This window comes from Muscardinus avellanarius (genome assembly GCF_963383645.1).
Source record: "Muscardinus avellanarius genome assembly, chromosome: 6".
In the NCBI taxonomy this organism is placed as follows: domain Eukaryota; kingdom Metazoa; phylum Chordata; class Mammalia; order Rodentia; family Gliridae; genus Muscardinus; species Muscardinus avellanarius.
In genome coordinates this window covers 43717914-43790002 of record NC_137791.1, presented here as the reverse complement: position 1 = coordinate 43790002, position 72089 = coordinate 43717914, and positions in this window count along the sequence as shown.

The window sequence follows — 72089 nt, the reverse complement described above, 5'->3', positions numbered from 1 at the left end:
TTCCATTCACAGTACTTTTGTTAAAAATTTTTAAAAAGAAAGAAAAAAAGAAAGATACCCCTTGTGATAGTCTAATACAACCTCTATGTTTTCCCTTAAAAGTACTGCATCTCCTGATTCTGAAACACTTTCCCCACACACACACTTTAGCATTGCTAAAATTGACTCTCAGAATCCACTGTGTGTCGTACTTTAACTGGCCAAAGTCGTTCCAAGTGATTAAAAATAATGTTGCATCTTGTAACTAGTGCCATTTTTGGTAGGTTTTGTTGTTGTTTCTTTGGTATTGGGGATTGAACCCAAGTCCTTGTGTATATAGAGCAAGCGCTCTACCACTGAGCTACATCCTCAGCCTACCAGTGCCATTTCTATTCCGTAAAATACTCATCTCTGGGAGTGTCATTTGGTGTTTACCCTATAAAGATATGCACTTCTTTAGAGCAGGGAACACATCCAACTCGCATTCCCAGCTTGGAGCACAATTCCCGGTGCATCATACAAGCTCAGTAATGACTCACTGAATGAATTCACAAGCTTTAGGACAGGGTTGTCTGGGTCTCAACCAAAAGGCCCTGGACACAGAATTATGCATAATAAGGCGACTTAAGCATTTTGGACAAAATTAAATATATTCTCACCATCAGACTTACATGTAGCCATATCTTATCCCAAAGTACTGGGTTTATTTTATTATTTTTTTTGGGGGGTGGTACTGGGGGTGAAAGCCAGGGGCTTTTTCTGCCTCTGGGTAATACTCCCAGACCTATTTTACACTTTATTTGGATACAGAGTCTCACTAAGTAGCTGAGAGCCTCACTAAGTAGAGGAGGCTGGCTTCAAACCTGTATGATCCTCAGCCTCCCAAGAGCTGGGATTACAAGCATGCGCCACCACGCCCAGCAAAGTACAGGTTTTAACCAGAAACTTTCACACAAGTGGATAAATGAAAACAAACGACACTAGTATCTGCCCAGGCAGATCTAACTTAATTTTTTGTATCTTGCATTCCTTAGAAAAATCACATTTAAAGGGGAGATATTAATAGAAAGTATTTATAAAGCACCTCTCAGTGCAATGCCTGGGTGCCCTGACAAATGTGCTATTTTTGTACATTAAAAAATACTCATTGTTACACATTAGGACCAATTTCTCCTGCTTAATACTATAGTTAACTCTAATCCTGTGTTTATGACCTTTTAATCTATATTCGTGGAGAAATAGATTTGGCCTTATTTGATCATTTGATCCTGACTCAAATAAGTAGAAAGGACAGGGATTCAGTCTAGGCTAAAATAATTTAGTAATTAGCAAATATTTCAGGAAACGCCAGTTAGAAGCAAAAGAAGCATAAATGGATTTCAATGCATGGTTGATCTTTTTGAAAAATTTCCTCTGAATGAAGGTCCATCTTTAAAACTGATGCAAGGCTCTGAGTAAATCTCATTATTTTAAAAGTCCCCAATAGTGAGAATTCAAATACAAAATTATGCAAAATGAGAAAAAATGGGTCATTTCTGCCACTGCCTCCTTCCTGAGGTTTTTTTTTTTTTTAACACAATAGAGCTGAGAAGAAAAGCATCTCAAGTTCCCGACCCACCGTATCTATCTCCCTGGTAACAGTCAGATGACAGTTCTGAGGGTGTGGGTATGATGGACACAAGAGGTGAGTTCTGCTCTTGGGTGAGTCACATCATGGTGCTCAGACCTTAGCTTCTGCTTCTGCAAGCCTGGCTTGCCAAGGTCGCCCCTCAGTGGTTATCTCCTGGAAGAAACCTCCCCCACTTCCCTGGTCAGAATCAATGTCTCTTCCATCTAGCACTTTGTCCCTACATTTATTAGGGCAATTACACAGTCTGCCTTACAGTGCAGATGAGTGTGTATCTATGTCTGCCCCTGAAGAGTCAGGGAAGTTTTAATCCATCTTTGGGTCAAACCCAGAGCCTCTACCACTGACCTGCGTCCCCAGCCTCCCTAAGGTTTTGTTTTTCTGTACTAATACCGCAGACTAGAAAAAAAAAAAAAATAGAGCTCATTTTTAAAGCCGCCTGGGTCTTCTGGGTCTTTGAGTGTGACCTAGAACAAAGGGCTGGGTTGAGCCCAACCTCAGCTGAGAGAGCGCCTCTCCCAAGTTCATCCCAAGTTCATGTCCTGAGGTGAGGTTGGCTGGGGCTTCTCTAGGCCATGGAGGAGAGGGGTTCCCCAGTGTCCTAGAGAGGAAAATTGGCTGTCCTCGGTTCTACAAGCAGAGGCCAGTCCTCTCTGAGGACTACATAATCATCAAAGTTTCAGGTGTATTAACACTGTCAAATCCTGGGTCAAACGCTCGTCATCTGGGTGATGATGGGCCTGTCTCTTAAGCCTTTTTGGTCATTACCCTGCTGATCTCTAAAATGGGAAATCTAATATTAAAGCTGCCCTATGCCTGGACTGGTGTGGAAACCAATAGACAGAGCCTTTCTCAAGCACTCTGAAGTGCCCAGTGCAAAGTCCCGCAAAGCAATGTGGCCAGAGGCCTTGAGCTTACACCCAGTGGAGCCCACACTGGCCACTCTTTCCATACTGCTTCCAGCTGATGGGAATGGGCTCAAGATTCTGCCAGGTCCAAAGCATTGGAGTTCCCAGAGAAAGCTGCAGGGCCCAGCCTGGAGTGTAGTCAGAAAGGCCCCGAGGAAAACTGGACCTGCACAACGCATTGCTTAATATTGCCTAAAGCCATCCCAGAAAACAGGCCCATGAATCCTCCCAGCTCTAAGCATTACCTTATCTTTATCAGTGCCTCTAGCCAGCAGCTATTCATTTGTGATAAAAACTCTGAAAATAAAATCTTCTTATTCAAGCAAATTTTCCTTTGCAGCCGGGTGTGGTAGTTCATGCCTGTGATCCCAGTACTTAGGAGGCTGAGGACTACAGGTTTGAGACCAGCCTCAATAATTTAGCAAGACCCTCAGCAACTTAGCAGGACCCTATTTCAAAATAAAAAGTTAAAAGGGGCTGGGTGTGTAGCTCAGACATGGAATGCCCCTGCATTCAATCCCTAGTACCAAAAACTAAGTAGTAGTAGTAATAATAATAATAATAATATAATAATAATTTTTTCCTCTGTAAAGGAACCTACCTAAAAGCAGAATTGCAGTCTTATATATATGTAATCCTGCCTAAACAGCCAGCCATTTGAGGCATTTCCTTGGAAAATCAATCCAACGGAATCATTTGCAGTTGCTTGGCCACACCAGTTGATTGGCGTTTTTCACTTCCCAGCCAGTTGCTTTGGTGTTGCTCAGATGAAGCCCCAATTAATTTTTTTTTCTTGGTCACTTTTCATAAAATCTAAAATCTGAAAGTTCAGCTCTAACCACCTCACAAAATAGGCAGCCTTGTTCTTGACCTCATTAACAAAGAACTTTCCTTCCAACTCTCACCAACCTGGGGGAGGAAATCATCCAGACAGCCCGAGTGACGACAGAGAGGACTGAAACGACCCCTCCTTGGGACAATGTCCTTTCCTGTTTCGGGGGCTCCTCCTATTCCCACACTGGCTTCTGCATCCGTTACTCGACCAGGATCCTCTTTCACATCAAAGTGTCGTTCCTTGGGCTGCACAAGGAGGGGCATAACCTTCGTTTCTACAGGAAGGCATTTCATCCCAAAGGAAAAGGGAAAAACCATGTGTTTGGTTGCTATAAAATTACAAGCCACTTTCCTTGTTTTTCATTTTATATTCATCACATAAAAAGAATAGGCAGACTTCTAGCTACTGAGGGTCAAACGTTTGGCTCCTAGACTCCACTAGCTGAAGCCGAACATGTTCAACAAAAGAAAGAAAGAAAGAATGAAAGAAAGAAAGAAAGAAAGAAAGAAAGAAAGAAAGAAAGAAAGAAAGAAAGGAAGGAAGGAAGAAAGAAAGAAAGAAACTCCAGCCATTCAGTCTTCATTAACAAATTAAATGCCTGAGTCAGGAAAAGTTTTAGGAGAGGGTACAATTCTATCTTTTATTTCAAAAATACATGAAAGAGTATATGCTAGACAGATATTTCAGGACTGATATTTCAAAGAATACTATGCATTCCAGCTCAGAGTAGGCAACTGGGACCCTTCTTGGGAGGTCTGTCAAAATCCAGTTTTGAACATTTAAATGTAACTGAGGATGGTAGAGCACTAAAGCTTTTCCAATGCTGCCCTTTGTGTTGTTATCAAAAGCACTTATTCAGTACCCAACACGTCTTATGTGTGGCAGATGTTTCAGTAGGCATGCCCCTGCCTTTGGGGAGGAGGGGAGGGCTCTGATCTGAATGGTACAGATGCCCTGGGGAACAGAGGATAAATATCAAAACACTGGGCGGGAAAAGAGCGTGTCTGACAGTATTTTTTTAAGTGTATAATGGAAAGGGGTGACTAAAAAAAGGGACTTCAGCAAAGTCTTAATGGAGGAGATATGCAGAAAAGCCAGTTCATCACCTGCAAAATCAGACCCTTTAGGAGAATATTACATTTCAGGGTGGGAGGTTGCTAAAAGAAGAGTGTGGGTTTTAAGAAGTAAAAACAAACAACTGTAAAGGTATTCATTTATTAATTCATCCCTTGTTCATTCAGAATTTTTCAGCTGCTTTCTGGATGCCCAGATGTGTGGCCAGCATAATAAAAAGTATGAAACAAGTAATATTGTCCAGCCCTCAAGAGACCCTGCTCCCGAGAGGAGCCCACCGTGGCTCAAGGTCAAAGCAATATGGAAGGAACCCGGTTGTCCCACTCCAGACAAACACAATTGATCACTTAGAGGCAGAGTTAGGATGCTTCTGATTTTCAGTCCCTTTGTTTGGGACAGACCAGGAGACAGCCATATGGACAGACAAGCATAATTCTTTTTAGTTTTTTAACTGGGGATGGAACACAAGGGCACTCTACCTCTGAGCTGCACCCCCCAGTCCTGTGTTTTATTCTTTATTTTGAAACAGGGTCTCACTGAGTTGCAAAGGGCCTCACTAAGTAGTAGCTGAGGCTGTTTGTGAACTGTGATCCTCCTGTCTCAGCCTCCCAAATGCTGGGATTATAAGCGTACGCCACCACACCTGGCTTTTATTTTTTTATCTTGAAAAGAGTCTTGCTATGTTGCTGATGGTCTTGAGAAGTTGCCGAGGCTGGCCTAGAACCTGTGAGCCTTCTGCCTCAGCCTCCTAAGTACTAGGGACACAGGTGTGCACCACCACACCTGGCTGCATAATTCTTATTTACCCTGAATAACCTCAAAACAAGTTTCTTTAATGCTCTTTTTTCTTCAGATGCTGATGAAAGTGGAGAAATCAACCCCTAAGGAGTCAATTTATGAGTTTCTTCTAATAATTAGGAAAACATTCTTTACCAAGGGTGAATATTTTAGGATTTTTTTGGGGGGATAGGTTAAAGGAATTTTAAAAGTGAATCAAAGGGAGGAGTGTGTAGCTCAGTGGTATTGTACTTTGCTAGCATGAGCAAGGTCCTGTGTTCAATCCCCAGCAACACACACACACACACACGTGAATCAAGCAGCATACAATGGCACACACCTATAATCCCAGTACATGGTAGGCTGAGACAGGAGGATCGGAGGCCAAGGTCTGCCTTAGCAATTTAGAAAGACCCTTTTTAGCACAAAAATTAAAAAGGGTTAGGGATACAGCTTGAAGGTAGAACATCCCTAGATTCGATCCCCAGTCCCCTCCCTCAAACAAAATGAGCCAAATTGTCCATGAAGGCTAAATAATAACACTTTTATTAGGAATTAGAAAAGGAAAGCTAAGCGTGGTGGTGCACACTTGTGATTCTCGTACTTGGGAGGCTGAGATAGGAGGATTGTAGGTTTGCAGGCAGCCTCAGCTACTTAGTGATTTCCTCCGCAATTTAGTGAGACCGTTTCAAAATAAAGAATAAAAAAAAAAGTAGGGCTGGAGTGTTGCTCAGAGATAGAATGCCCTTGGGTTCAATCTCCACTACAGAGAAAAAAAAAAAAAAAAGAGAAAGAAAGAAAAGGAGGAGGAGGAGGAGGAGGTCGTGGTGGTGGTAGTAGTAGAGGAAGAGGAGGCAGAGAAAGGAGCTAAAGGTAAAAGAGACAGATTCCACTCAGCTAAAGCCACCAGCTTCGCTGAGGATATCACCTGGCAACATGGGTGAGTCTGTCCACTATGCGCACAGAGAAGAGAGAGGAAATTAACAACGTAGGGACACACTGGATCTCAGGTGTGCATTGACACCGTTAGCTTACGTGATCCTCACCATGGCTTGCCAGGAAGGTGTTATGAACTCTCGTTTTGTGGCAGAGGAAAGTTCAGTGAGTTTAAGAAACGGGTCCATAGTTCTATAGCTAATAAGTAGCAGAACCCTAGTTAAACCCAGAGCTGCCCAATGCCAGAGCTCAGGCATTTTCCTCCTCCACTCTATCCTCAAAGCTCCAGATAAAAATGTTACTAGCGAGGCCCCTGGCTGACTGCAGGCCAAATACTCCCTGCACAGTCTGCCTGCGCAGCCGCTTCAGGAATACAGCAGGATATTTTCCAAGCGCAGTCACCCCATTTCTCTTGCTCGTCTAAATTCTCCACCATTGTCACAATGTTATTGTAATATCAGCCATGGTTTACATTTGCAACTGAGTATTTCTAATCTGGAGTGCTTCTGTGGGACAATGCTATATAAATCCTAACACGGTGATGAACAAAACTAGATACTTAAATGCATATAAAATATGTGCTTGTGTATAAAATAGTTACAGGTTTGTAAAATATGTAGTATAATAATTTTATATATTATTCAACGTTGTGAAATGAAATCCAGAGCTATGCGTCTACTTTTTATCATTCTGATGCAGAACTATACTGTATCTATTTTTAAAGTGACTTCTTCCTGTGCTTCCTATTTTCCCCCCATCCTGACGTTCTTATTCCCCCCAGTAATCTCTATGTATCTAAGGAAGAGGAAGCAAGGAGCTGTCCCACCTGTGTTTACTAATTATAGTGTTCGCCTGTGGTATTTTGTTAGAATGCCGATTATCTCCCAAGAAGCTAACTTTACCTTTTCCTTAGAACTGGCAACAATTTAAATTCAACCATTCTCATGACAAGCAGTTTTATTTCTTGTGGCCTGCCAGACAAGCCAGTTGGTTTGGGTGTGTTTGGTTTGGGGCTTTTTTTCTTCTTTCCATTTTTGGAGAAGGTTATGCTTCAGAAAAAAGCCTGTTTGGTTGGCCTATACCACTGGAAATTTTCTTGAGTTTTGCTGTTTGTCTGCCACAAGCCTGGACCCAAGAGACACCAGCACCAAGAAGTAGGGATTCGCTCTCTCAGACTGGCTTCGTCCCTGGATGTGCTTTTGAGTTGGCCAATAAGCTCCAGATGTGGTGCATTTTTTGTTTGTTTTGTGTTTTCGGGTGCGAGTCACCTGTTCACTGGGAGCAGAAGGAGGCCGCTAGCATGAGCCACCCACAACAGACAGATGGGGTGACTCTGGTCACCCACAGTGTTGGCTGAATTCAACTCAGCTTAGAGGAGAAAGAAACCATAATACCCCTAACAATTTCCTTTACTCCACCCAGCTATTCTATTAAAGAAAAGAAGATTTGAAGAGTCAAGACTCCAAGGCCACATGTGCCACATTAACATCTGGACAAGGGCTTGAGGGATTTTCCCTGGAAACAAAAAAGAAAAAGCCGTGTAGATAATTGTTGCTCTGGAACTCCGCTGGCAAGCAGCCCCCTCCTCCAGGAGACCACAGTGGAGTGGGAGTGGGTGGAGCTGTTGTTCCTGGAATAGCCAGCAGCAATTTGGCTGGTTGTTTATGCAAATTAAACTAATTTGCATTCATCTAAAGATTGGTAAATACAAGGTGCTTATTATAAACAAAAAGTATTACTGAAAGGGCATAACTATATAATACATTTTTTCAGCTAGGAATTAAACACAGACATTCTACCTCCAAGCTACATCCCTAGCCTTTATATATTTTTATTTTTAAGTGATGTCTTGCTAAATTGCTGAGGAACTCGCTAAATTGCTGATTCTGGCCTCCTATCGTGCAATCCTCCTATCTCAGCCTCCTAAATACTGAGATTACAGATGTGCTCCACCATGCCTGGGCCCCAGCCCTTTTTATTTTTTTACTTTGAAATAGGGTCTTTCTAAATCGCTGAGACTCTCACTAAGAAGCTGAGGCTGGCTCTGAACCTACAATTCCTCTGTCTCAGCCTCCCAAGTACTAGGATTACTGGTGTACGCCAATAATATATTTTTAATATATGTAACTTTTTCCATGACCAAAAATTTTGAAAATGGTTTCTGTATTATGGATTTAAATTTGTTGGAGGAAAACAATTGAAGAATCCTAAAGCATGGTGTCCTTCCAGCACCACAGCCTGCATGACAGCCCACTCAGCCAGCCAGGGGCAATCAAATACTTAAAACTTGGTTCTTTGAAGAAGAAAAATGAGCATAAGACTACCTTTATATCCTCTAGTGCTATTTTCCCAGAATTCTTTGTCTTCTATTTGGGAAGTAACTTTTGTTAGTTAATTCCCCGGGCTCAAATACAATATTGACCTTTGGCAAATGACATAGCATCTCTAAGCCTCAGTCTCCTCACACGTGAAACAGAGTGCTCATTTCCCAGAGCTGCGAGATTAGGTGAGATTATGCGGCAACTGCGCTCTTTCCTTGGCGAGTGGCTTAGGGGGCAGCTGTGCTCACTCACAGCCAGGGCCTCCACGCAGCCCAGCTCACGCTGCTGCTCCAGCTGTGGTGAGGGGCAAGTGGGCAGCGGAGCAGGAAGGTCAGGGCCATGGACTTGGAGGCCCCACTTGCCTACAGCGGTGTCCTGCAGCAAAGGCTCTCAGCGGCTGCCGCCCATGGCTGATGTTATTTTACCTCTCAGCGACAGCATCAGTCTCGTGGACTAAGATGCTGAGCTGTCATGTTCATGAGGTCTGCTTTCAAGTCACTGTATCCACACTCTATAGCACAGAGAGAGGCCTCAGTACACACTGAGCTTAACCGTCTCTCCTGCAGACTCTGTAACAGCCCTGGGGGCCTGGCATTTCCCCTCCCTTCCTTCCATCCTACCCAGCAACCAGGGGTGTCCCCATGCCGTCCTACCTGCCTCTTCCCTCTGATCTCTCAGGAGTGTCTTGCACATGTTCCATCTGCAGTGAACACTGCTGAACTTCTCCAAGCAGCCATGCACTTTAGGGCAATCATGAGCTGTTTAGATCAGCCGGGGGTTCTTATCCTCCTGCCAATGGCTAATCAAGGTTTGGGCGGGCACTCAATAGAATTCTAACCAATTCGATGTGAGAGCAGGCCTTTGGAAGATGAGGGATGTATCTGAGAAAGTTTTTCCTCCAGTACTTGATGGACAGGAAGAAACAGCCTTGGTCTCCCACTGCATACTGTGGCTTTTGCACAAGGGGCCTGGAATCGCTGCTAGAATCTTGCCGCCATGAGGGGGGCTGCTGAAGAGCTCTACAGCCCTCAGTGCTGGACTGCAGGGTTAACCAGCCTGCACTGCCCTGCTTAAGGCATCTGTGGGATTTTTCTGTTATTCAGAGCTCTAGATAGCCTAAGAAGAAATTTCCTTCCAAGATCAATATATACTACTTAGTGCACATATACAGCTTACTTAACTTCCACAAACTAGGATACTCATGTAATCTGCAAGGAAATAAAAATTAAATGTCATTTATGTTTAAATAAAGAAATGGAAAACTAAAAACTATTTAACCTAACTAATTGGTAAAGATGAAAGATTAATATTCTTTCTCTTGGCTTGGATGTAGAACAGTATTCTTGCATATACTTTTGATGAGAGTATGATTTGTCAAACTGTATCAAAATTTTAAACATGCTTACCTTTTGATCTAAAAATTTAACCTCTAGAGATTTACCCTAAGGAACTAATCAAGCATATGCATAAAAAAAAGGAATGTAAATCTTTGTTGCTGATGTTTCACATGAAATATTTGAAAGTAATCTAAGTAGCCATCAATATAGGATTAGTTAAATTCTTGTATAGCTTTAAAAAGATGAGATATGCATCAATTGACATGCAAAGTGGATCATGACACACTGTTCAATAAAGTCAACATGTTGCAAAATAATAAATACAGAATGAGCTGGGCAGGGTGGCATGCACCAGAAAGCACAGCATGTGGAAGGCTAAGACAGGAGAATGGCAGGTTCAAGGCCAGGCACAGAAACATAGCAAGACCCTCAGCAACTTAGTGAGATCCTCTTTCCAAAATAAAAAATAAAATAAGAGCTGGGGATGCAGCTCAGAGGTAGAGTGCTCCTGGGTTCAATCACCAGTACCACGAGAAAGAAAGAAAGAAAGAAAGGAAGAAAGAAAGAAAGAAAGAAAGAAAGAAAGAAAGAAAGAAAGAAAGAAAGAAAGAGAAATGAAGAAAGAAAGAGAAAGAAAGAAAGAAAGAAAGAAAGAAAGAAAGGAAGGAAGAAAGAGAAAGAAAGAAAGAGAGAGAGAAAGAAAGAAAGGAAGAAAGAGAAAGAAAGAAAGAAAGAAAGGAAGGAAGAAAGAGAAAGAAAGAAAGAAAGAAAGAAAGAGAGAGAAAGAAAGAAAGAAAGAAAGAGAAAGAAAGAAAGAAAGAAAGAAAGAAAGAAAGAAAGAAAGAAAGAAAGAAAATTTCCTACAAGCATAAAAATCTTCTTAGGAAGTGGAGTCTTTTATTTCCCTCACGGTGAGAAAGAATGACGTGTGAGCTAAATTGAACAAGTTAAAATTGCTAGCTTATCATAACCCGTTTCTGAGTGTCCACTGACCAGAGCAGCAACACCACTGTACTTACCTCATACCTAGGACGTTTATCTTCCCAAAGATGTTTCCTAATTAGAGGTAAATTTTTCTCCAATGCATCACAGACATGGGCAAAATCAAATAGAAACGGTTTCAATCATTTGCAGTGCTTAAAATATTTATAATCCTTTCTCTAGCCGAAGGCAGCAGGCTAATTATTTACCAAGCGCGAGTGGAAATGATGCCCCAGGGGATATGGCAGAAGGGACACATCAATTGGGAGAGGCTGGTACTTAGCTGGAGTTCAAGGAGTCTCAAAAGCTCTCAGAGTGGCTCTATTTTAGCCTCACTGGACCTTTGTGCTACAAATGACACATTTGCTACTGGGAAGATCAAAGGGTTTCTGTAGCCAGTTGCAAGTTGATTTCCTGAGCATCTCTAATGAGCCACAGTGAGAGAAATCACGGCTCTGGGGGACCAGAAGGCCCCTCATGGAAAGGCTCCCCTAAATTCCAGTGCAGAGACTTAATGGAGGTGAGAGATTATTAGGGGTCCACAAAGGGCTCAGTTTCCCAGCTGAAAAGCCTTTTTGTTGAAAATGGCAGTGATTTTATGAATTTTACTAATTAGAAAACCAATTAAAGCTTACTTTAAAAATTTTTCAAACAATACATGTGAAATTCAAATTGGGGCTTCTCCTCTCACTCCTTAAATATGATGGTGCCAGTGTGACTGCTCATTCCTGTCATTCCAGTATTTGGGAGGCTGAGACAGGAGGATCACAGGTTTGACACCAGCCTCAGCAAATTAGAAAGATCATCATCAACCTAGACAAAAGAAAATATATGCCGGTGCACACTTGTAATCCTAATTCTTGGGTGGCTGAGACAGGAGGGTCATAAGTTTGTGGCCAGCCTTAGTAACTTAGTGAGGTCCCCACAACTGAGTGAGACTTTGTTTTAAAATAAAAAATAAAATAGGGCTGTAGCGTCACTCAAAGTTTGAAAGTTCCTGGGTTCCAGTACCACAAATTTTTTTTATTTAAAAAATAAAATATAATATTAAAAAGGCTGGGGGTGTAGCTCAGAGGTAGAATGGATCCCCATTCTAATCCCCAAGACTATACACACACACACACACACACACACACACACACTCACTCACTCACTCACTCACACAACATGATGGTTAGTGGCTTAATCTTAAGATTCTCCAGAATCTTTCTACGTCTACACAAATGTGTAGGTTGGTATTGGCTGTCTACTTACAGATCACATTACAATGTGGTTGCTCATTTCCAGTGCTTCTTCAAAAGTTCACTTAATGACCAAGAAATTTTGAGATTTGATGTAAAGACTAGCAGCAGCCAGGATTCAGGCTGCCCAGCAAGTTCCTGTCTAATGTTTAAATTCCTGACTTCCGTATCACACAGGAGTGATAACACATCCTCAGCTGTGTTCGCTAAGTGTGAAATCCTGGACCTAAGCCCCATGCAAGCCACAAATCCAGAAGCCGTCCTGCACAAGACTCTCCCTCTCCACCAAGTCGGAGCCACAACAGAGCCGGTAACATTGTGTAGCCTTCCCTGCCCATGTCTCTCCATTTCCATCACGACTACTCCAATCCAAATCACCACAGTCTCCATCGGACCTGCCGCAGGAGCCTCCTCTGACCTCTTCTAATCCACTGTCCACAAAATAGCTAGAGAAATCTTTCTTAAGACACACGCGCAATCCTGTCACCCACTACTGCCTTTGAGCTGCACATATGAGCAAATGCAAACCCTGTGCCCACGGCTTTAAGTTCCTGCACCATGGTGCACACCTCAGTGCTGGCCCCAGCTCCTCTCTCTCTCTCTCTCTCTCTCTCTCTCTCTCTCTCTCTCTCTCTCTCTCTCTCTCTCTTAGCCCAGGCTCCAGCCATTCCTGCTTTCCTGTATCTGGAATCTTCTTCCCTGACCTTTTTACTTCTCTACTTATCTCCTATTTGCACTTCAGATCTCACCTCAGACACTTCTTGGTCAAGATAATTTTTACCATATGTCTGTGTGACATGGGGTTAATGTCTCTGTTGGCCACTGGACTGGAGGCTGCACACAGACAGGTCTGTTTTAATGTCTAGTTCCCCTAGAAACAAACACTGCTCATGTCTCAGGACATGAACTTGAATATTTGCTGGATCAATTCATATCCAAAGGAAGAAAAATTAGCTAGCAAGTAAAAGACCAGCGCAAGTGAAACTGGAGCCCCATGTGTAACTAGAGAAAGAAACATGGACCTTTCCCCTGGAAAATAAAGAGAAAAAATAAAATAGAACAAAACAAATAAAATAAAATCAGGTATAGGAGTGTTTTCTAGACTTCAGAGACCACCCAAATACCAAATTCTGGCTTCAATCTGTGTTCTGTTCAGCTTGGCCATGCCTGGATGGGCAGAAATGATATAACACACATGTGCAGAAGTACAGATTCCTCTCTTTTCAAGATGAAAAGATGACTTTTCAAAGGTTAAAAAAAAGACACAGTAAATTGAGCTAAGGAAATAAACCAAATCCATCAATACTTACTTTTCCATCCTTTGGCGCCCTCTATTGACAGCTAATTCTATTGCAGGCTTTTATGAGATGAATTAGTCTTTGGAAACACTACTCTTTCATCAAAAGCAGTGGTTTCATGAATCTGAACTTTTTTTTTTCATACCTATAGGCATCTACACCTGGCCCATGTAAGAACTCAGAGCAAAGAGAAAAATTGCGATAGGATTTCAAAGTCTCAAATAGCACTAAGAAAGGATCATCTTGAGGCTGGCTGTATGGGAAATACACTTGCACAGAGCCGCAAATCTTTGTTTTCCTTGCATAGTCAATAAAGAAAATCTACACTAAAACAATGACAAAGGAAATATTAAGATATAATATTTTTGTAATGGAGATTGAACCCAAGGACATTCTATCACTGAGCTACACCTCCATCCCTTTATATTATTTTATTTTATTTTATTTTATTTTATTTTAAAATGGTCTCACTAAACTTCCAGGAAGATGGCGACCGAGAAAAGCAGCATTTATGAGTCCTGCTAACACTCGATCTCTATTGCCACAAAATCAGGGCTTTGCATAGCCAGTAAACACTATCAGCAGAGATGTAAACACAAGGGACAGAGAAAAAGGAGACTAGAAGAACAACTAGAGACCAGAAAAGAAACCAGCCCACATTCCGGCAGCGAAGCCACATTGGCGCCATCTTGCCTCACAGCACCAGGCTCCAGAGAGGAAAGGTAAACAAGGAGCTGAAGCGAGCAGCTGCGGATCACTTGGGTGTAATTCAGCAGTTCTTTCAGTGCAAAGAATGTCTAAAACTTCCAGTGGCCAAGCTCATCATGCCTTCCAGGGACTCAGAACGGAGCTCAAAACCAGAAAAGAAATACGCCAGCCTCATGGCCGAGGGTGTGGCAGCGGTGCCATATTGACAGCAGCCGTGACAAGTTCAACACGCCAACAACAGCTTCAGATCAGCACGCAAAATAACCGTAAGTGAAACTGTGGCCCCTAAAAGAGAAATGCCAGCAATGCACCCCCAGAGACTTGTGCAGCTTTATTAATCTCCCTGGGCCTGAGATTTTGCAGTCCAACCTAGTGAAGAAGTAGTGGTGGCAAAGATACCACACCCTAGTCACAGCTCCCCATGGGAAAACGCCCAGCTTGGCACCCCCATGGTCTCGCGCAGCCTCAATTAACTCCCTGGGTCTGAGACTTTGTGATACAACCAAGTAAAGGAGTAGTGGCAGCTGAGATTACCACAAACTTGAGATCCAGAGCACCCTTAGTGAAGTCATGGTGACCCAGGGAAGAACCAAGAGAAGGCACAAACTTCTGAAATCATGGGAAAGAGGAACAACAATAGAGCAATGAATGCCCATAACCCCACAATACCAGAACCTTATAACACAGAAATTCAGAGATCTCCAGAAGATCAAATCAGGAATATAACTAGAAATAATACAGGACCTTCGAAAAGAATTTAGAGAGAGTCTAAAAGAAATAAAGGATGCAGTCATAGAAGTAAAGGCATCAATTCAAACTATAAACAATCAATTAGACCACATGGAGACTAGAATCTCGCTCCTAGAAGATGATCACTCCAAAAATGAACGCATAATTTATAACTTAGAAAAAACAATTCAACAGCAGGAATTTGACATTGAAGAAATATGGGCCCATTTTAAGAGAGCTAACCTAAGAATAATTGGAATAGAGGAGGGAAAAGAAGGTGAAACCAAAGGGATCAATAATCCCTTCAAGGAAGTAGTAGCAGAAAAACTTCCAAACATAGAGCAAGAGGTCAATACACAGGTCCAGGAAACTTATAGAACTCCCTTTAGACAGGATCAGAGAAAAGGTTCCCCATGTCACATAATTGTCAAAATGACCAATGTGGAAGCCAAGCAGAGAATCTTAAAGGCAACAAAAACAAAAGGCCAAGTGACATTCAGAGACAAACCACTTAGAATCACTCCAGACTTCCCAAACCAAGTCATGAAAGCCAGAAGGGCTAGGAGTAACATATTCCAAACTCTGAAAGAAAACAACTTTCAGTCAAAAATTTTCTACCCAGCAAAACTATCTATCAAATTAGATGGGGAAAAAAGAATCTTCCATGCTGAACAGAAACTGAAGGAATTTATGTCTTCAAAACCAGCGCTAGAGAAAATGCTCAAAGAGATTAACCACAAAGAAGAAATAGGTAATACACACCAGAACCAGAGAAACAAGATTTTCCATCCAGCAGACAACTAAGCAAAGAAGAATAAACAGTATTTCAAACAGAAATAAAATCTTAACATGCTAGGAATTAAAAGTTTTCTCTCAATAATCACACTGAATGTAAATGGCCTCAATTCCCCAATCAAAAGACATAAAGTGGCAAAATGGATTCAAAACCAGAACCCATCCATCTGCTGTTTACAAAAAACACACTTTACAAGTAAAGAGAGTAACAAACTCAAGGTAAAGGGCTGGAGCAAGGTAATTTATATTAAGTAGCCATCCTAACAAATGTGAAGTAGTATCTCAGTATAGTATTTATTTGTATTTCCTTAATGATTAGTTATATTATGAAAATGATGAGTGATATTCATGTGTTTATTGGTCATATAAAAATCTTTGGAGATTAATTATCTGCTGGAGCCAGCCAGCTAAAGCACGGGTTCTGAAGAGAGGCATGAGGATGAAAAAATTTTTAATTCTAACATGGGGGGGCCGCCAACTTACTGTCTCTACTGGCCAACCCCTGCTCCTGGGTCAATATCTCTACTGGTTGACCCCTACTCCTGGGACAGTATTCTCTATTGGGCTGAACTACTGGCCAACCTACTGCCAACGCCTACTTCTGGGTCAATATCATCTCTCTTGGGCCAACCTACTGGCTGACCTACTGGCCGACTATGGGTTTATTTTTCTAGAGGTATTTATACAGTTACAGGTCAATCAATATCCTCGTGCTGCACTTTCCGGGAAGATGGCGACTGAGAAAAGCGGGGCTTAAGAGCCCCGCTAACAACCAATCTCCATTACCACAAAATCAGCACCTTTCATAGCGAGAAAACACCATCACCAGAGAAACAAAAAAATCACCAGACTCCAGAGAGGAGGGGGACTCAGAACGGAGCTCAGAGCCACAGAGGAGATACGCCGGCATCACGGCTGAGGACCAGCAGCACTGCCTTACTGCTGGTGGCAGTGGCGAGTTCACCAGATGGCTACGGCTACAGACCAACGCACTCAACAGCCCACCAGGCTCCAGAGAGAAGCGGCGGACAGTGAGCCGAGGGACTCAGAGTGGAGCTCAAAAGCAGAGAAGAAATACACCAGCCTCACGGCCGAGGGCATGGTAGCGGCACCATATTGTCACTGGCGGCGGCAGCAGCGAATTCACCGAGTCCACTACAGCTCCATCTGCATACTCAACAACAGTGAGTCAAATTGTGGGCCCCAGAGGAGAAATCCCAGTACTGCACTCCCAGGGACTTGACCCAGTGGGGGAGTGGTGGTGGCAGAGATATCACACCATAGGAGAACATCCAACCTGGCACCCCCCCATAGTATAAAGCAGCCTCTATTGACTCCCTGGGTCTGAGACTCTGTGATACAACCCAGTAAAGGAGTAGTGGGGTCTGAGATACCACAGACTTGAGATCCAGAGCACCTTAAGTGAAGTTGTAGTGACCCAGGGAAGAACCCAGAGAAGGCACAAACTTCCGAAATCATGGGAAAGAGGAATAACAATGGAGCAATGAATGCCCACAACCCCACAACATCAGAACCCGATAAAACAGAAATTCAGAGATATCTAGAAGATCAAATCAGGAAAATAACTGTAGAAATAATAGAGGTGTTTCGAAAAGAATTCAGAGAGAGCCAAAAAGAGATAAAGAATGCAATTAATGAAGTAAAGGCCTCAATTCAAAGCACAAACAACCGATTAGAACACATGGAGAACAGAATCTTGCTCTTAGAAGATGATCAATCCAAAAATGAACACATAGTTTCTAATCTAGAAAAAATATCTGACAGCAGGAATCTGACATTGAAGAAATATAGGTCCATTTTAAGAGAGCTAACCTAAGAATAATTGGAATAGAGGAGGGAAAAGAAGGTGAAACCAAAGGCATCAACAATCTCTTCAAGAAAGTAATAGCAGAAAAACTTCCAAACATAGAGCAAGAGGTCAATACACAGGTCCAGGAAACTTATAGAACTCCCTTTAGACAGGATCAGAGAAAAGGTTCCCTATGCCACATAATTGTCAAAATGACCAATGTGGAAGCCAAGCAGAGAATCTTAAAGGCAACAAAAACAAAGGGCCAAGTGACATTCAGAGACAAACCACTTAGAATCACTCCAGACTTCCCAAACCAAGTCATGAGAGCCAGAAGGGCTTGGAGTAACATATTCCAAACTCTGAAAGAAAACAACTTCCAGTCAAAAATTGCCTACCCAGCAAAACTTTCTATCAAATTAGATGGAGAAATAAGAAGCTTTCATGACAAACAGAAACTGAAGAAATGTATGTCTTCAAAACCAGCGCTATTGAAAATACTCAAAGAAATTAAATACAAAGAAGAAATAGGTAACACACACCAGAACCAGAGAAACAAGATTTTCCATCCAACAGACAACTAAGATTGGTTATCTGTGGAGATTCATTATTTATGTTAGTCTTTTACCTATCTCTAAATTGTATTGTTTGCTTTTATTGTTGCTAATTTTTAGGATTTCTACTTGGAATATTAATATACCTTCAGATATAGCATTTGGAAATATTTTATCCCATTCAATTAGTAACTTTTAACTCTGTTTACATTGTCTTTGAATATACAATATTTTTTTATTTTTTAGGGAGTTTGTATACTCTTCTGTTGCCTGTGACATTGAAATCATATCCAAGAAATCACTGCCAATTTCAATGTTGTGAGGTTTTATGACCCAGATTTTCTTCTAAAAGTTTATAGTCTTAAGATTTATATTTAGGTCTTTTATCTATTTTGAGTTAATATTTGTATATGGGATTAGGTAAGGGTCCAATTTTATTCTTTTTCATGTAATTATTATTTCTCAACAATATTTAGTTAAAAGATTATTATTTCCACCACCAAATGTTCGTGGAAACCTTGTCAAAAATAACTTGACAATATATGGAAGAATTTATCTCTAGGCTTTTATTTAACTCCAATGGTTTATATATCTGCCTTTAGAACAGTACTACACTGTTTCAGTTATTGTAGCTTTATATGGTTTGAAATCAGAAAATATATATCTTCTAGCTTTGTTCTTTTTCGAGATTGTTTTGGGTATCTAGAGTCCATATTCCATATTAGGATAGATTTTTTTCTGAAAAATAAATATATAAATATATGATAGTTTCACCTAAAAAAAAAAAAGAAAAAAACATTCTCTGGTAAGAAAGAAAGCAAAAAGAAATATTGATATGTTATCTTTAAGTTATCAAAAGCTTGGTATCAGACAAATGAAACAGTTATGTGAGATTATCATTTTTAATTTTGGATAAATTGCTATAATACTAGATGTCAACCACTAAGCCAAGCACGGGAAGGAGGGATGGGGAGGGAATGGGGTGGGGATCGGGTGGGGGCTGACTGGGCAATGTGTGCATGTATGTCTACAAAAGTTTTTTTTATCCCACTATGATGTATGAATACAGTGCACCAATAAAAAATTAAAAAAAAATATCCTTGTGCTATCACCACCAGAATACAATAGAGACCAATCCATAGCACATACATTACAGGTAGGTTAATCAGTACCCTTGTGCCATCACCACCTGATCTTCTCTCAGACCTTTTACTTTGAACTTTCCATAACCCCAAACCTTGTTGACCCTGGGCGAAGGACAGTCAGCTGAGTCAGAAATATTCTTTTAGGGGAAAACCTTAATGGCTCCCCACAATTATCCATTTTAGTCTTTTTACTTATTTCTAAATTGCATTGTTTGCTTTTATTGTTGCTAACTTTTAGGATTTCTATTTGGAATATTAATATACCTTCAGATATAGCATTTGAAAATATTTTATCCCATTCTATCAGTAACTTTTAATTCTGTTTTATTGTCTTTGGATATACAATATTCTTTTTTTATGAAGTTTGTTGGTTTATTCTTTTTTTGGCTGTGCCTTTGGAATCATATCCTAGAAATCACTACCAATTTCAGTGTTGTGAAGTTTTATGACCCAGGTTGTCTTCTAAAAGTTTATACTCTTTACATTTAAGTCTTTTATCTATTTTGAGTTAATATTTGTATATGGTGTTAGGTAAGGGTCCAATTTTACTCTTTTTCATGTAATTATTGTTTTTCAACAATATTTAGTGAAAAGATTATTATTTCCTTCACCCAATGTTCTTGGAAACCTTGTCAAAAATAACTTGATCATATATGGAATAATTTATTTCTAGGCTTTTTATTTTACTCCACTGGCTTATATAGCTGCCTTTATATTTATATCAGTACTACACTGTTTAGATTATTGTAGCTTTATAAGGTTTGAAATGAGGTATCACTACCAATCTCACTAACGTGTACGGGGAGGAACATGGAGGGACATACACCAAGATCTGTGTGCATGCACGTTTGTACTACTTTGAATGTCACTATGAGCTGTAATTATAATGAACCAATAAAATATTTTAAAAAACTAGATAAGCCAAAAAAGAAAAAAAAAAACCAACCTGCTGCTGCACAACTTGGACGTATTGAATGCTCTGTTGACAGTGAAGTTTTGTCAGAGGCCAATGTGGTCTCCTTGAGTTTCCCCTGGAAGCATAAATGCATGACAATATGGTCCTCACTTGTCCCAACAAAAGAACCTCATTTGGCTTATGTGTAAAACTTTCAAGCAAGAATCTACTTCATCTCTGCTTTATTCACTTCCTCCTCACACAAGTCATTATTACAAACTGTGATGTGAAGGCCATTAAATGAGGCAGCATAAATAAATGTTGCTCTAATTTTCTCTTCATAAAAAAAAATAAAATGGTCTCACTAAGTTGCCGAGGCTAGCCTTGAACCTGCTATCCTCCTGTCTCAGTCTCTCAAGTACTAGACTTATAGGCATGCACCACTGTGCCCAGCTCTACAATATATATTTATTTAGATATTTTAGTATTCCCCCAATAACTTAGTTCTAAAGTAAATAATGTTAGTGTTTTTCAAATACATGGCCCACTTCTCATAGAAAATGAGTGAATTAGTAAAAAAGGATAAATAAAATTTGTCTGTGATTTAAATCAGAAGTACAATTGTTGGACTAGAAACTTTTCTTTTCTTTTTTTTTTTTTTTTTTGCAGTACTGGGGATGGAACCCACAGGCATTCTACCTCTGAGCTACACTTTCAGCCCTATTTTTTATTCTTTATTTTGAAGCAGGGTCTCACTGAGTTGCAAAGGACATCACTAAGTAGCTGATCCTGTTCATAAACCCAATTCTCCTGTTTCACCCTCCCAAATTCTGAGATTACAAGGGTGTGCCTCCACACCTGGCTTAAAAACTAATTTAAAGGAAGAGAAACATTGAACTCAGAGTGGAAGAGATGCTAAGGTAGGAAGATCATAGGTTTGAGGCCAGTCTGAACAATTTAACAAGACCCTGTCTCAAAATTTAAAAGGGGTGGCTAGGGCTAGTATGTAGTAGGATGTAGTTCAGTGGTAGAGCATCCCTAGGTTCAATTCCCAGTAAATAAATAAATACATAAATATGCAAATGCATACATACATAAAATTTAGAAGGATTAGAGATAAAGCTCAATGATAGAAAGCTTGCCTAGCATGCTCAAGGTCCTAGGTTCAATCCCAAGTACTGAGGAGGAAAAAAAGCAAGATAAGAAAAAACAAAAAAATCTAAGCATATAAAACTAATTCATTTCAGGAAACTCTTGTATTTATTTTTGTTTGCTTTTATTTTAATATACTTTTCTGTACTAGATATTTTGATATATTTTTTCTGTACTAGGACAAGTGCTAAGCAAGTCCATTACTACTGAGCTATAACCCCATTTCATTTTTAAATTTTTATTTATTTATTTTATTGTTGTTGTGTTGCAGGACTGGGAATCAAAGCCAGGGGTGCTCTAACATTAAACTACATCCTTGACCCTTTTAATAAAAGGTTTTACTGGTGCATTGTAATTGTACATGAGAGTGAGATTCATAGTGAGATATTTATATGTGCACATAACATTGTTTCCCAACCATTCTTATTTTTTTATTTTAAAACAAGGTCTTACCCAGGTTGGCCTCTAACTTGTGCTTCTCCTATTGCAGCCTCCTGAATAGCTGGAGTTACAGGTGTGCCCCACTGTGCCCGGCTATTCAAAAGTTTTGGAGTACTGGGAATTGGACCCAGGAGTGTTCTACCACTGAGCTATTACCCCAGCCCTCTTATTTTTTTTTTAATTTTGAAACTTGCTAAATTACTGAGACTGCCCTTGAACCTGTGATCCTCCTGCCTTAGTCCCCTTAAGTACTGAGATTGCAATGTACACCAACGTGCCCAGCTAGAATTTTCTGCATGAGACATATGAAGAGCAGAATGCAAGAACTTTATATTTGGACACGTAAAATTTTTCAATGGTCAGCCAAGGAAACTCTACAATTTTCTATGATACAGTCTATAACTCAGTTTCATAGATCTGAAGTATAGTATATTTAGATGCTGAGGATCTATCCAAACTCTGACAAAAACTGGAGCGAGAAGATGCACCTGAAATGACCACAGGCTTCAAAGTCAACCTGATCTCGTCTTGAATATGCCATTGTCTTGTGATTTGACTTTCTGCAAATGTTTTGACCCCTCTCAGTCTTTGGTTCCTCATCTATAAATTGTAGAGAGTATAATAGAGATACACTATTGTTTGGATTAAATAAAATACTATATCTCCAGTGTTTAGCATAGCACTGCCCAGTAGAAATATAATACAAATCAGAAATATAATACAAATCATGTGCATCAATTAAAATTGTCTAGTAGTGCTGGGGGCGGTGGCACCTGCTTGTAATCCCAGTACTTGGGAGGCTGAGAAAGGAAGATCACATGTTCACGGCCAGCCTCAACTGCTTAGTGAGCCCCTCCTCAATTTAGTGAAACCCTGTTTTCAAAATAAAGAATAAAAGTAGGGTTGGAGATGTAGCTCAGAAGTAGAATACCTCTGGGTTTAATCCCCAGTTCCACACACACACACACAAAAATTAGTAGCCACAGTAAAGAGAAACAAATGGCATAATTTTAACATTATATTTTACTTAGCCCTGTATGTCCCAAATATTATAATCTCAACATGTAATCAGTATAAAAATTACTAATAAGACATTTCACACTTTGTACACTGTCTTTGAAGTTCAGTGTGTATGTTATACCAAATGCATGTCTAAATTCAGACATGAACTTAAATGATTAATGTGAAAGATTAAAAGCAATAAAATTGCTTTCAAAGCAATAAAATTACCTTCAGTGAAAAAAAATATACTATTTCAGTTTCTAAATTTAAATTGAAGCCAGGAGTAGTGGCACATGCTTATAATCCCTGTATTTGGGAGGCTGAGATAGGAGGACAGCCTCAGCTACTCAGTGAGGCCCTTTGCAACTTAGTAAGACCATTTCAAAATAAAGAATAAAAAATGGGGCTGGGGGTTGTAGCTCAGAAGTAGAATGCCCCTGGGTTCCATCCTCAGTACTGCCAAATATTTTTTTAAATTAAATTGAGCAAAATTTAAGTTTCCCTGTCTTGATCTTTATTTAGTATTTCAAAGTATAATAAGGACGCATTTTAAGTACCCACTAGCCCTAAAAAGCTCACAGCAACCACAAAGGACAACACAGACCAGACCAGCACTGTGCCCAGCCTGCAACAGGTCCTGGTAAATGCTAGTCCCAAGGTTATCTCTCTCCTGGCTCCATCAACTAAGTGTCTTGACAACTCATTAACCTCTCTGAAGCTCAATTTCCTCACCTGTAAGATGAAGGTGATCTCTGAGACCCCTTCTCATCTATAATTTGATATTTCTTTTTTTTTTCTACCTCCAGGCTATACTTCCAGACCTATTTTATATTTTATTTGGAAACAGGGTCTCTTAAGCCAGCTGATCCCAAGCGTGGAGATTACAAGCAGGCACCACCACACCTGGTTTATAATTTGATATTTATAAACCCACCCCTATACCCTTTGGTCCCAGCCCCCTGCTCCAGTTTCCAGAAAAGAAGTAGAAACTGTTTATCCTGACAATGACAACCCCATGCTGTTGTCTTTTATGTAGTATGAAGACTTGACACAAGATGAGTATGTTATTGGCCCCGCCCAGTAACAAGAAGTTCCTGGTTGAAGGATGTAATTCTCTAGAACTGTGATTGTCCTATCTCACCTTCCCAAGAACTGGGATCACAGGCCTGCACCATGCACAGCTAAAGTATGTAATTGAGTATAAGACATTTAAGAGAAGCTTTGATGGAGCTTTGGAACAAACACTGTGGAAACGCAGGGACAGCTACCATAGAACTCACTAAATGCTTGCTGTTTTGTTTTTGTTCGTATGGTACTGGGGATGGAACCCAGGGGCATTCTACCTCCAAGCTACACCCGCAGCCCTATTTTTTATTCTTTATTTTGAAACATGGTCTCAATGAGTTGCAAAGGGCCTCACTAAGTAGCTGAGACTGTCAGTGAACCTCGATCCTCCTGTTTCCGCCTCCCGAATGCTGGGATTACAAGTGTGCACCACCACTCCCGGCTGATTGTTTTAAATTAGCAAACTCAGTGAAAATTAATTTGAGCCATTTGCTTGGTCATCCCGACCATATAACTAGTAAAGAAGACTTTTCTTCTGAGATCTGTGCTCTACTCTCAATTGGGCATAGCATGACTACCTGAGGAGAAGTGAAAATGGTGTTAAAATTCTCTAATCGTGTTTTCTGAAACATGGCTTGCTTTATTAGAAAACTCCGATGTAGGAGTGGCGACCTGATCAGCTCGCCATGGGTGCTCGTGAGAACACGAGTCCTCTTGCCAGTATTTGTGCTATAGATCCCAGCCTGTGAGCTGAAGGCCGCACAAAGCAATTTCCAGCAGAGGCAAAGTGATCAAAGCCCCCGCTGGCTTAGTCAGCAGTATTTCTTTCAACTTACCTGGTTTAAATGCTGCCCGGAGTCCACAGAATAATCCATTTTCACCTCAGCTGCTGAGACCTAAGACTTACCTGTTCCACTTCAACTCTTTGCAAATTGGAAGTCATGCTGGTTCCACTTGCTAATGGTGGCCATAGACCTGTCCCTCCAAATTCCTACATAGAGGGACAAAGACATAGCTATACATTTCACTCTTCCCTGAAGCTATTTAGGGTTTCGTAAAGCTCTGAAGCATTCATTTCTGCCCCACATAGAAGCTAGTCTCTGCAGTGAAATGGAGAGACATCTCAAAGAAAGCACTTGATGATCTGACTAGTTAAAACATAAGAATGATGAAAACAGGCAAAGAATCCACATGCTGCCATTACCTTAATGATTAAAACATGCAGCTCATTAATTTAAGCTGACAGTGGGCCCTTTTGTGGGTAGACAATTCATATGTAATGTCTTACTGCAGCTCAAGAGTCTCGTCCCATGCCAAGCCTGGCTCCCCATTGCTTTTATTACCGAGAAGCCATCGGTACAATCCAAAATGATTAAAGCAGTAGAGATTGAATTGCAGACAAAGAACTTCAGACTGGATCAGGGATGGGAAAATACAACTCTAAACAAGCACAGAACTCAAGGGACTAACGATCAAAACATTCAAGTTTCCAATTTTTTTAAAGCTGAAAATTTCAACTTTCTAGTTTATAACATGGTAGAAAAAAGAGCTGACACAATCTATTAATACACTAATGCTTTTTCCTCTGGAAGGAGTTCCTGCGGGGTCCCTAAAAAGAGAACTCTTAAAATCACATACGTATTGTACACAAAATCTCAGCGGGATAAGGAAACGAATGAAACAAAGACCCCAAGTCCATTTCTTCTGGTCCACAGTTATTCTTTCTATGAAACTAGAGAAATGCACAGACTTAATTATTGGCACAATTATTAGCAGACTTGCATCTAAGCATTTAATCATGAGACACAAGAGACCAGCAAAATTACCACCCCACAAAATTACAGAAAAACAAAGGGAAAATAATCTTCAGGTTTATTGCCTCCATTTACCTAGCCCACCAAAAGAATTTTTTCTCATCACAGGTATTCCTTTGCACAAAAACAAAAGCAAAGAATTCAAAACTCTCTTATCACCCCAAAAACAAAGTCTCTTCTGTTGCTAATACTCTGCATCTGATTTTAAAATCCATTTTAAACCACTTCCCAGTCATCAGAGCTAAGCCTTGTTCTGTTTCTTCTTAAGTTGGAGCTGTATGTTAATGGAAACTGTAGGTGACATGAGGTTAAGAGATTTAGGCCCCTACTTTCAAATTCCATCCATACCCATGGGACTATCTTTATCTAACTCATGACACAGATGGTCCATTGATCAAGAGGCACATATCTTAGGACACTTTTCGGTGATTCTTAAAAAATGAAAGTAGGCTGGGTATGGCAGCCCATGCCTGTAATCCCAGTACTTGGGAGGCTGAGACAGAAGGATCACAGGTTCAAGGACAGCCTCAACAACTTAGTTAGGCTCTTAGCAACTTTAGCAAGGCTATCAACATCTTAGTGAGACTCTGTTTCCAAATAAAAATAAAATAGGGCTGGGGAAGAAAAGAAAGAAAGAAAGAAAGAAAGAAAGAAAGAAAGAAAGAAAGAAAGAAAGAAAGAAAGAAAGGAAGGAAGGAAGGAAGGAAGAAAGAAAGGAGGAGAAAGAGAAAGGGAGAAAGGGAAGAAACAAAACTAGGTCATGTTTCAATAGAGTATATTTTAACTGAACGAGAAATTACTTTCTGATATTTCTCTGTTACTTTCTGATATTTCTCAGTTCTTCCCATGGAAAGACTATCATAGCAAATGCTACATGAATTCTCCCTACTTGACTATAGATGGGTTCTTCTTAAATCAAAATAAGTTTATATTCAGTAATAAAATAGTCAAAGAAAAACTCTTTAGTGGACTGGGTATAAAGCAACCCACTCTGCCTATGTGTCAACATAAGCACTGTATCACCTACCCAAGCAGAGCAAGCAAATGACCACAGCAGTACTGTGAGGTCTTTATTTGTACAGATGGGCTCTGCTTCTAGTTGATATTTCCCCTGGCTTGGAAGAGTCAGCACTAGTGTACTGCTGCCTGAGAGTGCTGTTTAAGGCAAAGTCTTGGTATTGTAGATGAATTATTTCATTTAAAAGCCTTTCTGTGGCCTGCTGCTTAACATATTTTTCAATGTATTCATTATATCATGCTTCAATATTGGAAATTTTAATTTAGGGCTAAGAGAAATAGTTGTGCTCATGAAAATAATGATTTTTTTCATGGTATACTACGTGGTAATTTAAAACATTTTAATTTTAAAAAAACCTGTCTTATTAGAGTTCCTGGATAATGTAGTTCAGTTTGCTTTGATATGGTCAGAGATTCCAAGAATGCTTTTGGGATACACTGTATCATATGCACTTGCTTAAGAAAGTTAGTCCATACCAGACAGCCTTACAGTGCTCAAATGACCTACTTTAAAGACGTTTGAAGCTATTTTGTGTTGTGGGCCCAGAACAAATTACCCTCATTTAATAAGTAGCTTCCAATTTATGTTCCAAAAGCCATCTGAGTTCTACCACTGAGATTTAGTGAAAAAATAATGTTTTCTCTAATCATAGTTTAAGATTATTTGAAAGCATATTTGTTCAGGAATTCTCATCTTGTTATGACTTTGTTTCTCATAGAAGAGTCCTATAATGAATATTATAGTTTAAAGTTCAGTATTTTACATGATTTTTCCTGTCCTCTCCCCTCCCCAAGATTCCAGGCTTTTTGAGAAATTTTTCTAGGACACAAAATGTTAAGGCATACATAAACTAAATTGGTATAAGTATTATTGAGATATTATTAAGAGAAGCTAAATTGAATATTATAATGCTAGAGAAGCTAAAGTTTTAAAAAGATAAGACACCCTGTTAATTTAGTGTGATTGAAAACATGAAATAATTTCTCATGGTAAGTAAAAAGTGAAAACTGAACAATTTTTGTCATTAAATCAAGTAACTTTTTAAATTGAGATGTTTGTTAATTTAAGTACAGACAACTCCGTTTTTGGCTGTAATAACACAATGATCAATTGACTGAAGATCAACTAGTTCTTTTGGTATGGTAATGTTATAGCAATAAGAAATGTATAGCTTTTGATATCTCAATTCAAAGTCAATTTAGCTTATAAAAGTAATACAGTTTTCATGCATTGAGTCCTGCTAATGATAATATTATCCCTTACCCTGATTGCAAAGACCATTTCTTTATTAGTTAGGTAAGTAATGCTAGCTGCTATAGTAGACCCCAAGGCTCCATGGCTTAACCCTTCTTTCTTTCTTACCTACAATGTCCAGTGGTCATTCTGCCTTATAGCTTCAAAGTAACTGGGATCTCGAGTCCTCTTATGGATTATTTAACCAGAGGATGGACAATAGAGAGAATGAAGAATATTACAATAGTTTTGGGGAAGTTTTTGAGGGGAAAGAGCCACACTTGGAAGTACTGTACCCATATTCCACTAGCCAGAACATAGTGACATAGTTACAGCTAAGTACAGGGGAGGCTAAGAAATGTAGGTGATCTGGCTGCCCAGGAAGTAAGAAAGTGGGTTTTGGTGGACTCGTGGCCATCTTGCCACACACACACACACAAATCTCTATAGCTTCAGCAGGAACTTACTAAAAGGAATATTTCATGATTGCTCTCATAACAAGAGATCATCTAGTCTCTGGGTTGAATAATAAACATAAAGTCTACTTAGTAATGCAGTAAACCCTGCTATTCTAATTAAAAAGTGTTAGGTAATCAGTAACTGCCTATATAACATAATGTTTAATCACCTACGTTTCAGATGCCTCTGTTCAGGCACAGAGATTCAATTTTTTGCATCCAATTCTCTGAATATCTAAGTTCCGAAAGTTTTATTTCTTGCTTTATTTTTGGTCAAAATGGCAGACACTGTAACTTTAATTTAACTTTAATCCTGAAAGCCAGAGGGAATCAAATAAAACCTAGCCCCATTTTTTCTCTTCCTAGGCTGTGTGACCCAACACCATTGCTTTTAAAAGCACACTTCATGAACCAATTTGAAGGTATGCTTTTTTTTAGGCTATATATTTTTGGACACTTGAACTCAGACAAAGCCTCAACAGAACATCTAAATAGTCTCTGAACTGATACCTCTTGTGGTTTAAGTTCCTGACAGAGGTCTGACTTCATGGACCTTTATTGACAAGTTTCGAAACTTTCTTCAAGGATCTCGAGTGTACAAAGAAACACACCCGTTGTATAACTAATTCCCAAAGCAAGAATTAAGCAGAAAACTGAGGCAAATACCCAGAAAACTTGGGCAAAACCTCACAGCTTGACTTGTATCTTCTTTTAAATATTATAACCCCAGAGCAAGACAGCAAATAATTGATGGGCAGTAGAGAAAAGAATAACTGGTAGGATTGAAACCCTACAGGGGCTGACCTAGAAAGAGAGATAAAAGGAACTGAGACTGGTTGCTCCATCTTAACACAATTTGGAAAGGGAGAGATTTCTGAGATCTGGCTCATCTAATCCCTCAATAACTTCAAACATACCGCTCAACATTTCTATTACCATGGTGGCTCTTACTCTTCCAACTGGGGTAATACAGAATGGGGTCCATTTTATCTCTGCACTGAAGGTGACATTTGACAGGTGTCTGACTGGTCCATGACCTGTTCAGAAGGCACAGCTTCACGTAGGCCTTCCTGGGGCCACTCCTCCGGGACCTACTTCAGGCAGCACCCTGTCTGCCTTTCACAAGACAGGTGAAAGTTATTTAATTCACTGACCCATTTTCTCTCCTGCCAAAGAGGAGTTAAGAATACATACCCTATCACTGGGCGTGGTGGTGCATGCTTGTAATCCCAGGGCTTGGGAGGCTAAGACAGGAGGATTGCACAGGTTCAAAGCCAGCCTCAGCTACTTAGCGAGGCTCTCAGCAACTTAGTGAGACCCTGTTTCCAAATAAAGTATAAAAGAGGTCTGAGAGTATAGACCATAGGTAGAAAAGTCCCTGGATTCCACCCCCAGTACCACACACACACACACAAAAAAAGAATATATATCGATTTTGATGAAGCGAAATTAAAAATTTATTTATTTATTTATTTATTTATTGGTGCATTGTAATCATACATCACATTGGAATACAAGACTTGAGAGGATATACAAGCACACATCATCCAATTAGCTTTCATCCACTCCCCACCCCATTCCCTAAATTTAAAGTCACCTAATAGAGGGGTTTACAGATAAAAAGAACACAAGATGTTATTGTTATTTTACAAAAGAAAATTTAAACCAGCCCTCGATGACCTTCTGCAACATCTCCAAACCTTCAACAGGTAGATATTATTTGAAGTCCCCTACTCTCATTTAACTGAATCGAATTTCATTCATTTTAGGCTGTGTTTTAGAGAACCACACAATATCTTCTCTGTAGATTTATATAGTTTCAGTTATTTGTTCATAAAGACTCCAGGTACTCAAAAAAAAAAAAAAATACAATGACTTTGAAACAGATGGTACCACCAAGGCCCCAGGAGCCTCGACCCAGGTGCTCCATGGTGGAAGCAGCGCTTGGGCAGGCGTATGGTGTTGCAGCCCCAGCCCACCCTCCACCCCCGAAAATATACATTTACGTCTAGTAATGACATCTGTGTCTGCTAATAGGTCACTGAATTCTTTTCCGTAAAGCCTAGACATTACCACAGAATCCTTTTCAAAAATCCTTTCAAAAAATCCTAACAGTCCCCTGCTGATCTATTGGCAACTACTAATCTATTTCCATTCCTGGGCTGTAGCAGAGAGGGAATTTTATCTTCCTTTGTGTTTGTTTTTGTTTGGTACTGGGGCTTGAACCTCTGAGCTACACCTATAGCCTTGTGTGTGTGTATGTGTGGTTGTGGTGGTAGTGGGTACTGGAGATTGAATCCCTGGTAGTTCTTTTCTTATTTTAAAATGAGGTCTTGCTGTGATGGCACACACTTGAAATCTCAGTACTTGGGAGGCTGAGACAGGAGGATCAAAAGTTTGTAGACAGCCTCAGCTACTTAGCGAGGCCTTCTGCAACTTAGTGAGACCCTGTTTCAAAATAAAGAATAAAAAATATAGGTCTGGGGGGTGTATCTTGGAGTTAGAATGCTCCCGGGGTTCAACCCCCAGTACCACAAAATAAATAAAAAATAAAAATAAAATGGAATCTCATTAAATTTCTGCCCACTGGCCTTGAACTTGTGATCCTCCTGTCTCAGCCTCCTAAATACTCAGATTACAGGCATGCACCACTGCACCCATCTGGAAGCCTGTCTTAAATGGGAAGGAAGACTTGAAGAAGAACAAACTGCTTTTAACTATTTTTATTGTGAGTGTCTAGAGACAAAAAATAAAGGCCCATAATCAAGGCCAACTCTTGTGTGTAATTAGAATAAGTGAATCAAATTAATAAATCACAAAAGCCTATGTTAGAAAGGAAGACTTAAAAGAAAATGATGTCTAAATATAAAACATTGTAGTAGTACAAAGAACTTAAGTTTCATTTGAAAGTAAAATTAAAAAAAAAAATCGATGGTAGGCAAATCTGTTGCGTCAGCTGTCCTGAACAAGTAACTAAGTCTGCAGATATCAACTTTACCTCTTTTGCCCTTTGCTTCACATAGGCCGATAATGTATGCGAGGGTTTGAATATAGAATGTGCCCTGAAAAAGCAATCCAAAGATATTCAGAAGTGAAACAATTGAGTCAGGACTCTAATCTCATGGTGGCTAAATCCCCTGAAGAGCTAATCATTTGAATGGACTCACTGGCTGGTAACTTGGGCGGGTGGGTGACCTGGAGGAGGTGGGTCATTGAGGGTATGGCCTTGGGGACCTTATCTGTGAAATGGGGTTTCTTCTGAGCCCCCCAAGATGAAAAGGGGGATTTTCTGAGAAGAAACCTGGAATTTGATCATAGATGAAACGGAGTTTCTGGAGAAGAAACTCGGCATTTTCTTACAGGGTTCTTGTCTACGGTGAGCGAAGAATGACACCCACAGACCCCAGAAAGGGGAGTAAAAGGTTTATTGGAAGCAGCAGGGGATGGGGAAAAGTGGCTGAACACCCCAAAGGGGCGGTCGGAACTCTCGGGGTCCAGCAGCTGCCTTCAGGACAGTACTTGAGAGTAGCCCAAGCCAAATTGCCTTCAATTGCAGGCTGCTTTCTTCCAGAGTCCACGCGATCTGCCAGAAGGGAATAGGGAAAAGTGGATGAACACCCCAAAGGGGCTGAGGCTCTAGTGTCCAGTAGCTGCCTTTAGGTCACTACCTGAGTGTATCCCGAGCCAAGTGCCGTCAGTTGCAAACTACTTTCTCCCAAGGTCCACGTGATCTGCCAGAAAAGAGGTACAGGTCACCCTTAAGGGCCCTGGTCAGCCTTGATGTCCAGCAGAGGCCTTCAGGTCACTACCTGAGAGTATCCAGAGCCACGTGCCCTCAGTTGCACTCTGCCTTCTCTCAGGGCTAACACGACCTGCGAGAGAGAGAACAGCTCCCCAAAATGGGAGGGGGTCCCGAGAAGGAAAAACCCAATTTGCTGGCCGACTAGGGCCTTTGCCCGATGTTTGTGAGTCCTCTTTTGGTTAGGATGACTTTGGGATTCCGGGAATTCTGGGAAGCAGCTCTCAGAATTTGCATAGGGTATTTGCAAGTCCTTTGAAGAGTCTCCTTTCAGGAGTGCCAGACTTGCTCCTGGGTTTGTTGATTAGTAAACTGATGGTTTGTGAAGCTCTGGTCCTTCTTATCTCTGAGCCTTTGGAATTTCAGATATTCGTTGCCTCTCAGGAAACTCATGAAATTAACTTTTTCTACTGAGGCTTTTTCCCTATCTGCCTATTTTCTTTCTATCTCCTCATCTGTTTCTAGTCCTCTCCTGTCTCTCTCTCTCTCCAGTTTCCAGCCATTGTGAGGTGAGTTGCTGTTCCTCGTTACATACTGTGCCACCATGATGTCAACCATGGAGTTGGGCAGCTCAGGACGGCACCTCTGAAACTGTAAAGCCCAAATACATCTCTCTTCCTCTGTGTTGTTTATGTCTGATATTCTGGTCACTGCAATGGAAAAATAGGCTAAAACAATGATCTGCCATGATTAGTTCTTGAATAACATGTCTGCTAGTTTTAGAATTGGGAGTGATTAACATGAAAATAATATCACTGCTATGCCAGGCATGGTGGCGCATGCTTATAATCCCTGCACTTGGGAGGCTGAGACAGGAGGATCGCATAGGTTCGAAGCCAGCCTCAGCTACTTAGTGAGACCCTGTTTCCAAATAAAACATAAAATAGGTCTGGGAGTATAGCCCGGAGGTAGAAAGCACCTGGGTTCCACCCCCAGTACCACCAAAAAATAAAAATAAAAAATAATGTCAACACTAAAGAGAGAAAAGTTTAAGTAGCAGTATGGAAAGCTTGCAAGAAAAATGCTAAAAAGTATTTCAAAGGAAAATCTATGAATAGAAAAATAATGTATCTCCATAAGCAATGTTGTTTAGCTCTTGGGTGAAAGACAAGACCATGTATGTATAGTAAGGCTGCTCTCTTTGTCCACTACCATTTAGAGAAGCACAGAAGCCTCACCGTGTACAGACTCGACAGCCAGGCTGCCTGGGCTCAATCACAGTTCCACAACTTTCCAGTTTGCAATGTTGGGCAAGTTGCATTACTTCTCTGTGCCTCCGCTTCTTTGTTATAAAGTAGGGATGCTAGCCGGGCATGGTGGCACACATTTGTAATCCCAGTACTTGGGAGACTAAGACAGGAGGAGCGCAGGTTCATGGCCAGCCTCAGCTACTTAGTGAGGCCCTCTGCAACTTAGTGAGACCCTGTTTCAAAATAAAGAATAAAAAATAGGTATGGGGGTGTAGCTCGGAGGTAGAATGCCCCTGGGTTCAATCCTCAGGTACTGCAGAAAATTAAGTAAGTAAGTAAGTAAGTAAGTAAGTAAGTAAATAAAGTAGGGATGCTAAAAGAGCCTCCATCATAATATTCTCATAAGGTTTAAATTAGTTGATACAGCCAAAATCTAGAATCGTTATTCAGGCATAACAGGGATTATACTTGAGTATTTGCTGCTATTTTTATTTGACTGACATGTTAAAGACTAAACTTCAAAGGAATAATAGATACTTTTAAAGACAGTAAGACATATTTGTGAGCTTTTTTAACCTTGCATTTATTTAAAAATACTTTTTAGCCGGGCATGGTGGCGCATGCTTGTAATCCCCGCTGTTGGGAGACTGAGACAGGAGGATTGTGCAGGTTTGAAGCCAGCCTTAGCTGGCTTAAGAGACCCTGTTTCCAAATAAAATACAAAATAGGTCTGGGAGTATAGCCTGGAGGTAGAAGGCCCCTGAGTTCTATCCCCAGTACCACCAAAATAAGTAAATAAATAAATAAATAAATACTTTTTAGAGTTGTATTGTATATTGCTGATATATTTCCACAAATTTATTATCTTACAGTGCTGGAGGTCAGAAACTCTAAATGGGTCTCATTTGGCTAAATTCAAAACACTGGCAAGCTCTTCCTTCCTGGGAACTGGGAAGAACACATTCCCTTACCTTTTTCTGCTTTGGAAGCTGCACACATTCCTTGGCCGGTGGCACCCTCTCTGGTCAAAGCCAGCAATGGCCAGGCAAGGCTTTCTCACATTTTTCTGGAACACTCTTCTTTCTGCTGTATTTCAAGAACTATATGATTGTGTCAACTCCACCAGAATAATCTCCCTATGTAAAGACAGCTCCTTAGCAACCTGAATTCTGCCTGCAGCCCTGATTCCTCTCGGCATGCAGTCACAGGTTCCCGTCATTAGGGCATGGACTTCAGTAGCTGGCATGCTCACAAAGAGGAGTGACGCTTCAGCTTAGATCCTGAAAGGATAGCCCCACGTCATGTTACACGCCTTTAATCTCAGTACTTGGGAGGCTGAGACAGGAGTGCAGGTTCAAGGTCAGCCTCAGCAAATTAGCAAGACCCTGTTTCACAAAAGAAAAAAATTAAAAAGGGCTAGTGATGTAGGTTGGAGGTAGAATGTCCCTGGGTTAAATTAAATCCCCGGTACAAAAGGAGAAGAAGGAGAAGGAGAAGAAGAAAGTAGAAGAAGAAAGAAGAAGAAGAAGAAGAAGAAGAAGAAGAAGAAGAAGAAGAAGAAGAAGAAGAAGAAGAAGAAGAGGAGGAGGAGGAGGAGGAGGAGGAGGAGGAGGAGGAGGAGGAGGAGGAGGAGGAGGAGGAGGAGGAGGAGGAGGAGGGAGGAACCAAAAGAAAGAAATTCTGAAATAATTAGTAGAGCCAGCATCATAAGTTGAGAAGAGTTCTGGAGTACAGACAGGAGATCCAAGTTCAAACCTGTGTTCAGCTATTACCTGGTTTTATGACCTCTGTAATTTGTGAGTCACTTGATCTCTTTGGACTTCTGTTGTAAAAAGATTCAGTGTTATATGAACTGTAACTCCATATAATTAAAAATAAAGAACCGAGGTTGGTGGCTCATGCCTGTGACCCTAGTACTTGGGAGATTGAGACAAAAGGATTGCATGTTTGAGGCCAGCCTCAGCAACTTAGTGAGACCCTTTGGCAACTAAAAAACTGTTTCAAAATAAAATACAGAAAATTCAAAACATTACTTATAATCCTTTGAAGGTGGTGTGGTTGATTTAAAAAAAAAGAGGGAATAGACTGGGTTTGGTGGCATATGCCTGTAATCCCAGTACTTGGTAGGCTGATAAAGGAGTATTGCAGGTTCAAGATCAGCCTCAGCAACTTGAGAGAGATTTTCAGCAACCTAGCAAGACCCTGTTTCAAAACAAAAACTTAAAAGGGCTAGGGGTGGAGCTTGGAGGTAGAATCCCCTTGGATTCAATTCTCAGTATAAAAGAAAGAAAGGAAGGAAGGAAGGAGGGAACAAATGAAGGAAGGAAGGAGGAACAAAAGGAGGAAGCTTGATAATAGAAAAAATCTTTAACAAGTAAGTGATATAAATTCAAACCACAGTGTGTTAGTCAGCTTTTCATTGCTGTGACATAAGACCTGAGAAAAACAAAGAAAGAAGAATTTATTTTTGCTCCTGGTTTCAGTTGATAGTCAACTGGCTCCACTGTGTATGGAGAGATAGAACATCCTGATGGAAGAGTATAGCAAAGGAAAACTGCTTACCTCTATAGCAGCCAGGAAGGAGAGAGAGAAAGAGAGGGAGAGAGGGAGAGGGAGAGGGAGAGGGAGAGGGAGAGGGAGAGAGAGGGGGGGGAGGGGAGGGGAGGGGAGGGGAGGAGAGGAGAGGAGAGGAGAGGAGAGGACCTAGGTCAAGATACATCACAAAGGACACTCCAAGGACCCTCTCCCTCCCACCAGACCCCCTCCCACAGCTTCTACTACCTCTGTACCATACATCCAGCTATGGGGCCCTCAGTGGATTAGTCCATCTATTGCGATGAACACCCTCCTGATCTGTCTACTGCTGCACTGGGGATGAAACCTTTAGCACATGAGCTGTGGGGGACATTCAGGATCCAAAAAACACCACTCAGTGATGTTGATAACTAGCTGTGTGGCCATGGGTCTGGAGTCCCTGGACCTCTCTAGACTTCCATTTCTTAGTGCTGATTCACTGTAATTCAAGAGAAAAGCTGGGCCTACTCATGAGTAACAGAAAAAGTGATAGGGTAGAGAAGATGTATTAAGTATGAACCTGCAGACTGTTTTAAGAAATGTTGAGGCAGGCACAGTGGTGTATGCCTGTAATCTCAGTACCTGGGAGGCTGCGACAGGAAGGTTATAGGTTGGAGGCTAGCCTCAGCAATTTAGTGAGACCCTTAGCAATTTAATGAGACTGTTTCAAAAAAATACCAACATAAAAGGCTTGAGTTATAGCTCAGATTTAAAATGCCCCTGTGTTCAATGTCCAGTACCAGAAGAAAAGAGAAAAAGAAAAGAAATGTTGAAGTTCACAAAGCATGAATCTACTCAGGATCCCTCTACAAGGAATCAGATGGCCTGGTTATTTTATTTATTCTTTAGCCTGCCCAGGAATGCCAGCAGCTTAGGAAATTGTGAAAATGAAGAAAAAAGAAAGTTGATGAAATTTGATGCATTTTGGGAAACAAATAAATGCCACTCACTGTATTTAGTATTTCATAATCAAACTTATTTTCATATTCAAGTCTCTATTAATAAATAAAAATGTTTAACATCCACTTAATTCAACATTGACCTTTGTGTCATTGAGGAGGGCCATGCAGAGGTGTATTTCCTCAGAAACCAGCTTCTACTTCTGGCACTAACAAAGCCTGAAACCTAATGAGGCAGTCACCTCAAAAATGATAATTTGGAGCTGGCCATGTGGTACACATACCTGTAATCCCAGTACTCGAGAGGCTGAGACAGGAGGATCGCAGACTTGAGGACAGCCTCAGCAACAGTGAGACTCTCAGCGACCTAGGGAGACCCTGTTTCAAAACAAAAGAAAATAAATAAAATAGGGGCTGGAGTATATCTTGGAGGTGGAATGCCTCTGGGTTCAATACCCAGCACTACACACACACACACACACACACACACACACACACACACACACACACAATTTGGTAACAGAGCATAGAGCAAAGGAGGTGAAATTGCCATCTTTAGTGGAAAAACAGCCCAAGGTGTTTGGCAGGCGAGCACTGTACACCCCGTTCCCTGCGCAGCAGCGCGTCTCCATGCCTCTGCTGACTGTTGAATTGGGGACAGCTGGGGTTTCCAGGGAGGGACAATGCAGATCCATTGTAGGCTGTTCTGAGTTCTTGGTGTTTTCAGTTAGTGGTGCATTGTTTCCTTCAGGACTTTGTCATTTACTGAACTTTGGAAAACAGGTGCGAGTCCTCCCTTCCTCTTCCCAGGCAGGAGGTTGTGTAGTGCAGACCCAGCAGGCATGCCCTGGTCTCAAGGGCCTGTGACTGGACTATCTTCCCACCCAATGTCAGGCTTCTCGTCCTCTTTGTTCCCTTTGGCTGTCTATATCGTTGGGGGTGGATCTCAGAGCTGTGTGGTCTAGGAGGGATGTTTTGGGGTAATAACATCCATTGTGTTTGGAAATTTACATTTTTATGGTACCACAATAAAGTTCCTGGGTAGAATTTGCTTGCTTGTGCTAAAAACAGCGGCAGACCACGGACAAGGAGCCAAAGCTTAAATGAAGCAAAGGGAGTGTGTGCCCAGTGGGTAGTGCAGAACAAGAAGAGAATGGAGTACAAAGGAGTGACTTGCCTTTCTGTTGAAAAGATTTGAGGCCAGAAATCAAGAAATGAATGACCATAGTTGCCCTTCTGTCCAAGCAAAATAAACCCTTTGCTCTGCCTTTTCTTTATCAGAGTGGTTCATTAGCAAAAACTCTGCATTAAGAAAAAAAGGAAAATATGCTTTCTCTAAAATTAGCCAGGCGTGGTGGCACACATTTGTAATATTCAGTACTTGGGAAGCTGAGACTGGAGGATCGCAGATTCTCAGCACTCAGCAACTTATTAAGGCTCTGTTTAAAAAAAAAAATCCCAAAAGAAAACAAACAACAACAAAAAAGCAACTCTGCATTGCCAGGTGTGGTGGCGCACGCTTGTAATCCCCGCACTTGGGAGGCTGAGACAGAAGGATCACACAGGTTCGAAGCCAGCCTCAGCTATTTAGTGAGGCTCTCTGCAACTTAGCGAGACCCCATTTCCAAATAAAATATAATATAGGTCTGGAAGTATAGTCCATGTACTAGTATTGGGAAGAGGTTTTAAAGTGTATTAATGTATCAGTATTGGGAAAGATTTCCAATTTTGAATATATTGTGTATACTAAAGAAAGGCCAGAGTCAGGGAAGGGGTTTCTTTACATTTCTAAAGAGAAGGAAGAAATCTGGAGCCAGGGAAAAGGCTTCTTTACATTTCTAAAAGAGAATCAAATGGCCTAAGGGAAATCTGAAGAAATCCCAGATCCCGGAGAAACAATTTCACACATCTTGGGGGATGGAACAAGAGGTGTAGAGGGCTGTGTTTGGAGGCAGGACAGCCACCCCCTTCCGGGGCAAATCCAACTAGGAGACAGCAGAGACTGGGCTAGAGATATCTATAGATCAAAGGACCTGCCCCGGACTTGGTCGGGATAAAAACACTTAGTACACTGGAGTTCTGTGGTATATTCCATTCGAATTGCCCCCCTGTACCCCTCTCTCGGGCACTGGGCTGTAACTATATCCTGTATTTCTATCTTTTTAATAAACTTCTTTAAGTCTTCAGCAACTGTCCAAGCTATGAATATTTATTCTTAGCTTAGGACAAGAATCCACGGTTTTTCTGTTTTTCTGTTTGTGTGGTTGTGGTGGGGAATTACTTCTCCCCTCACACACCAAACACATTTCACTGCAACAGTTCAGAAGTAGAAAGCCTCTGGGTTCCACCCCTATTACCAACAACAATAAAAAAAAAACCCCTCTGTATTAAGAAAAGTAAAAAATGCTTTCTCTAAAGCTCATCTTGTGAAAAAATTGTTTAGGTTTGGCTTCCTAGGGTGGCAATATTTGGTTCCATATTTTGGCTATTATGAATTGTGCTGTTAGGAACATGAGTATGCATATGTTACTGTAGTTCTCTGATTTCAACCCCTTTGGAAAGATACCCAGGAGTGGTAGAGTGGATGTATGTCGGGATCCAGCCTGACAACAGCGGGGCTTGGTGAGATGATGAGTACCTACGGCCCGATCACCGCACAGAGCAGGGAGATATGTCAAGCAAGACCTCATTTATTCCTCTCCAAGCAATCATATATGTAGTACAAAACCACGAGGGGGAATTGCCATGGGAAATAGCCTAGCCTATCAGAATAAAGATCACTAGCACATAGTTCACAGCCAATCCCAGGCCAGTACATGAGCCATGCGGAAGCTCCTTTAAAGGTAAAAAGGGAAAAACTGCTCAGTCTCCCCACCCATAATGAATGGGGAAACCACGCCTTCATAGCTTCCTCCAGGCGCCATCTTAGCCCCTTTTCTGCTGAATCATTTTACTGGGAAGTTTAAACTTTACCTAAAGCTTTGCCTTAGGCTGCAGGCCGCTCAGGCCGAGGGAGGCTGCATCTCTTTAGGTGCTGTATGGACACACCCCATCATATCTAGGTCTCCATCAACAGATGAATGGATTGCAAAATTATGGGAAATACATACAATGGAATCCTACTCAGCTATAAGAAAGAACAAAATCATGTCATTTGTAAGAAGATAGAAAGACCTGGAGAACATTATGTTAAGTGGGATCAGCTAAGCACAGAAAGAGAAGGGACATATGTTTTCTCTAATATGCTCAAACTAGGGAGTATTAGAAATATGAGAGGGACTCCAGACAATGGAGGGGAAACCTCAGAAAAGCTAGAATGGAAGGATAGGAGAGGAAGAAGGCTGAGGTTGATTAATAAAGGAGCTACATCCAAATTTGTGTAAAAATATAAATATAGCATGGTTAATCTGGAAACTCATTGTTGGGAGGGGAGGAAGGGGAAGCGGGAGGGTAAAAAGTATACTAGTATTGGGGAGAGGTTTTAAAAATATATTAATGTATCAGTATGGGGAAAGATTTCCAATTTTGAAAATATATCCTTTATACTAAAGAAAGCCAGGACTGGTAGGGAGAAGGGACTTGTAATTTACATTTCTAAAGGGAAGGAAGAAAGCCAGAGCCAGGGAAGGGGTTTCTTTACATTTCTAAAGAGAGACAAATGGCCTGAGGGATGGGAGAAAAGCCCAGATCCCAGAGAAGCAATTTAACACATCTTGGGGATAGAACAAAGGTGGAGAGGTCTGTGTCATGAAGACAGGGCCACCCCAAATCTGGCTGGAGATAGCAGAAAAACTGGGCTAGAGATAGGGCAGCATATCTACAGATCAAAGGACCTGCCGCAGACTTGGTCAGGATAAGAACTCAGCACACTGGGGTTCTTTGGTGTATTCATTTGAATTGCCCCCTTGTGCCCCTCTCCGGCACAGGGCTGTGACTTTCTCCTGTATTTCTATCTTTTTAATAAACTTCTTTAAATCTTCAGCAAGAGTTCGGGCTAATGTGGATTTATACTTAGCTCAGAACAAGAACCTGTGGTTTTTCTGTTTTTCTGTTTGTGTGGTTGTGGTGTGGGAATTACTACTCCCCACACACACCAAACATATTTCACCGCAACACCAAGCGTAGTCTGAATGTATGCCATTTTCAATATGTTCCACATAAAAATAAAAAAAGAAATATTTAACTCTACTACCAACAATGCTTTAACATGTACATGCAGGGCTAGCGCAGGGCCAGCGGTAGGTTTCTGCATTTAAATGTGACTGCCTTCAGGTGCGTAAAATCTGTTTGTGTTTGTTTTGTATATGAAATCAACAAAGACTTTCCTTTTCTTTTATATTTGGAAACTTTTAGTTGAATTGTATTAAATATCTTGAAAAAAGTTGATTTATTAATCAGACAGAATGCTTAAAATTGGGTTGGATAGCTATTAATTTTTATTTAATTAATTATTTATTTATTTAATTATTACGGTGCTGGGGATAGAATTCAGGGGGCATTCTATCTCTGAACTACACTCCATCCCTAATTTTTTTTTATTCTTTATTTTGAAACCGGGTCTCAATGAGTTGCAAAGGGCCTCACTAAGTAGCTGAGGTTGTCCTTGAACCATGATCCTCTGGTCTCAGCCTCCCAAATGCTGAGATTACAAACATGTGCCACCACGCCCGACTCTATTAATTTTTTTTCTGGAACTGGGGATTGAACCCAGCGGCATACTACCTCCAAGCTACATCCCCAGCCCTACTTTTTATTCCTTATTTTGAAGCAGGGTTGGACAAAGTTGCAGAGGGCCTCACTAAGTAGCTGAGGCTGGCCATGAGGCTGCAATACTCCTGTCTCAGCCTCCCAAGTACTGGGATTACAAGCATGTGCCACCATGCTATTAAAATTTTTAGTCATTAAGATTCACTTAACCAGATCTGGGCATGGTAGTGTGTGCTTGTAATCCCACTACTTAGGAGGTTGAGTTAGGAGAATCACAGGTTTAAGGCCAGGCTCAGCAACTAAATCAGACCCTCGGCAACCTAACAAAATCCTGTTTCATAATAAAAAGTAAAAGAGGACTGGGGTTATAGCTCAGAGTGGAACGTCCCTGGGTTCAACCCCCAGTATAAAAAAAAAAGTCATTTATCCAGAAATTTTTTCCTAAACTTTATTAATAGATTCATTTAAAAAATAATATATGAGCCAGGTGTGGTAGCATATGCTCATAATCTCAGCATCTGGGAAGCTGAGACAGTATGGATCGCGGTTTGCAGACAGCCTCAGCTACTTAGTGAGGCCCTTTGCAACTCAAAAAATGAGACCCTGTTTCAAAAAATAAAAATAAAAAAAATAGGGCTGGGGTTGTAGCTCAGAGGTAGAATTCCCCTGAGTTCCATCCCCAGTATTGCAAATAATAATAATAATAATAATAATTATTATTATTATTATTATTATTATTATATATTGTTGGAGCTGGGGATTCAGCTGAGTAACAGAGTGCTTGCCTAGCATGTGTAAGGTTTGAGTCGCCCCTGCCCCACAGGGGGCAGGGCCGGAAGCTAGGAGGTGGAGCTCTGCAATTCCGGGAGGGAACCAGGCCTCCCGGGTCCGGAAGAAGAGTGTGCAGAGTTCAGAGAGGAGCCCGAGAGGGAGGGACGCACTCTCTCCCCCGCCACCAGCCCCCCACGCGGGGGGCTGGAGGTCGATCTCCCACGAATAAAGATATCCATATTTACTATGGATCTCCGCGTGTCTCTATGTGCCAGTGGGACTCGCCTAATAATATATTATCATTCATTTGGTGCCGATAAACCCGTATCGGACTTATGGGACTTGGTTTGGATCTCAGCTTATTTAACTACATGCGCGGCCTCTGCGCGCCCGCCCGCCCGGCCTGCGGGCTTCTGCAAGAGCTAAAAAAAGACTGGACCTCACCGCCCTCGCTGCGCCCCAGCCCGAGCCACCTGGATGAGTAAGTGGGTTCTGCCTAACTCGGAGGATTCTGACTGACTGACTGACTGCTATTAAACCCGGTATACCGGTATCCTCCAGTTCTCCAATTGTTCAGGACGATTGCGAGGTGTGTACAGAGACAAGAGACGTCTTCTCTCTGGCACACCTAATCTGTATTACCGAACTAGGCAAGCCCCTGGTACGCTGTGGGTACCTGCCTTTGTTCTTGCCCACTTACAAGTCATGGGGGGAAGTCAGCCATCAAAGATTGAGATTGACCCTCAGTCCCCGCTGGGCCGTGTATTAACTAATCTGCAGGCTCTGGGATTCTTTGGGGAACTGTCCCCTGAAAAACTCGTATCTCTTTGCACTAAGATCTGGCCGACATATGACCTAACCAATAACTTTCGATGGCCTCCCATGGGCACGCTAGATCCTAGGACGCTGATGGCTCTCAGTGAATTTTGCACGCGGTCAGCAAAATGGTGTGACCTCGAGTATGTACAGCCCTTCTGGCGGCTGCATTTTCTGTTTTCTCCCTCTACCGGCTCTACTGCTGCCCAGGGCATGCTGGCTGGAGTATCCCGTCAGCCACAGCCGAAAACGTGGGGGCCGGGGTCTGACCCAGCTGGGTTACAAGCCCCATCTTCCTCTCTCCTGGCCCCACTTCGCGAAGTGGCTGGGGCAGAAGGGGTGGTCCGGGTCCATGTCCCCTTTTCCCTTCCTGACCTCACTCAACTGGAAAAGAGACTGGGGTCCTTTTCTGCCAATCCTTATGGTTTTATCAAGGAATTCCAGCATATTGTGCAGGCATATGATTTAACGTGGCGAGATTTGCATGTCATTCTAACCTCTTCTCTAAATCCAGACGATCGTGATCAGATCCTGAAGGCAGCCAGAGAGAGGGCTGACCAGACTCATTTAACAGATCCAGGGCTTCCTATCGGTGCAGCTGCAGTTCCATCTGAGGAGCCCCACTGGAATTATAATGTAAAGGAGGGAATAGAAATGAGAAATTATATGATACAATGTCTTCTTGATGGTATGCGAGATGCTTCCCATAAGGCGGTTAATTATGATAAGCTCAGGGAAATCACCCAGGGTCCAAATGAAAACCCAGCAGTTTTTCTTAACCGGTTGCGAGAGGCCCTTACGCGCTATACCCGTCTAGATCCATCCTCTGAGGCAGGCTCGATCATATTGGCCACCCATTTCATTGGGCAAGCGGCTCCTGACATAAGAAAAAAGCTAAAGAAAGCTGAGGATGGCCCGCAGACTCCTGTTCGAGATTTGATGAACATGGCATTTAAAGTCTTTCATTCCAGAGAGGAACAGGCCGAAGTGGAGCGTACTCTCCATCTTCGTCAGATGGCGGACTTACAGTCCCAGGCCCTGATAGCAGCCCTGAGGCCGGAGGAGGAAGGCCAGCCCTCTGGGTGGCAAGCGCCACCCAGGAGAGGACGACAGTAAAGACAACCACCTCCAGGAGCCTGTTTCAGGTGTGGAGTATATGGCCATTGGAAAGGCAAGTGTCCTTTAAAAAGCGGTGGACCTCAGGTACCTCACTACAGGGGGTCTACCCTTCTGGACAAGGACCCGCCGCTGGCCCTATTTGGTCTGACCAAGGACTGACAGCTCCTGGGATCCCTCGTCCTCCTTCCTCCATCTTCCTTGCTGGCCCAGGGTAACTGCAGGTACAGGGTAAGCCAGTTTCCTCTTTGGTGGCCTGCTCGATCTTTCAGGCCTTAGTCTCCTTCTCAAATCTCGGTTCAGGGTGATGACGGCAGGGACAAATTCTCTTGCACGGTGTTGGGACCCACTAAACTTTGTTTCTCTCAACATAACTCTCTTTGATGTTTATATTTTAGCAGGTCCACTTGTTTACATACTATGGTGCTCTCCCTCCTCGGATGCCAAATTGCCTAAGTATTAAACTTCTAAAATGGGCAACTGATGCTCCTAATGCAGTAACAGGTGTTTGGCCAGACAAATCCATACTCACTCAATGCTGAAAAGAGTGGTGTGGGGTCTGCTTCGGGAGTTGCTGCTATTAATAACTCTGGTCTAATGAAAAACTGCTAAAGGGGTGGTAGACGTTCTCCTCAGGAAAATGTTGCTATTTAAGTTAGTAGATCTAGTGACTGCCTTGTGTCTAAAAGGGCTTCTGCCCAGCCTGGGTTCAGCTCTCACGATTTTCTTTTTCTTTAATAGCACCTTGCCTATTAGTCTCCTCAAAGCAAACCAGTCACCGAGCTCTCCAGGGTAACCTCCAACTCTCGCTGCGACCACAGCCACCTGCTCCCTTCCAGCGGCTCAGATTCTGATTTCTCCCGACCTGGGGCCCTTGACTGACGTCGCCCCTTATCAGCATGAAGTCACTAGATGAGCAAAAAACCCCGGCCTTCTGCACCCCTTAGTCAAAGAGGTCGGAATGTAAGGTTTGAGTCGCCCCTGCCCCACAGGGGGCAGGGCCGGAAGCTAGGAGGTGGAGCTCTGCGATTCCGGGAGGGAACCAGGCCTCCCGGGTCCGGAAGAAGAGTGTGCAGAGTTCAGAGAGGAGCCCGAGAGGGAGGGACGCACTCTCTCCCCCGCCACCAGCCCCCCACTCGGGGGGCTGGAGGCCGATCTCCCACGAATAAAGATATCCATAATATTTACTATGGATCTCCACGTGTCTCTATGTGCCAGTGGGACTCGCTTAATAATATATTATCATTCAGCATGTTCAGGGCCCTGGTTCAGTTCCCAGTAGGGTATATTTTCTTATAAACAAAAGTATAGAAGGATAGCACACTGAATCTAATTTAAATTTAATCCTTTTTTTTAGTGTGCTACTACTATATTAAAGATTGTGTAGGGCACCTGGATCGTGATCAGGACACATGTGTATATTGTACAGCTGTGGAGGCGGAAACAGGAGGATCGCCTAGGTTCCAAGCCAGCCATGCTGGCTTAAGAGACCCTGTTTTTAAATTTAAAAAAAAAGTATAAAATAGGTCTGGGAGTGTATCCCAGAAGTAGAAGGGCTTCCAGGAACCCCAGTACCAATAACAACAACAATAATAATAATAATAATAATAATAATAATAATAATAAACTTTTGTAGCTATTATGTTTCATTAAATGACAGGTACTTCCGGGTGTGGTGGTGCATGCTTATAATCCTCCTGCTTGGGAGGCTGAGACAGGAGGATAACACAGATTCGAAGCTAGCCTCAGCTACTTAGTGAGGCTCTCAGCAACTTAGTGAGACCCTGTTTCCAAATAAAGTATAAAATAGGTCTGGGAGTATAGCCCGGAGGTAGAAATTCCCTGAGTTCCACCCCCAGTACCAAATAAATAAATAAATAAATAAATAAATAAATAAATGGCTAGTACTGCATTCTTTTTTAAAAATTAAAAAAATAATGATTTTCCTCTTTTTCTGAAGGCCAAGTATAGAAACTAATTCCAATTAATTTATGGTTTCGTTTAATCGAGTTCCACTCAAATGAGATTTAACCATAACCTGGTCAGTTCAGTTACAAATGTTGAGATTAATTTGGTGACAAAGTTAGCACTTCCAAGGTGGAAAAAATGTAATATGTTTAAAACTTGAAAGGTGAGTCTTCTCAGAACGTATTTTCTGCATGCCCCACGGGTCTGCCTGTTTTCAGTGAAACCTAGCTTCAAGCATCTCTCCTTATCTCTAAAAACTCCACTCTGACTGTGTCTGTGCTGTGGGGACACCCCGACAGCCTCTTTCTGCTGCACAGAATTTGTCAAAAGGGTGTGAAATGTTCTGATGCGCTCAGACTCTTGGATCCGAGTCTGGGCCGAACCTCCCTCTCCTGGTGGTCCTGCGGATCCTGCGGCTGGATTAGGTGGGGCCTGCCTTTGAAGCAGGACTTTATTCTGCCTCTTTGGAAAGCATGTGCTCCATTGTTTTTTTTCAGATAGTGAAAAGCCAGCAAGGAATAGTTCAGTACCTAAGGAAAAACAACTTTAGGAAATTATCTATTTGCTAGTAAATAACAGCTTCGTGTATATGAGAGAGCTAATTCTCCGCCATATTGGGCTCTCCTTCAATAAAAGCAAGAAAAAAAGAGATCCCAGAAATTTCTTTGTCATGCTTTAGAGTCCCCCGCCCACCCCCCAGCTCCCCGGCTTTTTAGAAGGGGTATTTGTTCTCTCTTACAATCTGGAAATGCATGCGCCTAATTGAAATAAGATGTACTCCTTAAATGATGAAAATAAAAAATGATCAAAATAGATTTTTGTTATCCTGTGGGCACTGGGAGTTTAAATGCAAACGGCATGGCTTGCAGTGTGGGGGATTAATTATTGGTAATTGAAGTTGTAAGCTTAATTCCCTGCTTGCTTCAATGAAAATGAATCCTTTTATTTAATATTGAAAGAAGCACCACTAACCTCATGATCTGGGACAGCACATGTATTCAGCTATCAAGCAGTAGTGAATGTTTTAAAAGTGTTATCTATTAAACACTGGATTATAATTAAAATAAAACAAAAACACTGGGGATAGGGGATAAATACATTAGCAAATAATACCACAGATGGTGTTGGGTACTCCTTGTAGGTCCTGTTCTTGTTTGCAGTTTAGAAAATCCATTTTGCATTTGAATAAGTGTCTGAGCCATTAAAATATATATATGTCCTTTTTCTTTTCGGGTCTGGGGATGGAACCCAGAGGCATTTGACCTCCGAGCTACACCCCCTTTCCAATTTTTTTTATTCTTTATTTTGAAACAGGGTCTCACTGAGTTGTGGAAGGCCTCACTAAGTAGCTGAGGCTGTCCGGGAAAAGAGATCCTCCGGTCTCAGCCTCCCGATTGCTGGGATTACAAGTGTGCGCCACCACGCCCGGCTATATATGTACCTATTGAAAACTTGTTTTCAGTCAAATGTTATCAGTGAAATGCACTGTCACAATGAGGCATGGTGGCCTGTTAGACATATCAACTCTTTGTCAAAAGTTTCTGCTGTAAGACCTTCTTTCTTTTTTTCCCTTGAGGGACTGTTATGGTAGACCGTGATGTAGACTTTGATGTCTACATCAGTCTCTCTCTCTCTCTCTCTCTCTCTCTCTCTCTCTCTCTCTCTCTCTCTCTCTCTCTCTCTCTCTCTCTGCCCGTCTCTAGGTTCTGGCCATCTAGAAATGGCTCTGGGTGCTCACCTCCACTGTTACTTAGTTCTGGAATGGTTTCCCAGGCCCCTAGACCTGCTGTTTGCCCGCATCTTCTGCTCCTCTCAGATCTTTGCTCCAACATTACACCTGAGATGGATGCAAATACCTGTTTTATATTCTTACGGCAGCAAATCATATGTAATTACTTGTTTCATTCTTGTTTCTTCTGCCAGGCCACAAATTCTAAGATAGCGGAAGTATTTGCCGTGTTTATAGGTGAGCTCCTCATCCCAGAGTTCATTTCAGCTCTTCAAGAGGCTGAGGCAGAAGGATCACAAGCTTCAGACCAGCCTGGGCGACTTGGAGCGACTCTGTCTCAAAATCAAAGAGTATGAACGAGTGGGGATGTAATTCGATGGTAGAACATTTGCCTGGCATGTGTAAGTATGTGAGGAGTAAATACAGAAGAAGGCTCTGGACTTCAGGGCATGAGAAATGATTGAAGATGGATATATTATTATCATACCAAACATGAAACACCGTACAACTGAACGCACACTGAATGCCAAGTGCTAAAAACTTCCATATCTTCCCCTCCCTTCGTTTCCAGAATACCAGCAGCCTAATCATTCCCCTTTAGGGGGATTCTTTCCTACTAAACATATCATCCCATGAGGAAACTTTTTGGAAAAATATTGACATCAGGAGTTCACCAACAAATAGCCCTTCTAGATCACCTGACAGATAGATAGTCCAAGTAAATAAGCTCCACTGTACTCGGGGCCACCAGTTATGGCTTCATTCCCTCATTCTTCATCCTAAACAGATAAGAAAAGATGACCAGATATTTAAGGAAGAGCCCTAATATGGAAGATAAAGACCAAACCAATTAGCAGAGGAAAGTGCTTTGACAGGCATGGTGGCTCATACCTGTAATCCCAGTATTCAGGAGGCTGAGACAAGAGCATCACAGGTTCAAGAACAACTTCAGCAACTTAGTGAGACCCTCAGCTACTTAGCAAGACCCTGTTTCAAAATAAAAACTGCTGGGGCTAGGGTCAGAGGTAGAATGCCCCTGGAGTCAGTGCCTTGGAAGGAAGAAGAAAGGAAAAGAGGAAGGAAGGAAGGAGGGAAAGAAGAAATGAATGAAGGAGGCAGGGAGGGAGAAAGGGATGATCTGGAGAAAATAGAGGCCATATGAAGAGAAGAATAACCTCGTTGACTTCAAATGAGGTTATTATTAACATCTTCAGATAAAATATTTTCTTTGTGAAAATAGAACATGTTCCTATATAAAAGGAAAAGTCAAAGAATAAAAAGAGCTCTTGAAGGTTAAAAATAGCTGAAATGAAAAATTCAACAGAAGAGCTAGATGATAAAGTTCAAGAAAAATCCAAAAAGTGCACAAAAAAGACCAAAAAAAAAAAATAGAGAAGAAATGAGGAAAATAAGGGTAGCAGACCTGGCTACTCTACATCTGAGTATTGGGCATTCCAGGGATAGAATACAGAGAAAACAGAGTAGAAAAAATCCTCAATACAATGTTAACAAAAATTTCTTAAAATTGAAAGCATGAGTTGTGAGATGAGCCCACCAAGTGCCCCTGCAAAGTGCATTCCAGATTCGCACCAGTGACCTCACTGTGAAATTTCAGGACACTGGGACCAAGAGAAGAATCAAGATAGGAAAACACATTACATAGAAAGGATCAGGAATCAGAATGTCTGCTGGGTGTGGAGACACATGCCTGTAATTTTAATACTTGGGAGGCTGAGACAGGAGGATCACAGGGTTGAGGCCAGCCTTAGCAATTTACTGAGACCTTCAGCAACCTAGCAAGATCCTGTTTCAAAATAAAAAATCAAATAGGGCTGGCTGTGTAGCTCCGAGGTAGAATGTCCCTGAGTTCAATCCCTGGTAAGCCTCCCCGCCCCCCAAAAAATAACAATCAGAATATCTTCAGGCTTCTCAGTTTTGGCAAAACAAGGGAGAAAGACCTTCAAAATTCTTGGCAGACTGGTGGTAGCATGAGGTGCTGCGTCACTGATCATTCTGCAGGCACGTAGCATGGCACACTGCACATGCTCAAGGAGACGTCCATCTTGTGAGTCTCATGACTTGGCTGCAAGCCTAGGCGCCATCTTGAATCCACGCTGGCAACAAGCCTGGGTGCCATCTCGGTCCAGCCGAGTGGGCCCCGACACCCAAGACTTGGGAGTCTGAGACCAGAGGATTCCAGGTTAGAGGTCAGCCTCAGCAATTTATCAAGATCCTGTTTCAAAATTTAAAAAAATGTTGGGGGTGTAGCATGGAGCTAAAACGCCTCTGAGTTCAATCCCCAGTGCCAAATAAAAAATAGAGTCATAGCACATTCTGTCACTCATTTCTCCTGGATCTTTATTTTTCTCTTGTTTTGCTTTCTCTCTTGACCTCTCATCCCCTCCTGCTCTTTTTCTGTTCTTCCTCCCCTTCAGTGAAGAAGCTTTAAAATAAGCACAATTAGACCAGAAGAGACCATTAGCACAGCAGACATCACAGCACGGATTGTTGAGTTGGAAAACAAAGACTTGAATCTAACTTCACCACTTAAAGGAAAGGTGTCCTGGACTCATTATTCACCCTCACCGGAAAGTAAGGAAAAGAAAAATCACCTTAGCAACCTCATGGGTGGATGGATCGATGAATTGTGTTAACAAATGAAAAGCCTGAGGTCAGCAAGTCACAAATTAAGCTCACAATAAATGGTGGCCATAAAGAATGGGAGTCAAGCCGGGCGTGGTGGCGCACGCTTGTAATCCCAGCATTTGGGAGGCTGAGACCGGAGGGTTGTGTTCGTGGACAGCCTCAGCTGCTTAGTGAGGCTCTCTGCAACTTAGTGAGACCCTGTTCCAAAATAAAAGAATAAAAAATAGGGCAGGGGGTGTAGCTCAGAAGTCAAATGCCCCTGGGTTCCATCCCCAGACCCCCCCCACACACACACACACAAAAGGAGTTAAAAGTGCCATTCAGATTACTTGCTTATATCAATTATTTACAAAGCCTCAATTTGAGCCCAAATTTTTTAACTTAAAGTCTAGTTTGTTTATTTTTCCCATGATACCATGTTCTGTCTCATCTGTTTTTTCCCTACTAAGATATCCTATTTTCTACTTCAATAAAGCTGGGCATGGAGGCTCATGCTTGTAATCCCAGTTGGGAGGCTGAGAGAGGAGGATCACAGTTCACGGCCAGCCTCAACTAATACGTAGTGAGGTCCTTTGCAACTCAGTGAGACCCTGTTTCAAAAATAAAGGATAAAAAATAGGGTTGGGGGCGGGCGTGGTGGCACAGGCTTGTAATCCCCGCGATGGGGAGGCGGAGACAGGAGGATCGCACAGGTTTGAAGTCAGCCTTGCTGGCTTAAGAATCCCTGTTTCCAAATTAAAAAATATAATGCCGGGCGTGGTGGCGCACGCTTGTAATCCCAGCATTCGGGAGGCTGAGACCTGGAGGATCGCGGTTCACGACCAGCCTCAGCTACTTAGTGAGGCCCTCTGCAACTCAGTGAGACCCAGTTTCAAAATAAAGAATAAAAAATAGGGCAGGGGGTGTAGCTCGGAGGTCAACTGCCCCTGGGTTCCACCCCCAGACCAGCATTAAAAAAAAAAAAAAAAAAATATATATATATATATATATATATATATATATATATATATATGAGGAAAAATGACCCTTTTCCTCCTTCTCTTCCTCCTTCTGTGTGTGTGTGTGTGTGTGTGTGTGTGTGTGTGTGTGTGTGTGTGTGCGCACGCGCCCAGGGGTGTTCTACCTCTGAGTTATAGCCCTTGTAATCTTTTTTTGAACAGGGTCTCACTAAGTTGCTGAAGGCTTCGCTAAACTGCTGAGTCTGGCCTTGAACCTGTGATCCTTCTGTCTCAGCCTTCCAAATACTGGGATTATAGGCAAGTAGTAGTAGTACATTACTACATTCTTCTTTTTTTTTTTTTTTTCGGTACTGGGGATGGAACCCAGGGGATTCTGCCTCCAAGCTACACCCCAACCCTATTTTTTTTTTTTTTCTTTGGTGGTACTGCGGTTCCTGGAAACCCTTCTACCTACGGGTTACACTCCCGGATATATATATATATATATATATATATATATATATATATGTATATGTATATATGTATATATAATTTTTTTTTAAACAGGGTCTCACTAAATTGCCAAGAACATCACCAAGTAGCTGAGGCTGGCTTCAAAACTGCGTGATCCTCCTGTCTCAGCCTCCCAAGTATTGGGATTATAAGTGTGCCGTACCACGCCTGGCTTCATTTTTATTTTATTTTATTTTTTTATTTTGAGTGCTGGGTGTGGTGACGCACAGCTATAATCTTAGTTCTTGGGAGACTGAGACAGGAGGATGACAGATTCAAGGACAGCCTCAGCAACTTAGCAAGGCTCTCAGCAACCTAAAAAGACCCTGTTTCCAAATATGAAATAAAATCAGACTGGAGATATAGAATGCCTCTGGGTTCAAGCCCCAGTACCACAAAAAAAAAAAAAAATGAGATGGGAAAGATACACACCTATAATTTTAGTTTTTGGGAGGCTGAGACAGGAGGATCACAAGTTTGAGGTCAGCCTCAGCAACTTAGCAAGGCCCTCAGCAATCTAGAAAGACCCTGTTTCAAAATAAAAAATAAAAAGGACTGAGAGTGTAAATCAGAGGTAAAATGCCCCTGAACTCAGAGGTAGAACACCCAGCACCAAAAAACAATTTTTTTGTGCAGTACTGGGGATCGAACCCAGGGGCATTCTACCTCCAAGCTACATCCCCAGCCCTATTTTTTATTTTATATTTTGAAACAGGATCTCACTGAGTTGCAGAGGGCCTCACTACGAAACTGAGACTGTCTGCCAACAGCAATCCTCCAGTCTCAGCCTCCTGAGTGCTGGGATTACAAGCGTGCGCCACCACACCCAGCTTTTATTTAAAAAAGATATCTATCTATATCTATCTATCTATAAAAAGATATAGATAGATAGATAGCCCAAGTACTGAGATTACAGGTGTATGCCAACCATGCCCAAAGCATAATTTCATAAACATGTAACCAGTGTAACCATTGTCACTGAACTGAGTCAATTTGAGTGATTTTTTTCTATGTATTTATGTTACACTGGAATGTGTTTATTTGAATATTTTGTGCAAACAACATGAGTGATAGTGATACCTATTTAAACCATAACTGACAATTAAATCTGTGGGCCCTCCCAATCTCTGCCTTTTAATTAGAGAATTTGAACTATTCAGATTTGCAGTAATTACTCATGTGCTGAGCTCAGCTCTGCTGTATTTGCTTATTTGCCCCGAGTGTTTGTCCATTCTCTCTTTCCCTTCTCTTGCCTTGCTCTGGGTCACTTGAACACTTTGTAGAATTACATTTTTATTTCTTTATGTTTGGGAATATATTTCTTCGTATAGTTTCTTAATGGTTCTCTAAGTAGTGCAATGTCTGTTCTATCACCTTTGAATTTTACCATTTTAAGCAAAATGTAAATGCTTTACTTCCATTAGATAGATCTCTCTATTCTCTCACTCTTTTTAAGGTGAAATTTTTTTGAGAAAATTGCATGCCTGTAATCTCAGCACTTGGGAGACTGAGGCAGGAAGATTGCAGGTTTGAGGTCAGCCTAAGCAATTTATTTTATTTTTATTTTATTTATTTATTTATTTATTTATTTATTTATTTATTTATTTATTTATTTGTGGTACTGAGGATGGAACCCAGGGGCATTCTACCTCCAAGCTATACTCCCAGCCCTTTTTTATTTTTTATTTTGAAACAGGGTCTCACTGAGTTGCAAAGGGCCTCACTGAGTAGCTGAGGCTGTCTGCAAACCGTGATCCTCCAGTCTCAGCCTCCCAAATGCTGAGATTACAAGCGTGCGCCACCACGCCCGGCTCAGCCTAAGCAATTTAGCAAGGCCCCCTGCAAATTTGGAAGACACTGTTTCTAAATTTTAAAAATATATAAATTAGGGCTGTAGCTGTAGCTCAGAGGTAGAATATAATTCCCAACACCGAAAAAAAAGAGAGAAATTAGAAAAAAAAGAAAGGAAAGAAAGAAAGAAAGAGAAAGAAATTGTAGATTCACATGTAGTTTTAAAAAATAATAGAAGTCCCTTGAAAATGTATTCATTTTTCTCAAATGCTAATATTTTACAAAACTATAGTATAATATCACAACCAGAATACTGGCACTGATATAATTCTGTTGCTATATTCAGATTCCCCCTGAGGGAATCATTTGTGTATGCACAATGTATTAAGTCCTACCTAATTTTTATCACCTGTGCAGGACTGTATCTGCCACCACAGTGAAAATCCTGCACAGCTCCGACACTACAGGGATCCCCACGTGGTGCTCACAGCACACCCCTCCCTCCCGCCAAAGCCAGCCACATTTTAAGATCCTAAAGAGGTGATCAGCATTCTAAAATACCCTGCAGTTTTCTGGGAAACTGAGATTAATGTACAAACTGAACCTAATACTTCTCACTCGCCCCCAAATACAATTAAATAAAAATAAAACAGCTCTGTTGACTTTATGTTGACTATATATGTATTGACTTTAAAGACTCCTCATCACAACCAGGATATTGAGACTCATACAAATTACTAATCGTATTCTGATTTCCCAATTTTACTCATACTCATTTGCATGTGTGTTTATGTATTGGGTTTTATACAAAGCTCTCAGGATGTAGGCTCATGTACCCAGCACAAGTTCCAAAAACATAAAGATCTTGGCTCTGGGGATTGAACTCAGGACCATTTTTACCTCTCAGCTACACCTACCAGCCTTTATTATTTTTATTTATTTTATTTTATTTATTGCTTTTTGTGCTACTGAGGATTGAACTCTGAGGCATTCTACCCCCAAGATACACCTCCATCCCTTTTTTTTTTTATTTTGAAACAAGATTTCACTAGGTTGCAGTTGCTAAATTGCTGAGGCTGGTCTTGAACCTGCGATCCTCCTGTCTCAGCCTCCCAAGTACTGGAATTATAGGCATGCTCCACCATGCCCAGCACTATTGCCCTCTTATAATCACATGCTCTTACCCACCCTTAACCTTGCCCCAGCAACCATTGGTCCTGGCTGTTGGGGCTGTGCATACAGCGCCTAAAGGGATGCAGCCTCCCTCGGCCTGAGCAGGCTAAGCCTTAGGCAATGTTTAAGAATTTCCGCATAAAAGGGGCTAAGACACCATCTGGAGGAAGTTACGAAGGTGTGGTTTCCCCATTCGGTATGGGTGGGGAGACTGAGTAGTTTTTCCCTTTTTACCTTTAAAGGAGCTTCCGCACACATGAATGGTCTGGGATTGGCTGCGAACTACATGCTGGTGACCTTTATCCTGATAGGCTAGGCTATTTCCTCATTGCAAATCTCCCTCGTGGTTTTGTGCTATATATATGTTGCTTGAAGAGGAATAAACGAGCTCCTGCTTGACTCGGCTCCTGGCTCCGTGTGTGGTTCTGTTTGGGCCGTTGGCACCCACCTTCCTTCTCAGCCCCACCGCTGACAGGCTGGACCCGACACCTGGCAACATGTCCTCCATTTCTAAAATTTTGTCATTTAAAATTGTTAGATAGCCAGGCATGGTGGCACATGCTTGCAATCCTCAATCCTAGTACTTGGGAACTTGAAACAGGAGGATCACAGGTTCAAGGACAACCTCAGCAATTAAGTGAGGCAACCTAATGAGACTGTTTCCAAATAAGAAATAAAATCTGTTTGGGGATGTAGCTCAAAGGTAGAATGCCTCTAGGTCAATTCCTAATAGGACAAAAAATTGTTAGAGGAATGGAATCATATAGTATACAACTTTTGAGAGTGATGTTTTTCATTCAGTGTGATTCCCTAGAGACTCATCACTCCTCACCTTTTACATCTTACTTTTTCCTCCACATACACTGAGGACCACATCAGATCAGTATTATAATTTTTTATTCCTGTCTTAGGCAGAATAATGGCCACTTTGCAAACTGCTTCCACCCTAATCGCCAGAACCAGTGCCTATGTTAGGCTGTGTGGCAGAGGGGAGGGGAGGTAGCAGGTGGAGTTAAAACTGCTAATCAGCTGATTCTACAACATATTGTTCTAATCAGGCATGGTGCTACATGCCCATAATCTCAGTACTTGGGAGGCTGAGACAAGAGGATTGCAGGTTTGAAGCCAGCTTCAGCAATTTAGTTAGGCCCCGTTTCAAAATTAAAAAATAAAATAGGGCTGGGTGTAACTTAGATGTAGAACACCCCTGGGTTCAATGTCCAGTGACATAAAACAAAACAAAAACAAAATAGATTATCCTAGATTATCAAGGTGATTTCAGTGTGGTCATAAGGACCTTCAGAAGAAGAGGAAGCCAGTGATGAGGCACACTTGTAATCCCAGAATTTGGGAGGCTAAGACAGGAGGATCACGGTTTGCAGACAGCCTTGGCTACTTAGTGAGGCCCTTTGCAACTCAGTGAGACTCTGTTTCAAAATAAAAATAAAAATAAAAAATAGGGCTGGGGCGTAGCTTGGAGATAGAATGCCCCCAGTTTCCATCATCCCCAATAGAAAAAGAAGGAGGAGGAGGAGGAGGAGGAGGAGGAGGAGGAGGAGGAGGAGGAGGAGGAGGAGGAGACAGAAGAGGAAACCCATGAGATGGCAGTGTGAGGAGAGAAGGGATTTGAACATGGAGGCCTTGTACCAAGGAAAGCAAGCACGGGGAGCCTGAGAGTTTCTCCTCCTTTGTCTAGAGTCCCTCCTATGTCCCAATTTCTAGCTTCTGCATATGAGGGAGAACATCCAACCTTTCACTTTTTGTGACTGATCTCATTTAGCATAATATTCTCCAGTTCCATCCATTTTCCTGCAAATGACGTAATTTTGTTCTTTTTTGTTGTTCTTCTTCTTCTTTATGGCTGAGTAGAACTTCATTGTATACATATCCCATAGTTTTGTAATCCATTTATCTGTTGATGGACATCTCAACAGATTCCATAGTTTGGCAAATGTGAATTCTACAGCTATATACATGGATATGCATTCATTACTCTGGTAGTTTGGTTTCCATTGGGGGGGGGGGGTAAATACCCAGGAATGGTATAGCTGGGTCAAATGGTAGGTTTGTTCCCATTCTTCTGAGGATCTTCCACACTATTTTGCAAAGTGGTTGTACTAATTTACAGTCCCATCAACAGTATATCAGAGTTCCTACTTCTCCACATCCTCACCAGCATTAGTTATTGTTTATATTTTTAATGATTGTCATTTTAATTTGGGTTAGGTAAAATCTCAGGGTAGGTTTTTCTTTTTCTTGTTTCTTTTTTTCTTTTTTTTTTTCCAGTACTGGTGATGGAACCCAGGGGCATTCTACCTCCAAACTAAACCCCCAGCCCTATTTTTTATTCTTTATTTTGAAAACAGGGTCTCACTGTGTTGTAAAGGGCCTCACTAAGTAGTACCTGAGGCTGTCTGCGAATCACAGTCCTCCTGTCTCAGCCTCCAAAATGCTGGGATTACAAGTGTGTGCCACCATGCCCAGTTTCTCAGGGTAGTTTTTTTGGGGGGAGGTGTGTGTTTTCTTTTGTTTTGTTTTTGAGATAATGGGGATGAAACCCAGGGGGCATTCTACCTCGGAGCTACAACCCCAGCCCTATTTTTTAGTCCTTTTATTTTGGAAACAGGATCTCACTGAGTTGTGAAGTGCCTCCCTAGGTAGCTGAGGCTATCCACCAACTGTGATCCTCCAGTTTCCACCTCCAGAATGCTGGGATTACAAGTGTGGCCACCATGCCTGGCCCCTCAAAGGTAGTTTTGATTTGCATCTCTTTGATTGCTAATGATGTTGAACATTTTTTCATACATTTATTTGCCATTTATATCATTTATATTTTTTGTACAGTGTCTATTTAGTTCCATTTTTTAATTGGGTTGTTCTTTAAGCAGCAAGTTTCTTGAGTTCTCTGTATATTCTGTATATTATTCCTCTATCAGAGGAGTAGCTGGCAAAAATCTCCTCTCATTCTGTCAGCTCTCTCTTGAGAACTTCTTCTTCTTCTTCTTCTTCTTCTTCTTCTTCTTCTTCTTCTTCTTCTTCTTCTTCTTCTTCTTCTTCTTCTTCTTCTTCTTCTTCTTCTTCTTCTTCTTCTTTTTTGCGGTACCGAGGGTGGAACTCAGGGGTAGGGGCAGGAGCAGGGGCATTCTACCTTCAAGCTACTCCCCTAGCGCTATTTTTTTATTCTTTATTTTGAAACAGGATCTCACTGAGTTGCAAAGGGCCTCACTAAGTAGTAGCTGAGGCTGGCCACGAACCTGGATTCTCCTGTCTCAGCCTCCCAAATGCTGGGATTATAAGCATGTGCCACCACGCCCAGCTCTCTTGAGGTTCTTGATAGTTTTTTTTGCTGCACAGAAGATCTTCAGTTTAATGCAACCCCATGTATTAATCCTTATTTTAATTTATTGTGCCTTTAGTATCTTGTTGAGGAAGTTTTACCCATGCCCATATGTTGGAATGTTGTTTCTATGCCCTTTTCAAGTAACTGCAAGGTCTCTGGTCTAATTTCCAGATCTTTGATCTATCTTGAGTTGACACTTGTGCAGGGTGAGAAAGTGGAATTTATTTCCATTTTTCTGCATATAGATAACCAGTTTTGCCAATACCATTTGTTAAAGAGGATTTTTTCCAGGGTATGTTTTGGCACCTTTGTCAAAAATCAATTGGCTGGCCGGGCATGGTGGCGCACGCTTGTAATCCCCGCACTTGGGAGGCAGAGACAGGAAGATTGCGCAGGTTCGAAGCCAGCCGCACACACTGGCTTAGGAGACCCTATTTCCAAATAAAAATGTAAAAATAGGTTTGGGAGTGTAGCCTGGAGATAGAAGGGCTTCCAGGAACCCCAGTACCACCACCAAAAAAAAAAAAATCAATTGGCTGTAACTATGTTGATTTGTTTCTGAGTCTTCTATTCTGCTTCATTGGTCTGAGTGTTTGCTTTTGTGCCAGTGCCATGCTTTTTTTTTTTTTTTTTTTTTTTTTTTTTAGTAGTATGGCTCTGTAGTATAGTTTGAAGTCAGGTATTGTGATGCCTCCTGCATGTGTCTTATTGCTGAGAACTATTTTGGTTAGTCTGGGATTTTTTGTTATTCCAAATGGATGTAAGGACTGGGTTTTCTATATCTGTGAAGAATGACCTTGATATTTTAATGGATACAAAGGGCCAATAGATACATGAAAAGATGTTCTACATCACTTGCCATCAGGGAGATGCAAATCAAAACCACACTGAGATTCCATCTAACCCCAGTCAGAGTAGCAAGCATAAAGAAATCAAATAACAACAAGTGCTGGCGAGAATGTGGGGAAAGAGGAACTCTTTTACACTGTTTGTGGGAGTGCAAACTAGTTCAGCCACTATGGAGATCTGTGTGGAGATTCCTAAGAAAGGTGGGAATAGATCCACCATATGATCCAGCTCTACCACCCCTGGATATCTTTCCAAAGGGGTTGAATTCAGAGAACTACAGCAACATATGCATACCTATGTTCATAGCAGCACAATTCTTAATAGCCAAAATATGGAACCAATCTAGGTCTCTATCAACAGATAAATGGATTGCAAAACTCTGGGAAATACACACAATGGAATGCTACTCAGCCATAAAGAGGAACAAAATTATATCATATCATTTGCGAGAAGATGGAAAGTCCTGGAGAGCATTATGTTAAGTGAGATCAGCCAAGCACAGAAGGAGAAGGTACATATATTTCCTCTAATATGCCCAAACTAGGGAACATAGAGGATACCAGTGGATAATGGAGGGGAAATATCAGCAAAGTTTGAAAGGAAAGATAGGAGAGGAGGAAGGCTGAACTTGATTAATGAAGGTCTACATCCGAATATGTGTAAAAGTATGAATATGGCATGGTTACCCTGGACAATCATTGGTGGGAGGGGGGAAGGGAAAATGGGGGGGCACCAAGTATAGTTTAAATGTATACCATTTATGTTCAATAAAAAATTTGTATTAAAAAAGGAAAAAATTAAAATTAAAATAAAGAAAAATTAATTATTAATTAATATATTGGCTATATCAGATAAAATATAGCATTAAAATTAATTCCTGTCTGTGTGTGTGTGTGTGTGTGTGTATGTGTGTGTGTGTGTGTGTTATAGGGGATTGAACCCAAGGCATTCTACTCCTGAGCTACACCCTTAGCCTTTTTATTGTTACTATTTTTTTAAACAATCTAGCTAAGTTATCATGCATTGTCCACAAACTTGGGATCCTCCTATCTTAGCCTTGCAATTACTGTATACCACTACTCCCAACTTTAATTGAACTTTTCATTATTGTTGTTGTTGTTGTTGAGGGGAACTAAGGATCAAACCCAGGGGCATTTCTACCTCCAAGCTCTTCACTTTTTATTTTTTTATTTTAAAAAGGGTCTCACTAAGTTGCTGAGGCTGGCCTTGAACCTGCCATCCTTCTGCCTCAGCTTCCTCTTTTTACTTATTAATATGACTACTAGAAAAGTTTAAACTATACATGTGGCTCACATTTTATTTCTAGTGAACAAAAACTAATTGAAATGTTATCCCTTGTTAGTCCTCACACTACAACTGTCTTCTCATCTGTTAACTTCACTTCTGGTGTCCTGGGCTGAACAGAAGAGCCTTAATACTAACGTAATTGAATCATATTTTTTCACTTACTGTTTGTGCTGTCACAGTTTAATAAATTTCACAGTGATTTTCTTTATTTCCTTCTACTGACTCTGAGTCTCTTACTCTCTCCTTTAGGTTTTTAATTCATTTAGGTTTTATCTTTGCATAGTGTAAGGTAAGTATCCAGCTGTTTCTAAAAGTTATAGTGTAGTTTTTCCAATATCATATACCAAATAAAGCACCCCTCTTTGGTTTTTTACAATACTTACCAAATATATCAAATTCCCATAAACACACAGATCTATTTTTGGACTCCCCTCGCTTGCAAGGCTGACGGTTCGAAGCCAGCCTCCGCTATTTACTGAGGCTCTCAGCAACTTAGTGAGACCCTGTTTCCAAATAAAATATAAAATTGGTCTGGGAGTATAGCCTGGAGGTAGAAAGCCTCTGGGTTCCACCCACAGTATAAGAAAGAAAGAAAGAAAGAAAGAAAGAAAGAAAGAAAGAAAGAAAGAAAGAAAGAAAGAAAGAAAGAAGGTTGAAGAAAAAACTGAACAGCCACACACAGTTTAAGAAGGACCAGAACTTAGGACTAACCAAGTGCTTAGTGGCTAATCTTTCCCAGAAGAATGGCCCAGCCATTTATTTCTCTTTGTATTATCACATTTTAAAAGATTTTGTTTTTATTTTTATTTTTTATACACTTTTGTTGGTGTGTATCTCGCATCATAATGTAGTTTATCAGGATGCAGACATACATGCCGCAGATACGTTCCCCCAGCCCCGGCTCCTTCCCCACTCCCTGCCTTCCGCATACAGGGTCTGAGATTGGCACTGGTATTCTCACCGTCAGTGAAAGCCTTCTCTTCCTTGACCAGCGTCCCCCTGCCACACCACCTCCCTCACCCCACTGACGTTTCTCCTCCAGTCTCTCTTGTATCCTGATTACTCCCTAGCTTCCACGTATCAGAGAAAATACTTCCGCCGGGCGTGGTGGCGCACGCTTGTAATCCCCGCGCTTGGGAGGCTGAGACAGGAGGATCGCACAGGTTCGAAGCCAGCCTCAGATACTTTGTGAGGCTCTCAGCAACTTAGTGAGACCCTGTTTCCAAATAAAATATAAAATAGGTCTGGGAGTATAGCCCAGAGGTAGAAAGCCTCTGGGTTCCACCCCCAGTACCACAAAAAAAAAAAAAAAAAAAAAAAAAGAAAATACTTCCTGTGCCTGGCTGATCTGACTTAATATAATGTTCTCCAGGTCCATCCATTTTCCTGCAAATGACATGACTTTGTTCTTCTTTATTGCTGAGTAGAATTCCATCTTGTGGCTCTCCCAGGTTTGTGGTCCATTCATGTGTTGATGGATGCCTGGGTTGGTTCCATGATTCGCCTGTTGTGAATTGTGCCGCTTTAAACATGGATACGCGTGTGTCACTATGAATATTCTGATTTCAGCCCCTTTGGGAAGACACCCATTCCCGGTGTCCTGAGGAACCTCCACACTGCTCTCCATGGCGTCACCCACTTCTGAGCTGGTGTTTTAAGGAGGGGGAGAGCTGGCTTCTACTGCTTGTCACTAAAGAAACGCAACATAGTTTTCTTCATCTTCATTAGCTTAGGTGGTTAGACCGCCAGACACACTTCGTCATACACGTCATGACACATTTGTTTGTTGTGGTTTCTTTTTCACTGGATCTTTATGGTAAATGTAAAATGAGAAGTTTTTTTTTTTTTTAAATGCCTTTTTCCTCTGTATTTGGTGGGTATGAGGGTTAAGGCTGGAAATCGGGGCAAAGTAAAGGGTATGAGATCCACACAGAGAAAACATAGAAGAGGCGGAGAAAGAAAAGAAGGGGAAAGAACCTGGAAAAAATTTTGGTATGGGGTGTTTGTTAAACTGCCTTTAAGGAGCCGAGGACAGGTGACAGCCACAGTTTGAGATCTGGTGCAAGGTTGAAATTTAGTCTTTGGAGGTAGGGATGGGGTGTGGTGTGGTGGCTCACGCTTATAATCCCTGCGCTTGGGAGGCTGAGAGAGGAGGATCGCGCAGGATCGAAGCCAGCCTCAGCTACTTAGTGAGGCTCTCAGCAATTTAGTGAGACCCTGTTTCCAAATAAAATATAAAATAGGTCTTGGAAAGCCAGGCGTGGTGGCACACGCTTGTAATCCCAGCATTCGGGAGGCTGAGACAGGAGAATCATGGTTCGCAGACAGCCTCAGCTACATAGTGAGGCCATCCGCAACTCAGTGAGACCCTGTTTCAAAATAAAGAACAAAAATTAGGGCAGAGGGTGTAGCTTGGAGGTCAAATGCCCCCTGGGTTCTATCCTCAGACCCCCCCACACACAAAAAGTAATAAATAGATAAATAAAAAATAAAAATAAATTTAAAAATAAATAAATTAATAAAATAAAATAAAATAAAATAGGTCTTGGAGTATAGCCCAGAGGTAGAAATCCCCTGGGTTCCACTCCCAGTACCATATATATATATATATATATATATATATATATATAGAGAGAGAGAGAGAGAGAGAGAGAGAGAGAATAATGATAAATGCAAAAATCCAGTGCAGTAGAAAGTCCCTCAGGATTCATAGCAGTCTGTATTCTGAGGTAATAACAATTACAAGAATTATCAAGAACAGTTCTGCCTTTTGCAAGGTGAATAAATTATTAGATAATTTGAGTTAGAATTAGGAGATATCAAAGTAGTAGAGCAGGACATATAGTATGGGGGCATCAGCTTTTAGGGCAACTGTTCACCTCTGCATTCCCAGCGCTGGCCATGCCTGGACACAAACACCCTCAGGTGCTTAGGAGTGAACGTGTAAACGCATAAATGAATAAATTAACGTGGCAAAAAAAAATCAAAATCTATGAGTTTGTTTTGTTGTTACTTTGTTTTGGTTTTGGTTTCTTGTTTGTTTGGTACTAGGGATTCAAGCCACACTCCAACCCTTTTTTATTTTCCATTTTTGAGACAGGGTCTGGCTAAGGCTGGCCTGGAGCCTGTGAGCCTCCCAGGTGCTGGGATTAGAGGCGTGTAATCCCACTCCTGGTTTCCATGAGCTATTTTTAAGGAGTTTGGAGATGCTGCAAATTTCCAACGGTAGGAACTGTGTGATATATTCTCTCACATCTTTCTTTCTTTCTTTCTTTCTTTCTTTCTTTCTTTCTTTCTTTCTTTCTTTCTTTCTTTCGCAGTATTGGGGATGCAACCAGGGGCATTCTACCTCCAAACTACATCCCTGGTCCTATTTTTTAGTCTTATTCATTCATTTATTTATTTATTTGTTGGTACTGGGGATGGAAGCCTTCTACCTCCAGGCTACACTCCCAGACCTATTTTATATTTTTATTTGGAAACAGAATCTCTTAAACCAGCACGGCTGGCTTCGAACCTGCGCCATCATCCTGTCTCCACCTCCCAAGCACAGGGATTACAAGCGTGCGCCACTGTGCCCGGCATCTTTTTATTTTTTGAAAGAGCCTCGCTGAATTACAAAGGGCCTAGCTAAGTAGATGAGGCTGTCCGCGAACCGCAATCCTCCGGTCTCCACCTCCCCAATGCTGGGATTACGGGCACGCGCCACCATGCCTGGCTCACGTTGTTCATTTTAACGGAGATATTAGCTAGGTACAGACTGTGCTCTGCACCTGCATTGTTGGAGATAGAGGGATACAAAGGAAAGACATAGTGCGCATTCTTATATGACACACCAATCCTTCATACATAGAGATTAAGTAAATTAGCAACAAGAGCATAAGATTGAAAATTTCATGTGGCAAAAAAAAAAATAGGGAAACAGGTCTGAGAGAAAGAATATGAAAGAGCTCTGATGTCTCATTGAGAGGGAGAAAGTTATGATAGCCAGCACTGGCATTTGAAGTACACCTCGCAGGGTTGGCAGAATTTTCAAAGACAGGCATTACATGAAAAAGATACAGCTTGAACGAGAGCCTGGGGATAGGAACGTGCCGAATACACCCAAAAGGAAGGTCGTGGTTGTATTAGTGCCGAGTGCCGCACAAAGGAATCTGTCTCTACTTATAGGCACTGCAGGCAGGTCACTTAAGGTTTCTCCACGACAGAATAACATGGTTAAAAGCATTGTTTTGCAAGGAGTGGTGACACGCACCTATAATCCCACTACTTGGGAGTCTGAGGCAGAAACATCACAGGTTTGAGGCCAGTCTCAGCAATTTAGAGAGACCCTTAGGAACTTAGAGAGTCTTTGTTTCAAAATAAAAAAATTAAACCACCAGCGTGATGGCGCACGCTTGTAATCCCCACGCTTGGGAGGCGGAGACAGGAGGATCGCGCAGGTTCGAAGCCAGCCTCACTGGTTTAAGAGACCTTGTTTCCAAATTTAAAAAAATTATAAATAAAAATAGGTCTGGGAGCCGGGCGTGGTGGCGCATGCTTGTAATCCCCACGCTTGGGAGGCGGAGACAGGAGGATCGCGCAGGTTCGAAGCCAGCCGCACTGGCTTAAGAGACCCTGTTTCCAAATAAAAATATAAAAAATAGGTCTGGGAGTGTAGCCCAGAGGTAGAAGGGCTTCCAGAAACCCCAGTACCACCAAAAAAAAAAAAAAAAAAAAAAAAGGTCTGGGAGTGCGTAACCCAGAGGTAGAAGGGTTCCATCCCCAGTACCACCAAAATAAAAAAAATAAAAGGCCTGTGAGGGTATAGTCTGGATGTAGAATGCCCTCTGGGTTCCAATCCCCAGTACCAAAAAAATAAAAAAAGAAAAGAAAAAAAGAAGAAGGAGGAAGAGGAGGAGGAAAGAAAAGGAAGGAAGGAAGGCAGGCATTGTCTTAAAGAAAATGAGTTTTTCAGAGTTTTTTTTTTTTTTTTTTTAGGTACTGGGGGTGGAAACCAGAGGAATTCTACCTCGCAGCAACACCCTCAGCCCTATTATTTTTTCTTTATTTTGAAACAGGGACTCTCTGAGTTTCAGAGGGCCTCACTAAGTAGCTGAGGCTGGCCGCAGGTCCTCCCGTTTCAGCCTCCCAAATGCTGGGATTACCAGCGTGCGCCACCACGACCAGCTTTTTCAGAGTTTTGTGTGACCTTGCCATTTAGAGTGGTCAGGGAGCAGCGCCATCGATTCCACCTGTTAGCATGCTAGAAATGCAGAATTTCAGGCCCTGCTCCTAGACCCCGCACAAGAGCCCCATGTGATTTGTTTGCATGTTAAAATTGGAGACACACTGGTGTAGAAGACAATGGAAGAGAAAGTGTTGACCTAACAAATGAGTCAGAGGACTAGGTCAAAGGTATGAATGGAGGTGACGGTTGGCCATCCAGGCTGAGAGGGAGAAGGGCTGGGCCTGGGGACATTCCCCTGGCAGGCCAGTCCTCTTTTCTTATTCACTAAAGTCACTGTTTCCTTTGAATACACTTTCCTTTTCTTTGCTCCTCTGTTTCTTAGCAAGCGTTACTTCTTTCTGATTGCCGTATGAAAGCCAATGAGAAGTTTTCTTAAGGGTCACAGGCCACATCTCCCTCTGTGGCCCTAGCCTGGAAGAAAGCTGGGAAGACCTCCTTTGGGATTTTCGGGTGCTCCTCCATTCTAGGGTAACACAAATCAAACAGGTGTGCGTTCAAAGCAGACAAGTGTGTCTTCATCAGCTTCAAGAAAATTCAGCTCTCTGTGAAAGAAGGGAATGTAAACAGCTGAGCACTATAACTCATTTACACTTCAAATATACTTTGAATCAGTTATTCCTCAATTAATCAAATAGCTGGTGTATCCCTAAAGTAGTATAAAGTAACACGCTGTGTGAAATCAATTTTTCTTTCCCAAATCATTAAATCCAGTAGCCGGCGACTATATCCCTGCTAATTCTGGTACCAGTCCTTTCATCCCCCATTAACTCTGGCACGCCTAACAGGCTGTCAAGAATAATTTCCCAGGACGTAAATAATTCAGAAATTAAAAATTAATAAATAATAACAGAAAACTACTGGGAAATAGGCTGGGTCAATTAGTGTACTCCGCATTCTGTTTCTTCGCAGCAGGGGGGGCAGCCACATTCGTTACTTGAATCTTTCCTTCGATTCTGAGGTCTGATTTACAGCTCTTCATTACTGGATCCAGTCAGACGCAATTACCTCCATCTCTATCTCAGTTCCTAACTTCAAAGAAACGAGCGTTTTCTCGTCTGCTTTTTTTTCTCCTTGCAGCAGGCTCAGCTTGACATCCCTGGAATTTCTTCCACGCAGACTAATTAATAAGTCTTCGACTTATCATATTCACTTCTCTTCTTTGATGTGCTACCTTAGTCAATCATCCCATTTAATTAGAATTTCAATGATAACTTTACTTATCTTGTGGCTAGATGTAAATTAAAATAACGGGATTTTAATTCTTTTTCGTATGGGGTTATGACATTTTGGAAGGAAAAGTTTCAACACAAACATGATAGTATGTACTTTTTTGCATGGGGGTGGAGGAACACTGAAAAATTATTTTCCTTTTGCTGTAAAATAGAATTGCTATTGAACAAGCTGATAAGGAAAATGCACTGGATTTTCTATAGCATCACTTCACCAAGCCTGTCCCAGGAAAATAACTCTCTTCTTGACTTGCATAAATAATTAGACAAAGACACAGGTCTTGTTGCCCCCAAAGGCAGAAGCTGTGCAAAAAGTATCTACAAAAGTCAAGGCTTTGACACATTAATACTTCTCTTTTTTGCATTTTTTGTCAGTCCATGCTATTTCCCAATTTGGCAAATTCTATAGTACTTTCTTTAGACATCTGCAGAATACCACAAGGAAGTGAAAAGTTTCTCTCAAGAACACAGAAACATTAGTGAGGGATGAGATGTGACACTGGTGTGCAAAATTGGTTGGTAAAGGAGAGCAGAAAGCAACAATTCATTTCTAGAAAATAACACTAAAACGCGGGGCGTGGTGGTGCACGTTTGTAATCCCAGCATTCGGGAGGCTGAGACAGGAGGATCAAGGTTTGCAGGCAGCCTCAGCTACTTAGTGAGGCCCTTTGCAACTCAGTGAGACCCTGTTTCAAAATAAAGAATAAAAAATAGGGCTAGGGTGTAGCTCGGAGGTAGAATGCCCCTGGGTTCCATCCCTAGTACCACACACACAAAAAGGAAGGAAGGAAGGAAGGAAGGAAGGAAGGAAGGGAGGGAGGGAGGGAGGGAGGGAGGGAGGAAGGAAGGAAGGAAGGAAGGAAGGAAGGAAGGAGGAAAGGAAAGAAGGAAGGAAGGAAGGAAAGGAGAGGAAGGAAGGAGGAAAATAACACTAAGCCAATATCCACTGAGTATCACAGTGGGCTGGCCTTGGTGGCACACTTTACCTCTATTAATTTTCCCAGGATTCCTGGAATATGGGATTATTATCCCCCATGATGGATAAAGAGATCATCTCAGTGAGGTTAGCCTGCTTTCTGTTAGCCACTAACAGCACTCAAAGAGAAAGAAATCAAAAGAGATGGCATGAAAAAAATAAAGTTTAAGTCTTTAAACATGGCATTTAAATCCTTCCATGATCTGGCTTCCAACTATCTGCCATATTCATGTTCTTTCTACTCTGTGACATCAACTCATCCAAAGTAAATCTCCAGGCATTAACCCACTGCCAGAGTTTAGTGCACTCCTTTTAGACCTTATTAATAAAATATCTCCAGCCAGGCATGGTGGCACATGCTTGTGATTCTGATGCCTGGGAGGCTGAGATAGGAGGATTGCAGGTTCACATCCAGCCTCAGCAACTTGTGAAGCCCTTCGTAACTTAGTGAGACCCTGTTTCAAAATAAAGAAAAAAAAAAAAAAAGCCGGACGTGGTGGCGCACGCTTGTAATCCCCATGCTTGGGAGGCTGAGACAGGAGGATCGCGCTGGTTCGAAGCCAACCTCAGCTATTTAGTGAGGCATTCAGCAACTTAGTGAGACCCTGTTTCCAAATAAAGTATAAAAAAGGTCTGGGAGTATAGCCCAGAGGTAGAAAGCCCCTGGGTTCCACCCCCAGTACCACAAAAAAAGAAAGAAAGAAAGAGAGAGAAGGAAGGAAAGAAAGAAAAAAGGAAGAAAGAAAGAGAGAAAGAAAGAAAGAAAGAAAGAAAGAAAGAAAGAAAGAAAGAAAGAAAGAAGAAAAAATAGGACTGGGGGTGCAGCCCAGAGGTAGAATGCCTGTGTTCAATCCCTAGTACTGCAAAAAAAATCTTTTTAATATTTTTGATGATTGCCTTAATGTTTAGAGACATTGGCAGAAATTGAGTCATTATAGCTATAAATACCGGGCATGTTTGTATATAAAATGACAATAGTGATCTCATTCATAACAAATACATTATTATTAAATAGCAAGTTCAAACAAAATCACATATGCTATACACACGTATAGGTTTTAGGACAAAAAATAAGCTTTTCTCACATTTTCCTAAGCTATTTTTTCCTCTTGGGAATAAAATTATTAGTGGGTTTTTTTTTTTTGCTACTTTTACAAAAGTTACTAACAATAGGAACATCAGTGGAAATTTCTCACAATTATTCTATCCTTGATCTCTCAATCATTCCCGCCTCTACTCTCAATAACAATGTCCAGCAAGACAACTAATAGAGGTTATAGTGACCAATAGAAACACATTTCATTAGTTAGACAAGAAACCACCACATTAATGCCAGTTTGAAGCTAACCTTTGGGGGATTTAATACAGTTGTTCTCTAACAATAGAACTTGGTTCATTTGCTACTTAAGACATGATTATTTAAATTAAAGTTAATTGGTTTTCTTACTCCCCTTTAGGGCTTTAAGCTCAGAACATTTCTATTAGAAAAAACTAATTTGTTCTCGAATTCCTATTTCTAAAATTTACAGTGATTTAAATGCTCAGATATTTTAACTCTTTATAGCAAAAGTTATCTCTAAATTCTAGCTCAAGCCCACAAAGCAATTAAAGAAGCAGTGACCTATTTAGCAGAAGGGCTCAACAGTAGTTCAGGAGAAAAACCAGAGTGGCAGAATGTGGTGAGCAGGAGGTCGCTACTGGGGACTCAGAGCTTGGGAAAAGCTCCCCCACCCCTGAGGCTTTTCTTAAGGTTCTCAATACACATTTTAAAATAGAGATGTGGCCTTGGTGGCACACACTTGTAATCCCCGCGCTTGGGAGGCGGAGACAGGAGGATCGTGCAGGTTTGAAGCCAGCCGCACTGGCTTAAGAGACCCTGTTTCCAAATAAAAATATAAAAAAGCAGATGTGGGAGTGTAGCCCCAGAGGTAGAAGGGTTTCCAGGAACCCCAGTACCACCAAAATAAATAAAATAAAATAAGATAAAGACGTGCCAGAGCACAGTCACCGAAAACATGACATCTTTTAAATGTTTACATTGGACCTATTAATGTTTTGGAGTCTCTTTCTTTCTTCCTTTCTCTTTTTGTTTTCTCTCTGGGGTGTGTGGTAGGGGTGGGGGAGCTGGAGGTTGAACCCAGGGGCATTCTACCTCCAAGCTACCAGCCCCTTTTTAACTTTTATTTATTTATTCTTATATACTTTTATTACTTGTGTTGGTGCATTGTGGCCTCACATCATAACATGGTTCAGAGTGATAGGGACATACATGCACGGCTCTTGGAGAGCTTCCCCCAGGCTCCCTCCGCACTCGCTCCCCTTCCCCATACATGATATTGATATTGACATTGGTAATTTCACACACGTACATAACTTAAGTGGAAGTGTTGTCTTCATTGATTCTCCTCTTTATCACCCTCACCTAGACTCCATCACTCCCTTGGGGTTTCTCCTCCATTATGTTAAAAGTTTCTCTTGTATCCTAATTACTCCCTAGCTTCTGCATATGAGAGAATGCGTGTGACTAACTCTTCAGTGTTGTGACTGGCTTATCTCACTTAACATAATGTCCTCTAGGTCCACCCATTTTCCTCAAAATGACTTATTGATTGATTCATTTATTCATGGTGAAAGGCCCCATTTAGAAGAAGAATCACAAGCCCTAACAGCCAGCTAATAGTTAAATAGAAAAGTATATATTACTGCAGCTTGCAGCTTAAGAAGCATAGCTTAAAAATGAAAAATATGCAATAAGCCCACCCTGTTCCAGGAACGTACCTAGCATCTTATCTATACTGACTGGGTCAGCGCGCCCTGTGCCGGGGACCTGCTGACTACACTTAATATCTTATCTAACACTTGACTAACAAAACATACTTTTTCAACTTAGCCCAAACCCCCCCTAACTGGTGATCTTTTCCCTATAAATATCCACACTTTCAGTTGCTCGGGGCTGAACTCCTATACGAGTCGGCCCCAGTGCACTGGCTCCTTAATAAATCCTTATCTTTTGCTCATTACATCAAGGACGTAGTCTCTCGTGGTTCTTGGCGTCGCTTATCCCGAGGTTGATTGAGGGTCTCCCCTCTGCGGGGGTCTTACATTTGGTGCATTGGCCGGGAAACGCGACCACCCAAGTACCACGAGACACCCCTTGGAGGTAGGATTTTTACCTGTCTGTCTCTGTTTGTCTTGTATGTCTCCTCTTGCCGGTTGTGTTAATTTCTGTAATTTTTGGTTTGGTTTCTGGTAAAGTGGTGAGCAGCTGCCTTCTGGTATTTCTGGTATTTGCAGTCGTCTGTGCCAGCGGTGCTCGCTGGCGCAGAACTCCTTGTCCGATCGATTGTGGGTTCGGGTCCCACACACAAGGAGGGTTACGACAGACGTGTCCGTGATAACCGACTGCCACCCTGGGAGACGTCCCAGGAAGTCTGGGGACCTCCGAGGATGCTCGGAAACGTCCCATCTGGGTCTGAGGATCGTGGGTTCGAGTCCCACTCTCAGCCATCTGGGTGCCAAGCGATTGTGGGTTCTAGTCCCACATGAAGGGTGCCGTCTAGGGTTTGGAAGGGCCACTTGCCAGAGGTGGTCAATTGTGTTTGGTCTTAGGAGTCTCTCGGAGAGAAGGAGGGGCTCCACTTTGTGTGCTAATTGTGTTTCTTTGACTGGTTTTTGAGAGTCTTGGTGAAAGGTGAGGCTTCATTCAGAGGCTTCATTCTGAGTTTGGTTAAGGGCCAGTTGTGTCTCTTTGTCTGGTTTGTTTAAGTGATATTTTTTGTGTGTTTAATCTTGACTGTTATGGCCATTGTGTTTTTTTATTAAAATGTGTGTACCAGCTGGGTTGTAAATAATTCTTTTCAGCCTAGTAATAGTATTATTAATAAAAATAATTAATAATTTGTTAGATATCTGTTGTATAAACAGCTTTAATTTAGTAAATTACAAAGCTTTAGTGTTAAAAAGTTGGTGTGCGTGTGAATTTGTTTGGTTTGTTTTCTCGTTTTCTCTTTTTTGTGTTTAATTTTGGCAATGAGGCAAGGAACCCCAGCTGTCCTTGGGAAAAGGTAAATATGATGTTCTGTGTTCCGTTTGAGATGGCATGTTTTTTGGTATGGTAAAAGTTTTATGATACTGTTTTGTCTTCTATGGTGCTTATAATGTTTTGCTTAAAGTGATAGTGTTGAAATAATTACCCCATGGTAATAAAATGTGATGTTTGTTATTAGTTATATGGTGGTTATAATATGCTGTTGAAAAAAAAAAAAAAATGATGAGGTGTGGGTCGGAGAAAGCTTCCGGCCTCTGTTCTGCATTAGATTGCATAGAAAAAGATTTTTCAGTACTGTGCATTTATTTTGTATGTTTAATTTACTTTTTCATCAAACCTTGGACAG